This window comes from Macaca nemestrina, chromosome 17 (assembly GCF_043159975.1).
Source record: "Macaca nemestrina isolate mMacNem1 chromosome 17, mMacNem.hap1, whole genome shotgun sequence".
NCBI lineage: Eukaryota > Metazoa > Chordata > Mammalia > Primates > Cercopithecidae > Macaca > Macaca nemestrina.
This window is the reverse complement of record NC_092141.1, coordinates 22,693,441-22,765,529: the sequence shown is the minus strand read 5'-3', so window position 1 is coordinate 22,765,529 and position 72,089 is coordinate 22,693,441. Positions and strand designations below refer to the sequence as shown.

The 72,089-nt window shown below is 44.3% G+C and overlaps 2 long non-coding RNA genes across 2 annotated transcripts; one reads left to right on the top strand and one right to left on the bottom strand.

The window, feature by feature from the left end:
- Window positions 1-17,570: 17,570 nt before the first annotated feature.
- LOC139359481 (uncharacterized) lies at window positions 17,571-55,754 on the top strand. Its single transcript, XR_011615516.1, has 4 exons — window positions 17,571-17,687; window positions 34,056-34,147; window positions 50,351-50,446; window positions 55,681-55,754. It is a non-coding gene; the product is annotated as an uncharacterized lncRNA (long non-coding RNA).
- LOC139359332 (uncharacterized) lies at window positions 46,876-48,856 on the bottom strand. The gene is made up of 3 exons (XR_011615257.1): window positions 48,740-48,856; window positions 47,450-47,527; window positions 46,876-47,104 (listed from the first exon to the last, which is right to left on the bottom strand). It is a non-coding gene; the product is annotated as an uncharacterized lncRNA (long non-coding RNA).
- Window positions 55,755-72,089: the final 16,335 nt, after the last annotated feature.

The window sequence follows — 72,089 nt, the reverse complement described above, 5'->3', positions numbered from 1 at the left end:
GCCTTGGCAGCGGCCGCATCCGGGGCCCTGTAGGGGGCCGCGTGGGAGAGGCGGCCGCGGGCGGCGTCCCAGGATCAAACACCAGGAGTCCCGTCTTCAGGACCTCCGTGAGCCGATTTCCATCGGGGGAAGGGGAGCTTCAGGGCGCCTGCTGGGGTCAGGTCACGACCTCCCAGCAGATCCGATTCTGGACCCCTCCGGGTAAGAATGGACGGTCTGAGCACATGGACTGAGGCAGGCAGGGCCTGGCTGCAGCCCAGAATGATCCCATGGGCCTCAACGCGCGGAGTCAGCTGAAAGTTCACTGACCCGTGAGCCCTCTGCCTCCCTCCTTTGAAACAGCAGTGCCCTGCCGGGATACTGAAGGGCCTGGGACCCAGCCGCGGGCCAAAAGTTTCAGGGTGTCAGTCCACCCAGGAGCAGAGGGGAGTCTCATTCTCAGGAATGAGACTGGATGTGCAGAGGAAATGCGACCAGCACCTGTCCCAGAAGGCAAGGACTTGTCTTTCAAAGGGGGAGGGGGGCAGAGGGCTCAGATGCGTCAGTGACCTTTCAGTTGACAGCGCAGCCTTGTGGCCTGTGGGATGATGGTGGGCTGCAGCCAGACCATGCCTGCCTCACTAGATGTGCTCAGCCCATGCTTTCTCACCCGGAGGCTCCAGAATCGGATCTGAAGCGGAGTCCTGAGACCCCAGCAGGCGCCCTGCAGCTCCCCCTCCCCCGGTGGAAATCGGCTGAAACCCAAGCAGGTTTGCAGAGAGAAACAATCATGACACGGATCTCCAGGAAGTGTCTCCCTGATGGACTGGGAAGTGATCCTTCTGGAAGACATCCAGCCAGCCCAGGAAGCATCTAAGCCCCGGAGAAACAGGGGATACACAGCCAGAGGGAGGACGGAGCAGAGGCCAGAGTCCAGGCGGGGTAGAGCACCCTGCCACTGCCACGGGCTTCATCAGAGGGGTGCCAAACGGGTGGCTTGTCCAGTGAGGCCGGCGTTCCAGTGACTGGGATTGTGGCCATCTCCCATTCCCGGCTTCCTCTTTCAGCCTGTGTCGTGGTGTGGCTTGTTTTTTCAGAGAAGAGCCCTGAAAAGATCCAAGCCTCTGCTGTGATGTGGGCCTCCTTCTCTCCTGCCGGACAATGAGCTCCCGTGCGGCTTTTGTCCGTGGCTGGACTGTGTTCGTCTTGATCTCAGAAGAGAGGCCGCACGGGATGGCGATGAGATTTCAACGGCTCCGGGAACAACGCATCTCCTCACGTGGTCGAAGCCTTGGCAATCCCAAAGTGGAACCGCGGGGAAAACGGTTGACAAGCGGAGGCATGACCCAGGCACAGACGCAGAGGGAGGCTCACCAAAGACAGGCCGACATGCAAGACACCGTTTTCTGGCGCATCGGGCACATTTCTCCAAACACACACACACACACACACACACACACACACACACACACCAACCGACAGAGAGAGGGCAAGAAACTCACAGAGTGTGAGAGACAGACAGAGAAGCGAAAATGGGAGACACACAAACACATACACACACCGACAGTCCTACAGCAGTGGCACAGAAACAAACACCCCCAGGCAGGCGCTGAGGCTACAGGGTTCGACTCTCGAGCAGAACGACCCTCGGTTGAGAGAGCAGAGCAGCCCACTGGCCCGCAGGCCGACCCGTCTTCGAGATCCCGGGGGCACGACTTTCGGGGAGACTCACCCGAACAGCGTCCGGGCGGCTCTGAGGCTGGGATGCGGCGCTGCTTCCCCCGGATTCCGCCTGTGCTTTCAACATCCTGGGCAGCCCTATGCCACGACTCCTGGCATCCGGAGACGGTCCTGTCGACCCCGTGGAGAGGTCAGGCTGGAGCCTCGGAGCCCCGCCACGCAAGCACTGCCACGGAGGGCTCCTGTTTGCCAGGCCTCAGGGCGTGGTTGCTCTGACAACCGTGGGAACCACTGTGACGCAAGAGCCCCCGCTCGCCACTCGCGCATGCGCATTGGCTGGGCCGCCCCGCGCTCCGCTGCCGGCAGTCAGGCTGCGTCCCCTTTCAACGACGGTGGCCGCTGGACGCCAGGGGCTCTCCTGCTGCAGCCTTGGCAGCGGCCGCATCCGGGGCCCTGTAGGGGGCCGCGTGGGAGAGGCGGCCGCGGGCGGCGTCCCAGGATCAAACCCCAGGAGTCCCGTCTTCAGGACCTCCGTGAGCCGATTTCCATCGGGGGAAGGGGAGCTTCAGGGCGCCTGCTGGGGTCAGGTCACGACCTCCCAGCAGATCCGATTCTGGACCCCTCCGGGTAAGAATGGACGGTCTGAGCACATGGACTGAGGCAGGCAGGGCCTGGCTGCAGCCCAGAATGATCCCATGGGCCTCAACGCGCGGAGTCAGCTGAAAGTTCACTGACCCGTGAGCCCTCTGCCTCCCTCCTTTGAAACAGCAGTGCCCTGCCGGGATACTGAAGGGCCTGGGACCCAGCCGCGGGCCAAAAGTTTCAGGGTGTCAGTCCACCCAGGAGCAGAGGGGAGTCTCATTCTCAGGAATGAGACTGGATGTGCAGAGGAAATGCGACCAGCACCTGTCCCAGAAGGCAAGGACTTGTCTTTCAAAGGGGGAGGGGGGCAGAGGGCTCAGATGCGTCAGTGACCTTTCAGTTGACAGCGCAGCCTTGTGGCCTGTGGGATGATGGTGGGCTGCAGCCAGACCCTGCCTGCCTCACTAGATGTGCTCAGCCCATGCTTTCTCACCCGGAGGCTCCAGAATCGGATCTGAAGCGGAGTCCTGAGACCCCAGCAGGCGCCCTGCAGCTCCCCCTCCCCCGGTGGAAATCGGCTGAAACCCAAGCAGGTTTGCAGAGAGAAACAATCATGACACGGATCTCCAGGAAGTGTCTCCCTGATGGACTGGGAAGTGATCCTTCTGGAAGACATCCAGCCAGACCAGGAAGCATCTAAGCCCCGGAGAAACAGGGGATACACAGCCAGAGGGAGGACGGAGCAGAGGCCAGAGCCCAGGCGGGGTAGAGCACCGTGCCACTGCCACGGGCTTCATCAGAGGGGTGCCAAACGGGTGGCTTGTCCAGTGAGGCCGGCGTTCCAGTGACTGGGATTGTGGCCATCTCCCATTCCCGGCTTCCTCTTTCAGCCTGTGTCGTGGTGTGGCTTGTTTTTTCAGAGAAGAGCCCTGAAAAGATCCAAGCCTCTTCTGTGATGTGGGCCTCCTTCTCTCCTGCCGGACAATGAGCTCCCGTGCGGCTTTTGTCCGTGGCTGGACTGTGATCGTCTTGATCTCAGAAGAGAGGCCGCACGGGATGGCGATGAGATTTCAACGGCTCCGGGAGCAACGCATCTCCTCACGTGGTCGAAGCCTTGGCAATCCCAAAGTGGAACCGCGGGGAAAACGGTTGACAAGCGGACGCATGACCCAGGCACAGACGCAGAGGGAGGCTCACCAAAGACAGGCCGACATGCAAGACACCGTTTTCTGGCGCATCGGGCACATTTCTCCAAACACACACACACACACACACACACACACACACACACACACACACACCCCAACCGACAGAGAGAGGGCAAGAAACTCACAGAGTGTGAGAGACAGACAGAGAAGCGAAAATGGGAGACACACAAACACATACACACACCGACAGTCCTACAGCAGTGGCACAGAAACAAACACCCCCAGGCAGGCGCTGAGGCTACAGGGTTCGGCTCTCGAGCAGAACGACCCTCGGTTGAGAGAGCAGAGCAGCCCACTGGCCCGCAGGCCGACCCGTCTTCGAGATCCCGGGGGCACGACTTTCGGGGAGACTCACCCGAACAGCGTCCGGGCGGCTCCGAGGCTGGGATGAGGCGCTGCTTCCCCGGATTCCGCCTTTGCTTTCAACATCCTGGGCAGCCCTATGCCACGACTCCTGGCATCCGGAGACGGTCCTGTCGACCCCGTGGAGAGGTCAGGCTGGAGCCTCGGAGCCCCGCCACGCAAGCACTGCCACGGAGGGCTCCTGTTTGCCAGGCCTCAGGGCGTGGTTGCTCTGACAACCGTGGGAACCACTGTGACGCAAGAGCCCCCGCTCGCCACTCGCGCATGCGCATTGGCTGGGCCGCCCCGCGCTCCGTTGCCGGCAGTCAGGCTGCGTCCCCTTTCAACGACGGTGGCCGCTGGGCGCCAGGGGCTCTCCTGCTGCAGCCTTGGCAGCGGCCGCATCCGGGGCCCTGTAGGGGGCCGCGTGGGAGAGGCGGCCGCGGGCGGCGTCCCAGGATCAAACCCCAGGAGTCCCGTCTTCAGGACCTCCGTGAGCCGATTTCCATCGGGGGAGGGGGAGCTTCAGGGCGCCTGCTGGGGTCAGGTCACGACCTCCCAGCAGATCCGATTCTGGACCCCTCCGGGTAAGAATGGACGGTCTGAGCACACGGACTGAGGCAGGCAGGGCCTGGCTGCAGCCCAGAATGATCCCATGGGCCTCAACGCGCGGAGTCAGCTGAAAGTTCACTGACCCGTGAGCCCTCTGCCTCCCTCCTTTGAAACAGCAGTGCCCTGCCGGGATACTGAATGGCCTGGGACCTAGCCGCGGGCCAAAAGTTTCAGGGTGTCAGTCCACCCAGGAGCAGAGGGGAGTCTCATTCTCAGGAATGAGACTGGATGTGCAGAGGAAATGCGACCAGCACCTGTCCCAGAAGGCAAGGACTTGTCTTTCAAACGGGGAGGGGGGCAGAGGGCTCAGATGCGTCAGTGACCTTTCAGTTGACAGCGCAGACTTGTGGCCTGTGGCATGATGGTGGGCTGCAGCCAGACCCTGCCTGCCTCACTAGATGTGCTCAGCCCATGCTTTCTCACCCGGAGGCTCCAGAATCGGATCTGAAGCGGAGTCCTGAGACCCCAGCAGGCGTCCTGCAGCTCCCCCTCCCCCGGTGGAAATCGGCTGAAACCCAAGCAGGTTTGCAGAGAGAAACAATCATGACACGGATCTCCAGGAAGTGTCTCCCTGATGGACTGGGAAGTGATCCTTCTGGAAGACATCCAGCCAGCCCAGGAAGCATCTAAGCCCCGGAGAAACAGGGGATACACAGCCAGAGGGAGGACGGAGCAGAGGCCAGAGCCCAGGCGGGGTAGAGCACCGTGCCACTGCCACGGGCTTCATCAGAGGGGTGCCAAACGGGTGGCTTGTCCAGTGAGGCCGGCGTTCCAGTGACTGGGATTGTGGCCATCTCCCATTCCCGGCTTCCTCTTTCAGCCTGTGTCGTGGTGTGGCTTGTTTTTTCAGAGAAGAGCCCTGAAAAGATCCAAGCCTCTTCTGTGATGTGGGCCTCCTTCTCTCCTGCCGGACAATGAGCTCCCGTGCGGCTTTTGTCCGTGGCTGGACTGTGTTCGTCTTGATCTCAGAAGAGAGGCCGCACGGGATGGCGATGAGATTTCAACGGCTCCGGGAGCAACGCATCTCCTCACGTGGTCGAAGCCTTGGCAATCCCAAAGTGGAACCGCGGGGAAAACGGTTGACAAGCGGACGCATGACCCAGGCACAGACGCAGAGGGAGGCTCACCAAAGACAGGCCGACATGCAAGACACCGTTTTCTGGCGCATCGGGCACATTTCTCCAAACACACACACACACACACACACACACACACACACACACACACCCCAACCGACAGAGAGAGGGCAAGAAACTCACAGAGTGTGAGAGACAGACAGAGAAGCGAAAATGGGAGACACACAAACACATACACACACCGACAGTCCTACAGCAGTGGCACAGAAACAAACACCCCCAGGCAGGCGCTGAGGCTACAGGGTTCGGCTCTCGAGCAGAACGACCCTCGGTTGAGAGAGCAGAGCAGCCCACTGGCCCGCAGGCCGACCCGTCTTCGAGATCCCGGGGGCACGACTTTCGGGGAGACTCACCCGAACAGCGTCCGGGCGGCTCTGAGGCTGGGATGCGGCGCTGCTTCCCCGGATTCCGCCTGTGCTTTCAACATCCTGGGCAGCCCTATGCCACGACTCCTGGCATCCGGAGACGGTCCTGTCGACCCCGTGGAGAGGTCAGGCTGGAGCCTCGGAGCCCCGCCACGCAAGCACTGCCACGGAGGGCTCCTGTTTGCCAGGCCTCAGGGCGTGGTTGCTCTGACAACCGTGGGAACCACTGTGACGCAAGAGCCCCCGCTCGCCACTCGCGCATGCGCATTTGCTGGCCCGCTCCGCGCTCCGCTGCCGGCAGTCAGGCTGCGTCCCCTTTCAACGACGGTGGCCGCTGGGCGCCAGGGGCTCTCCTGCTGCAGCCTTGGCAGCGGCCGCATCCGGGGCCTTGTAGGGGGCCGCGTGGGAGAGGCGGCCGCGGGCGGCGTCCCAGGATCAAACCCCAGGAGTCCCGTCTTCAGGACCTCCGTGAGCCGATTTCCATCGGGGGAGGGGGAGCTTCAGGGCGCCTGCTGGGGTCAGGTCACGACCTCCCAGCAGATCCGATTCTGGACCCCTCCGGGTAAGAATGGACGGTCTGAGCACACGGACTGAGGCAGGCAGGGCCTGGCTGCAGCCCAGAATGATCCCATGGGCCTCAACGCGCGGAGTCAGCTGAAAGTTCACTGACCCGTGAGCCCTCTGCCTCCCTCCTTTGAAACAGCAGTGCCCTGCCGGGATACTGAATGGCCTGGGACCTAGCCGCGGGCCAAAAGTTTCAGGGTGTCAGTCCACCCAGGAGCAGAGGGGAGTCTCATTCTCAGGAATGAGACTGGATGTGCAGAGGAAATGCGACCAGCACCTGTCCCAGAAGGCAAGGACTTGTCTTTCAAAGGGGGAGGGGGGCAGAGGGCTCAGATGCGTCAGTGACCTTTCAGTTGACAGCGCAGCCTTGTGGCCTGTGGCATGATGGTGGGCTGCAGCCAGACCCTGCCTGCCTCACTAGATGTGCTCAGCCCATGCTTTCTCACCCGGAGGCTCCAGAATCGGATCTGAAGCGGAGTCCTGAGACCCCAGCAGGCGTCCTGCAGCTCCCCCTCCCCCGGTGGAAATCGGCTGAAACCCAAGCAGGTTTGCAGAGAGAAACAATCATGACACGGATCTCCAGGAAGTGTCTCCCTGATGGACTGGGAAGTGATCCTTCTGGAAGACATCCAGCCAGCCCAGGAAGCATCTAAGACCCGGAGAAACAGGGGATACACAGCCAGAGGGAGGACGGAGCAGAGGCCAGAGCCCAGGCGGGGTAGAGCACCGTGCCACTGCCACGGGCTTCATCAGAGGGGTGCCAAACGGGTGGCTTGTCCAGTGAGGCCGGCGTTCCAGTGACTGGGATTGTGGCCATCTCCCATTCCCGGCTTCCTCTTTCAGCCTGTGTCGTGGTGTGGCTTGTTTTTTCAGAGAAGAGCCCTGAAAAGATCCAAGCCTCTTCTGTGATGTGGGCCTCCTTCTCTCCTGCCGGACAATGAGCTCCCGTGCGGCTTTTGTCCGTGGCTGGACTGTGTTCGTCTTGATCTCAGAAGAGAGGCCGCACGGGATGGCGATGAGATTTCAACGGCTCCGGGAGCAACGCATCTCCTCACGTGGTCGAAGCCTTGGCAATCCCAAAGTGGAACCGCGGGGAAAACGGTTGACAAGCGGACGCATGACCCAGGCACAGACGCAGAGGGAGGCTCACCAAAGACAGGCCGACATGCAAGACACCGTTTTCTGGCGCATCGGGCACATTTCTCCAAACACACACACACACACACACACACACACACACACACACACACCCCAACCGACAGAGAGAGGGCAAGAAACTCACAGAGTGTGAGAGACAGACAGAGAAGCGAAAATGGGAGACACACAAACACATACACACACCGACAGTCCTACAGCAGTGGCACAGAAACAAACACCCCCAGGCAGGCGCTGAGGCTACAGGGTTCGGCTCTCGAGCAGAACGACCCTCGGTTGAGAGAGCAGAGCAGCCCACTGGCCCGCAGGCCGACCCGTCTTCGAGATCCCGGGGGCACGACTTTCGGGGAGACTCACCCGAACAGCGTCCGGGCGGCTCTGAGGCTGGGATGCGGCGCTGCTTCCCCGGATTCCGCCTGTGCTTTCAACATCCTGGGCAGCCCTATGCCACGACTCCTGGCATCCGGAGACGGTCCTGTCGACCCCGTGGAGAGGTCAGGCTGGAGCCTCGGAGCCCCGCCACGCAAGCACTGCCACGGAGGGCTCCTGTTTGCCAGGCCTCAGGGCGTGGTTGCTCTGACAACCGTGGGAACCACTGTGACGCAAGAGCCCCCGCTCGCCACTCGCGCATGCGCATTGGCTGGGCCGCCCCGCGCTCCGCTGCCGGCAGTCAGGCTGCGTCCCCTTTCAACGACGGTGGCCGCTGGGCGCCAGGGGCTCTCCTGCTGCAGCCTTGGCAGCGGCCGCATCCGGGGCCCTGTAGGGGGCCGCGTGGGAGAGGCGGCCGCGGGCGGCGTCCCAGGATCAAACCCCAGGAGTCCCGTCTTCAGGACCTCCGTGAGCCGATTTCCATCGGGGGAGGGGGAGCTTCAGGGCGCCTGCTGGGGTCAGGTCACGACCTCCCAGCAGATCCGATTCTGGACCCCTCCGGGTAAGAATGGACGGTCTGAGCACACGGACTGAGGCAGGCAGGGCCTGGCTGCAGCCCAGAATGATCCCATGGGCCTCAACGCGCGGAGTCAGCTGAAAGTTCACTGACCCGTGAGCCCTCTGCCTCCCTCCTTTGAAACAGCAGTGCCCTGCCGGGATACTGAATGGCCTGGGACCTAGCCGCGGGCCAAAAGTTTCAGGGTGTCAGTCCACCCAGGAGCAGAGGGGAGTCTCATTCTCAGGAATGAGACTGGATGTGCAGAGGAAATGCGACCAGCACCTGTCCCAGAAGGCAAGGACTTGTCTTTCAAAGGGGGAGGGGGGCAGAGGGCTCAGATGCGTCAGTGACCTTTCAGTTGACAGCGCAGCCTTGTGGCCTGTGGGATGATTGTGGGCTGCAGCCAGACCCTGCCTGCCTCAGGAGATGTGCTCAGCCCATGCTTTCTCACCCGGAGGCTCCAGAATCGGATCTGAAGCGGAGTCCTGAGACCCCAGCAGGCGTCCTGCAGCTCCCCCTCCCCCGGTGGAAATCGGCTGAAACCCAAGCAGGTTTGCAGAGAGAAACAATCATGACACGGATCTCCAGGAAGTGTCTCCCTGATGGACTGGGAAGTGATCCTTCTGGAAGACATCCAGCCAGACCAGGAAGCATCTAAGCCCCGGAGAAACAGGGGATACACAGCCAGAGGGAGGACGGAGCAGAGGCCAGAGCCCAGGCGGGGTAGAGCACCGTGCCACTGCCACGGGCTTCATCAGAGGGGTGCCAAACGGGTGGCTTGTCCAGTGAGGCCGGCGTTCCAGTGACTGGGATTGTGGCCATCTCCCATTCCCGGCTTCCTCTTTCAGCCTGTGTCGTGGTGTGGCTTGTTTTTTCAGAGAAGAGCCCTGAAAAGATCCAAGCCTCTTCTGTGATGTGGGCCTCCTTCTCTCCTGCCGGACAATGAGCTCCCGTGCGGCTTTTGTCCGTGGCTGGACTTTGTTCGTCTTGATCTCAGAAGAGAGGCCGCACGGGATGGCGATGAGATTTCAACGGCTCCGGGAGCAACGCATCTCCTCACGTGGTCGAAGCCTTGGCAATCCCAAAGTGGAACCGTGGGGAAAACGGTTGACAAGCGGACGCATGACCCAGGCACAGACGCAGAGGGAGGCTCACCAAAGACAGGCCGACATGCAAGACACCGTTTTCTGGCGCATCGGGCACATTTCTCCAAACACACACACACACACACACACACACACACACACCCCAACCGACAGAGAGAGGGCAAGAAACTCACAGAGTGTGAGAGACAGACAGAGAAGCGAAAATGGGAGACACACAAACACATACACACACCGACAGTCCTACAGCAGTGGCACAGAAACAAACACCCCCAGGCAGGCGCTGAGGCTACAGGGTTCGGCTCTCGAGCAGAACGACCCTCGGTTGAGAGAGCAGAGCAGCCCACTGGCCCGCAGGCCGACCCGTCTTCGAGATCCCGGGGGCACGACTTTCGGGGAGACTCACCCGAACAGCGTCCGGGCGGCTCCGAGGCTGGGATGCGGCGCTGCTTCCCCGGATTCCGCCTGTGCTTTCAACATCCTGGGCAGCCCTATGCCACGACTCCTGGCATCCGGAGACGGTCCTGTCGACCCCGTGGAGAGGTCAGGCTGGAGCCTCGGAGCCCCGCCACGCAAGCACTGCCACGGAGGGCTCCTGTTTGCCAGGCCTCAGGGCGTGGTTGCTCTGACAACCGTGGGAACCACTGTGACGCAAGAGCCCCCGCTCGCCACTCGCGCATGCGCATTGGCTGGGCCGCCCCGCGCTTCGCTGCCGGCAGTCAGGCTGCGTCCCCTTTCAACGACGGTGGCCGCTGGGCGCCAGGGGCTCTCCTGCTGCAGCCTTGGCAGCGGCCGCATCCGGGGCCCTGTAGGGGGCCGCGTGGGAGAGGCGGCCGCGGGCGGCGTCCCAGGATCAAACCCCAGGAGTCCCGTCTTCAGGACCTCCGTGAGCCGATTTCCATCGGGGGAGGGGGAGCTTCAGGGCGCCTGCTGGGGTCAGGTCACGACCTCCCAGCAGATCCGATTCTGGACCCCTCCGGGTAAGAATGGACGGTCTGAGCACACGGACTGAGGCAGGCAGGGCCTGGCTGCAGCCCAGAATGATCCCATGGGCCTCAACGCGCGGAGTCAGCTGAAAGTTCACTGACCCGTGAGCCCTCTGCCTCCCTCCTTTGAAACAGCAGTGCCCTGCCGGGATACTGAATGGCCTGGGACCTAGCCGCGGGCCAAAAGTTTCAGGGTGTCAGTCCACCCAGGAGCAGAGGGGAGTCTCATTCTCAGGAATGAGACTGGATGTGCAGAGGAAATGCGACCAGCACCTGTCCCAGAAGGCAAGGACTTGTCTTTCAAAGGGGGAGGGGGGCAGAGGGCTCAGATGCGTCAGTGACCTTTCAGTTGACAGCGCAGCCTTGTGGCCTGTGGGATGATGGTGGGCTGCAGCCAGACCCTGCCTGCCTCAGGAGATGTGCTCAGCCCATGCTTTCTCACCCGGAGTGTCCATTATCAGATCCCAAGCGGAGTCCTGAGTCCCCAGCAGGGGCCCTGAAGCTCCCCCTCCCCCGCTGGAAATCGGGCAAACCCAAGCAGGTTTGCAGAGAGAAACAATCGTGACAGGGATCTCCAGGACGCGTCTCCCTGATGGACTGGGAAGTGATCCTTCTGGAAGACATCCAGCCAGCCCAGGAAGCATCTAAGCCCCGGAGAAACAGGGGATACACAGCCAGAGGGAGGACGGAGCAGAGGCCAGAGCCCAGGCGGGGTAGAGCACCGTGCCACTGCCACGGGCTTCATCAGAGGGGTGCCAAACGGGTGGCTTGTCCAGTGAGGCCGGCGTTCCAGTGACTGGGATTGTGGCCATCTCCCATTCCCGGCTTCCTCTTTCAGCCTGTGTCGTGGTGTGGCTTGTTTTTTCAGAGAAGAGCCCTGAAAAGATCCAAGCCTCTTCTGTGATGTGGGCCTCCTTCTCTCCTGCCGGACAATGAGCTCCCGTGCGGCTTTTGTCCGTGGCTGGACTGTGTTCGTCTTGATCTCAGAAGAGAGGCCGCACGGGATGGCGATGAGATTTCAACGGCTCCGGGAGCAACGCATCTCCTCACGTGGTCGAAGCCTTGGCAATCCCAAAGTGGAACCGCGGGGAAAACGGTTGACAAGCGGACACATGACCCAGGCACAGACGCAGAGGGAGGCTCACCAAAGACAGGCCGACATGCAAGACACCGTTTTCTGGCGCATCGGGCACATTTCTCCAAACACACACACACACACACACACACACACACACACACACACACACCCCAACCGACAGAGAGAGGGCAAGAAACTCACAGAGTGTGAGAGACAGACAGAGAAGCGAAAATGGGAGACACACAAACACATACACACACCGACAGTCCTACAGCAGTGGCACAGAAACAAACACCCCCAGGCAGGCGCTGAGGCTACAGGGTTCGGCTCTCGAGCAGAACGACCCTCGGTTGAGAGAGCAGAGCAGCCCACTGGCCCGCAGGCCAACCCGTCTTCGAGATCCCGGGGGCACGACTTTCGGGGAGACTCACCCGAACAGCCTCCGGGCGGCTCCGAGGCTGGGATGCAGCGCTGCTTCCCCCGGATTCCGCCTGTGCTTTCAACATCCTGGGCAGCCCTATGCCACGACTCCTGGCATCCGGAGACGGTCCTGTCGACCCCGTGGAGAGGTCAGGCTGGAGCCTCGGAGCCCCGCCACGCAAGCACTGCCACGGAGGGCTCCTGTTTGCCAGGCCTCAGGGCGTGGTTGCTCTGACAACCGTGGGAACCACTGTGACGCAAGAGCCCCCGCTCGCCACTCGCGCATGCGCATTGGCTGGGCCGCCCCGCGCTCCGCTGCCGGCAGTCAGGCTGCGTCCCCTTTCAACGACGGTGGCCGCTGGGCGCCAGGGGCTCTCCTGCTGCAGCCTTGGCAGCGGCCGCATCCGGGGCCCTGTAGGGGGCCGCGTGGGAGAGGCGGCCGCGGGCGGCGTCCCAGGATCAAACCCCAGGAGTCCCGTCTTCAGGACCTCCGTGAGCCGATTTCCATCGGGGGAAGGGGAGCTTCAGGGCGCCTGCTGGGGTCAGGTCACGACCTCCCAGCAGATCCGATTCTGGACCCCTCCGGGTAAGAATGGACGGTCTGAGCACATGGACTGAGGCAGGCAGGGCCTGGCTGCAGCCCAGAATGATCCCATGGGCCTCAACGCGCGGAGTCAGCTGAAAGTTCACTGACCCGTGAGCCCTCTGCCTCCCTCCTTTGAAACAGCAGTGCCCTGCCGGGATACTGAAGGGCCTGGGACCTAGCCGCGGGCCAAAAGTTTCAGGGTGTCAGTCCACCCAGGAGCAGAGGGGAGTCTCATTCTCAGGAATGAGACTGGATGTGCAGAGGAAATGCGACCAGCACCTGTCCCAGAAGGCAAGGACTTGTCTTTCAAAGGGGGAGGGGGGCAGAGGGCTCAGATGCGTCAGTGACCTTTCAGTTGACAGCGCAGCCTTGTGGCCTGTGGCATGATGGTGGGCTGCAGCCAGACCCTGCCTGCCTCACTAGATGTGCTCAGCCCATGCTTACTCACCCGGAGGCTCCAGAATCGGATCTGAAGCGGAGTCCTGAGACCCCAGCAGGCGCCCTGCAGCTCCCCCTCCCCCGGTGGAAATCGGCTGAAACCCAAGCAGGTTTGCAGAGAGAAACAATCATGACACGGATCTCCAGGAAGTGTCTCCCTGATGGACTGGGAAGTGATCCTTCTGGAAGACATCCAGCCAGCCCAGGAAGCATCTAAGCCCCGGAGAAACAGGGGATACACAGCAGAGGGAGGACGGAGCAGAGGCCGGAGCCCAGGCCCGACACTGCCCGGTGCCACCGCCGCGGGCCTAAGGGGAGGTTGCCCAACGGCTGACTTGTCCGGAGAGGCCAGCCTTCCAGGGACCGGGAGGCCTGGCATCTCCCTTTCCCGGCTTCCTCTTCAAGCTTCTGCCGTGGTGCGGCTTCATTTCTCAGAGAAGAGCCGTGAAAAGTTCCAAGCGTCTCCTCTGAGGCGGGTCTGCTCCTCTCCTGCAGGGCGGGCGACGAGCTCCTCTGGGGCTTTTGGCCCTGGCTGGACTGTGGTTATCTTGATCCCAGGAGAGAGTCCGCTCGGCAAGGGTAACGAGATTTCCACTGCTGCTGGGGAAGACGCATCTCCTCACGCGGCCGAGGCCCTCAGGGACCCCAAGTGGAACGGCGGCGAAAACCACTGACGAGCCCGCCGCAAGACCCAGGCACAGAGGCAGAAGAAAGAGGCTCGGCAGAGCCAGGCCGACGCGCAAGAAGTCGCCTTTGGGCGCACGGGGCGCATTCGTCCGAACGCACCCACGCACACGGGCACGCACACACGAACCGGCAGAAAGAGGGAAAGACACACACAGAGAGTGAGGGCCAGAGAGACAAGAGAGGATGGGAGAGACGCAGACACACACAGTCACACGGCAGCAGCGGCACAGAAACGCAGCCCCCGCAGGCACACAGCCCCCCTGACGCTGCAGGCTCCCGCTCCGCGCGTGAAGGCCCCTCGGGGGAGAGAGCAGCCCACGGACAGGCGGGCGGACCTGTCGTGGAGATCACGGGGGCAAGACTTTTGGGGAGACTCACCCCAACACCGTCCGGGCAGGCCTGAGGCTGGGACGACGCGCCGCTTCCCCCGGACTCCGCCCGCGCTTTTGTCATCCCGGCCCGCGCGTTGCGACTCCCGGGGTCCCTCCGGAGACGTTCCTGTCGACCCCGTGGAGAGGTGAGGCAGGAGCCTCGCAGCCCCGACACCCAAGCACCGCCACGGAGGGTTCCTGCTTTGCCAAGCCTCAGGGGGCCGGTTTCTAAGACAACCGTGGGAACCCCTGTGACGCGAGAGGACGCTCGCGCCTCGCGCATGCGCACTGGCCCTGCCGCGCCGGGCCCACTCGCGCTCCCCACCTGGAAGTCAGGCTGCGGCCCCTTTAAACAAGGGCGGCTGCGCGGGGCGCCGGTGCCGGGGACGGGGTGGGAGGGGGCGTGTGCGCGGTGGGGCGGGGGGGGGAGCGTGTGTGGGGGGGGGGCCGGTGGGGGCTGCCGCTGCAGCCCCGGCGTCCGCCGGATCCGGGCTCCAGCAGGGGGCGGCGTGGGAGAAGGGGCCGCGGGCATCCCAGTCCCAAGACCCCCGGAGTCCTGTCTTCAGGACCTCCTTGAGCCGACTTCCACCGGTGGAGGGGGAGCTTCAGGGCCTCCGCTGGGGTCTCAGGACTCCTCTTGAGATGGGATTTTGGACCCCTCCGGGTGAGAGAGGATGGACTCGCCATCATCGGCTGAGGCAGGCGGGGCCTCGCTGCGGCACAGAATCATCCCCTGGGCCTTAAGGCGTGGTGCCAGCCGAAAATTCACTGACCCACGAGCCCTCGGCCTCCCTCCCCCTCCGAAAGAGCGGCGGCCTAGCCCCGCTTGCGAAAGCCCCGGGGCTCCCGCAAGCTGCCTCTGCTTTCCAGGACCCGCGCAAACAGGGACAGGGGCGGTCCCGCGGCGGAGCCACTGGCCCCACGCGTGGCACTGGCCGATCCCCGAGCAGACGATGTGAATGCGTGTCAGCCCGGGCGTACGGGGCGACGGCGAAACCAACAGCGGAGTCCAGGCCTGTGCCCGGGTGGAAGAGGGTCCCAAGTGACCTGCCCGTGGATTCCAAGGGAAATCAAAGAACGCCTGGGATCCAGGAGGGAGCCAGAAGATTCAGGGAGTCAGTCCACCTGCTCAGAGGAGCCGAGGAGAGGCTGTGCCTCAAGAACGAGAGGGGAAGTGCAGAGGGGAAGTGCCGCACCGCCTGTCGAAGAAGACAAGGCCAGTCACGGTCGCCTAGCGCTCGTGCTAGGCAGGCCACCCAGCCATGAGGTGAAACAGGGAGAGCAAGACAGCTTCCCTGTGGGAGACACGTATGGGAGCCGGGAGCTCCAGGGTCATGGAACCTGCCCAAGCAAGCAGAAACAGGTTTGGAGAGAGAAACCGTCACCACACGGATCTCCGAGGAGTGTCTCCCTGACGGACTGGGAAGCCATCTGCGTCCAAGACGTTCGGCCAGACCGACAAGCGTGTAGGCCCCCGAGAGACAGGGGAGACAGAGCAAGAGGGAGGACAGAGCAGAGGCCGGAGCCCAGGCCCGACACTGCCCGGTGCCACCGCCGCGGGCCTAAGGGGAGGGTTGCCCAACGGCTGACTTGTCCGGAGAGGCCAGCCTTCCAGGGACCGGGAGGCCTGGCATCTCCCCTTCCCGGCTTCCTCTTCAAGCTTGTGCCGTGGTGCGGCTTCATTTCTCAGAGAAGAGCCGTGAAAAGGTCCAAGCGTCTCCTCTGAGGCGGGTCTGCTCCTCTCCTGCAGGGCGACGAGCTCCTCTGGGGCTTTTGGCCCTGGCTGGACTGTGGTTATCTTGATCCCAGGAGAGAGTCCGCTCGGCAAGGGTAACGAGATTTCCACTGCTGCTGGGGAAGACGCATCTCCTCACGCGGCCGAGGCCCTCAGGGACCCCAAGTGGAACGGCGGCGAAAACCACTGACGAGCCCGCCGCAAGACCCAGGCACAGAGGCAGAAGAAAGAGGCTCGGCAGAGCCAGGCCGACGCGCAAGAAGTCGCCTTTGGGAGCACGGGGCGCGTTCGTCCGAACGCACCCACGCACACGGGCACGCACACACGAACCGGCAGAAAGAGGGAAAGACACACACAGAGAGTGAGGGCCAGAGAGACAAGAGAGGATGGGAGAGACTCAGACACACACAGTCACACGGCAGCAGCGGCACAGAAACGCAGCCCCCGCAGGCACACAGCCCCCCTGACGCTGCAGGCTCCCGCTCCGCGCGTGAAGGCCCCTCGGGGGAGAGAGCAGCCCACGGACAGGCGGGCGGACCTGTCGTGGAGATCACGGGGGCAAGACTTTTGGGGAGACTCACCCCAACACCGTCCGGGCAGGCCTGAGGCTGGGACGACGCGCCGCTTCCCCCGGACTCCGCCTGCGCTTTTGTCATCCTGGTCGGCGCGTCGCGACTTCCGGCGTCCGTCCGGAGACGTTCCTTTGGACCCCGTGGAGAGGTGAGGCAGGAGCCTCGCAGCCCCGACACCCAAGCACCGCCACGGAGGGCTCCTGCTTTGCCAAGCCTCAGGGGGCCGGTTTCTAAGACAACCGTGGGAACCGCTGTGACGCGAGAGGCCGCTCGCGCCTCGCGCATGTGCCCTGGCCCTGCCGCGCCGGGCCCACTCGCGCTCCCCACCCGGAAGTCAGGCTGCGGCCCCTTTAAACAACGGCGGCTACGCGGGGCGCCCGGGCCGGGGATGGGGTGGGAGGGGGCGTGTGCGCCGTGGGGCGGGGGGGAGCGGGCGTGGGGCGGGGCCGCTGGGGGCTGCCGTTGCAGCCCCGGCGTCCGCCGGATCCGGGCTGCAGCATGGGGCGGCGTGGGAGAAGGGGCCGCGGGCATCCCAGTCCCAAGACCCCCGGAGTCCTGTCTTCAGGACCTCCTTGAGCCGACTTCCACCGGTGGAGGGGGAGCTTCAGGGCTTCTGCTGGGGTCTCAGGGCTCCTCTTCAGTTGGAATTTGGACCCCTCCCGGTGAGAAAGGATGGGCTCGCCATCATCTGCTGAGGCTGGCGAGGCTTCGCTGTAGCACAGAATCAACCCCTGGGACTTAAGACATGGTGTCAGCTCAAAATTCACAGACCCATGAACCCTTGGCCTCCCTCCCTCTCTGAAAGAGCGGAGGCCTGCCCCCACTTGCAAAACCCCCGGGGCTCCTGCAGGGTGCTACTGCCTTCCAGGACCCGTGCAAACAGGGACAGGGGCGGTTCCGCGGCGGAGCCAGTGACCCCACGCGTGGCACTGGCGTGTCCTCGAGCCGTCGACGGGAATGTGTGCCAGCCCGGCCGTACGGGGCGACGGCGAAACCAACAGCGGTGTCTAGGCCTGTGCCCGGTGAAGAGGGTCCCAAGGGACCTGTCCATCGATTCCAAGGGAAATCAACGAACGCTCGGTATCCTCGAGGGGGCCAGAAGATTCAGGGAGTCAGTCCACCCAGGAGCAGAGGAGAGGCTGTCCCTCAAGAATGAGACGGTAAGTGCAGAGGGTAAATGCCACACCGCCTGTCCACGAAGACTAGGCCAGTCACGGTTGCCTACCGCTCATGCTAGGCAAGCCACGCAGCCTTGAGGTGAAACAGGGAGAGCAAGACAGCTTCCCTGTTGGAGACACGTATGGAAGCCAAGAGCTCCAGGGTCATGGAACCTGCCCAAGCCAGCAGAAACAGGTTTGGAGAGAGAGACCCTCAGGACAGGGATCTCCGAGGAGTGTTTCCCTGAAGGACTGGGAAGTGATCTGTGTTGAAGACATTCAGCCAGACCGAGAAGCATGTAGGCCCCTGAGAAACAGGGAAGAGAGAGCAAGGTCAGCCTGGGTAACATGGTGAGACTACATCTTGATTTGAAATAAAAATGGTTGTTGAACTTTATAAACTTTATAAAATAGGCTAAAATAAATTAGAGTTACCATAAATTGCATTATCCCTTGTAATCAGAAAATGATCTGATTAAAATATTTTAGTAAATATATTCAGATTTACAAAGATGACATATTTAAGAGCTCTGAACCACCATTTCAAGTGTTAGCTCGCCAACCCCCCCCCCTTTTTTTTCTTTTTGAGACAGAGTTTCACCCTGTCACCCAGCCTGTAGTACAATGGCATGATCTTGACTCACTGCAACCTCTGCCTCCTGGATTCCAGTGATTCTCCTGCCTCAGCCTCCCGAGTAGCTGGGATTACAGTTGTGTGCTTCCACATCCTACTAATTTTTGTATTTTTCATAGAGAGAGGTTTAACATGTTGGCCAGGCTGATCTTGAACTCCCAAGCTTGTGATCCACCTGCCTCAGCCTCCCAAAGTGCTGGAATTACAGGCAAGAGCTACTGCACGTGGCCCAATTTAGCCTTTTTTAAGAGTCTATTGAGGGCAACGAAGGCAATGGACTTTAGCCTTAGAAATAGGTGAATACAAAGTTAATGTGCAAAAATCACAAGCATTCTTATACACCAGTAACAGACAGACAGAGAGTCAAATCATGAATGAACTCCCATTCACAATAGCTTCAAAGAGAATAAAATACCTAGGAATCCAACTTACAAGGGATGTAAAGGATCTCTTCAAGGAGAACTACAAACCACTGCTCAGTGAAATAAAAGAGTATACAAACAAATGGAAGAACATACCATGCTCATGGACAGAAAGAATCAATATTGTGAAAATGGCCATACTGCCCGAGGTAATTTATAGATTCAATGTCATCCCCATCAAGTTACCAATGATTTTCTTCACAGAATTGGAAAAAAATTCTTTGAAGTTCATATGGAACCAAAAAAGAGCCTGCATTGCCAAGACAATCCTAAGTCAAAAGAATAAAGCTGGAGGCGCCATGCTACCTGACTTCAAATTATTGCAGCCCAGAATTTCATATCCAGCCAAACTAAGCTTCATAAACGAAGGAGAAATAAAATCCTTTCCAGACAAGCAAATGTTGAGGGACTTCATTACCACCAGGCCTGCCCAACAAGAACTCCTGAAAGACGCACTAAATATGGAAAGGAAAAACTGGTACCAGCCACTACAAAAACACAACAAAATATAAAGACCAATAACACTATGAGAAAACAGCATCAACTAGTGTGCAAAATAACCAAATAGCATCCTGAAGACAGGATCAAATTCACATATAACAATACTAACCTTAAATGTAAATGGGCTAAATCCCCCAGTTAAAAGACAAAGACTGGCAAATTGGATAAAGAGTCAAGACCCATTGGTACGCGGTATTCAGGAGACCCATCTCATGTGCAAAGACACACATAGGCTCAAAATAAAGGGATGACAAAAAATTTACCAAGCAAATGGAAAGCAAGAAAAATAAAAAGCAGGGGTTGCAATCCTAGGCTCTGACAAAACAGACTTTAAACCAACAAAGATCAATAAAGACAAAGAAGGGCATTACATAATGGTAAAGGGAACAATTCAACAAGAAGAGCTAACTATTATAAATAGATATGCAGCCAATACAGGAGCACCCAGATTCATAAAACAAGTTCTTAGAGACCTACAAAGAGACTTAGACTCCCACACAATAATAGTGGGAGACTTTAACACCCCACTGTCAGTATTAGATCAACAAGGCAGAAAATTAACAAGAATATTCAGGACTTGAACTCAGCTCTGGATCAAGTGGACTTAGTAGACATCTACAGAACTTTCTACCCCAAATCAACATAATATAGATTGTTCTCAGTGCCACATGGCACTTATTCTAAAATCGACCGCATAATTGTAAGTAAAATACTCCTCAGCAAATGCAAAAGAACTGAATAATAAGAAACAATCTCTCAGACCACAGTGCAGTCAAGTTAGAACTCAGGATTAAGAAACTCACTCAAAACCACATGATTACATGGAAATTGAACAAACTGCTCCTGAATGACTCCTGGGTAAATAATGAAATTAAGGCAGAAATCAGGAAGTTCTTTGAAACCAATGAGAACAAAGAGAAAATGTACTAGAATCTCTGGGACACAGTGAAAACAGTGTTAAGAGGGAAATTATAGCACTAAATGCCCACATCAGGAAGCTAGAAAGATCTCAAATCAACACCCTCACATCACATTTAAAAGAGCTACAGAGACAAGAGAAAACTAATCCAAAAACTAGCAGAAGACAAGAAATAACTAAGATCAGAGAAGAATTGAAGGAGGTAGAGACAGGAAAAACTTTCTAAAAAATCAATGAATTCAGGAGCTAGTTTTTTGAAAAAAAATAACAAAATAGACAGACTGCTAGCTTGACTAATAAAAACGAAGAGAGAGAAGAATCAAATAGACATAATAAAAAAAATGATGTAGGAGATATCACCACTGACCCCACAGAAATACAAACTACCATCAGAGAATACTATAAAAACCTCTTTGCAAATAAACTAGAAAATCCAGAAGAAATAGGTAAATTCCTGGACACATACACCCTCCCAAGACTAAACCAGGAAGAAGCTGAATCCCTGAATAGAAAATAACAAGTTCTGAAATTGAGGTAGTATTTAATACCCTACCAACAAAAATAAGCCCAGGACCAGATGGATTCACAGCAGAATTCTACCAGAAATGCAAATAGGAGCTGGTACTATTCCTTCTGAAACTATTCCAAACAATTGAAAAGGAGGAACTACTCCCTAACTCATTTCATGAAGTCAGTATCATCCTGATACCAAAACTAGGAAGAGACACAACAGAAAAAGAAAACTTCAGGCCAATATCCTGGATTAACATGATCCAAAAATCCTCAATAAAATACTGGCAAAGCAAATCCAGCAGCACATCAAAAAATTTATCCACCATGATCAAGTCAGCTTAATCCCTGGGATGCAAGGCTGGCTCATCATACATAAATCAATAAACATAATCCATCACATAAACAGAACCAAGGACGAAAACCACATGATTATCTCAGTAGTTGCAGAAAAGGCCTTTGATAAAATTCAACATCCCTACATGTTGAAAACTCTCAACAAACTAGGTATTGATGGAACATACCTCAAAAACAAGAGCTGTTTATGACAATCCCACAGCCAGTATCATATTGAATGGGCAAAGACTGGAATCATTCCCTTTGAGAATCAGTAGAAGACAAAGATGACCTCTTTCACCACTCCTATTCAACCTAATATTAGAAGTTCTGGCCAGGGCAATCAGGCAAGAGAAAGAAATAAAGGGTATTCAAATAGGAAGAGAGAAAATCAAGTTGTCTCTGTTTGCAGATGACATAATTTTATACTTACAAAACCCCGTCATCTCAGCCCCAAAACTCCTTAAACTGGAATTTGTATACCAATAAGAGCATAAAGATGGGAGAGGGAAATAAGCTAGACAGAAGCAAATCTGGTATTAATATACATAGCACTGTTATAAACTAAGATGTTAATTGTTATCCTCCCAGGACAATCACAAGAAAATCACTCAAATATTACAGTAAAAGAAAAAAGGAATTTAAATGGTCTTCTATAAAATATATATTTAATACAAAAGAAGACAGTAATAGGCAAAAAGAGAAACTAAAAAGACATTATATATATAGAAAACAATAACAAAGTGGCAGAAGTAAATCTTATGTTGTCTGTAGTCACATTAAATATAAATAGACTTCAAATGAAACCAAACTGGTAGAAGGGATTTTTAAAAAATAATTCAACTATATATTGTCTGCTAAAGCAAACTTTAGATTGAAAGCTACAGTAGTTTCAAAAAACAAGAATGAAAAAACGTAGGCCATGCAAACAGTAACCAAAGATAACTGATCAACTATACTAATACAAATTTTTTTCTTAAAAAAAAAGAGGTAACAAGAGACAGAGACATAAATAGTCAAGCCGTGACAAACATAAAATAATAAATATTTATGCATCTAAAAACAGAGAACCAAAGCACTTAAAGCAAAAATTGACAAAATTTAAGAAAAAGACAATTCAACAATAACATAGACTTTAGTACCCCACTTTCAATAATGTATAGAGAAATTTGATTTAAATTTAACAAGGAAATAGAAAACTTCATCAACACTAGAAACCTGCTAGACCTAATAGTTCTAATCTATAGAATACTCCATCCAACATTAATGTATACACACTCATAAACTCATGTAAAACAGTCTCCAGAATTAGCCATATGTTAGTCTATAAAATAAGTTTCAGCAAATTTAAAAGAACTGAAATTGTGCAAATATGTTCTCTGGCAATAATGAAATTAAACTAGAAATAAATACAAGAAGAAAATTTGGGAAATACACAGATATGTGGCCATTAAACAACACACTCCTGAAAGAAAAATTAGTCAAAGAATAAATCACAAGTGATATTAAAAATATTCTGAGATTCAGGGAGGCAGAGCAAGAAGGCAGAATGGAAGATTTCACCAATATTTTTCATCTTCAAGAACCCCAATTCAACAACTATCTACATAAAAAAGCACCTTCATAAGAACCAAAAATCAAGCGAGAACTAACAGTACCTGGCATTAATGTCATATTGCTAATAGATGCACCAAAGACATAGGAGAAACAGTCTTTGTTTTTTGTGAAAGAAAATACTCTGGAGTCTTAAATAAATTTGAAAGGCAGTCTAGACCACAAGGACTGCAATGCCTAGGTGAATCCTGGTGCTGAACTGGGCCGAAAGCCAGAATGCTGAGGAGGCCCGACAGCTACTTAAACATCGGCTGGGGTGACTAAGGGAGTGCTGACATCATTTCTCCTGTAACCCAAGGATTTATTAATACAAGTTGCAGCTCCAAAAGAGAACCCTTTATTCCACTTGAGGAGAAAAGAAGGAAGAGTGGGGAGGACTTTGCCTTGTATCTTAGATACAAGCCCAACCACAGTGGAATAGAATGCCAGTCAGAGTCTGAGGCCCCCTTTCTAGGCCCTTGCCCTGAACATTTCTAGACACAGCACAGGACCGAAGGGAACCTGCTGCCTTGAAGGGAAGGACCCCATCTTAGCAGGCTTCATCACCTGGTAACTGAAGAGCCCTTGGGGCCTAAATGACCAGCAGTAATACCCAGGTGGTACATTGAAAGCCTTCGGTGAGACTCTGAGACTTGCTGGCTCAGATATTTCTGGTTAAGAAAGGTGGAGTGAAACATAAAGGATATGTTTGCATTGCATCTTAGGCACCAGCTCAGTCATAGGGGGCTAGAGCACCATGTGGGCTCTTGAGGTCCCTGATTCCATGTGTTGGCTCTTGGAAAGCATTTCTGAACCTGCCATGGATCAGAAGGGAGCCCACAGCCCTGAAGGGTGAGTCCCAGGCCAGGCAGCATTTACCACAAGATGACTGAAGAGCCCTTGGCCATCAAGGGAACATTGGCAGTAGTCTGGCAGAACTTCCCATGGGACTGTGGTGGGGGTGCCCTGATGGGAAGGACACAGGTCTGGATGGCTTTGCCACCTGCTGATTGTAGAGCTCCAGGACCTTGAGCAAACATATGTGGTAACCAGGCAGCGATTACAGAAACCCTTGGGCAAGACTCCGTGCTGTACTGACAGCAGGCCTGACCCAGTGCAGTTCTTCTGGTGGTAGCTACAGCAGTGCTTGTTGCACTCCACCCCCACATTTAGGTGGCTCATAACAGAGAGAGAGAGACTCCATTTGTTTGGGAGAAAGTAAGAGAGGAGAACAAGTGTGTCTATTTGGTAATCCAGAGAATTCTTCCAGACATAGCCCAAGATCATGAAGGGGGTAGCTCTACAAATCTGCAAGACCAACAGCATTACTGGACTTGGGGTTCCCCATAAGGCCAACAGAGCTTAGACCATAACACCCAAGTCCTTTCAAAAATCTGGAAAGCCTTCCTAAGAAGGAAGGATATTGAAAAGCATTCTTTTCAGGACTATGATAAATACCTAACTCCTAAAGACTACAATAAATACCTAACTCTTAAATGCTCAGACCCCAAAGAACATCTACTAGCATCAATACCATCCAGGAAACTCTGACTTTGCCAAATGAACTATACAAGGCATGAGGGACCAATTCTGGAAAAACAGAGATATGTGACCTTTCAGAAACAGAATTCAAAATAGCTGTGTTGAGAAAACTCAGAGTCATTCATAACACAGAGAAAATTTATCTTATGCGGTCAGATAGATTTAACAAAGAGATTGAATTAATTTTTAAAAATTCAAGCAGAATTCTGGAGATGGAAAATGCAACTGGCATACTGAAAGATGCATCAGAATCCTTTAATAGCAGAATTAATTGAGCAGAAGAAAGAAGAAGTGAGCTTGAAGACAGGCCATTTGAAAATACATGGTCAGAGGACGTAAAAAGAAAAAGGAATAACGAGACAATTAAGCATGCCTACAGAATCTAGAAAACAGTCTCAAAAAAGAAAATCTAAGAGTTATTGGCTTTAAAGAGAAGGTAAAGAAAGAGATAGGGGTAGAAAGTTTATTCGAAATGATTATATCAGAGAAATTTTCAAACCTAGAGAAATATGTCAATGTCCAAGTGCAGGAAGGTTATGAAACATCAAGCAGATTTAACCCAAAGAAGACAACCTCAAGGCATTTAATAATTAAACTCTCAAAAGTCAAGAGTAAAGTAAAGAGTAAAAGCATCTAGAGCAAAGTAACAAATATACAATGGAGTTCCAACACATCTGGAAGCAGACTTTTCGGTATAAACCTTATAGGTCATGAAAGAGTGACATGACATATTAAGGTGCTGAAGGGAAAAAAAAACAAAAACCTTTCACCGTACACTAATATGTCTGATGAAAATATCCTTCCAATATGAAAGAGAAATAAAGGCATTCATTCCCAAACAAGCAAAACTCTACCAAACATTTATAGAAGAGCTGATACTATTCATACTCAAACTGTTTCCAAAAAATGAAGGAGGAGAAAATACTTCCAAACTCATCCTACAAGGCCAGATATAACCCTGATTTAAAAAAAAAAAAAACAAAAAAAAACAGACATAGACACATCACAAAAAGAAAACTAAAGGTCAATATCTCTAATGATGATTGATGTAAACATCATCAATAAAATACTAGCAAATTGAATTTAACAATACAATAAAAAGATTATTCATCATGACCAAATGGGATTTATCCCAGAGATGCAAGGATGGTTTAACATACACAAATCAATCAATGTGATAACTCATATCTACAGAATGAATGACAAAAGCTATTTGATTGTATCAATTGATGTTGAAAAGCATTTGATAACATTCAATATCTTTTCATGATTTAAAAATACCCTTAAAACAATGGATATAGAAGGAAATACATCAACATACTAAAAGTCATATAGGACAGACCCATAGCTAGTATCACACAAAATGTGGAAAAACTGAAATGCTGTCCTCTAAGATCTGGAGAATGACAAGGATGCCCACTTTTACCATAGTTATTCCACATAGTATTAAAAGTTCTAGCTAGAGCAATGACACAGGTGGAAGAACTAAAGGACATCCAACTGGAAAGAAAGAAGTCAAATTATCCTTGTTTGCAGACGATATGATTTTACATTTAGAAAAATCTATAAATACCCCCCAAAAATTTAGAACTGAAAAACAAATTCATTACAATTGTGGGATAAAAATTAACATGCAAAAATTAGTAGCATCTGTATATGTCAACAGGAAACAATTTGAAAAAGAAATCAAGAAAGTCATCCTGTTTACCATAGCCACAATAAAATTAAATATATAAGTATATAGGAATTTACTTAACCAAAAAAGTGAAAGATCTCTACAATAAAAATTGTAAAACACTGATGAAAGTGATTGAAGAGGATGCCAAAAATAGAAAGACATTCCATATTCATAAATTGGAATAATTAATATTGCTAAAATATCCATACTATCCAAAGATATCTATGGATTTAATATAATCCCTATCAACACACAAATGTCATTGGTCACAGAAATAGAAAAAAAATCCTAAAATTGATATGGAACCACAAAAGACCCAGAATAGCCAAAACTATCTAAAGCAAAAAGAGTAAAACAGGAGAAATAACATTATCTGACTTCAAATTATACTACAGAATTATAGTAATAAAAACAGCATGGTACTGGCATAAAAACAGACATATACATCAATGGAACAGAACAGAAAACCCAAAAATGAATTCACACATCTTCAGTGAACTCATTTTTGAGAAAGGTGCCAAGAACATACAATGGGGAAAAGATAGCCTCTTTAATAAACGGTTCTGGGATAACTAGACTTCCATATGCAGAAGAATGAAACTAGACCCCTATCTCTTGTCATACACAAAAATCAAATCAAAGTAATTTAAAGACTTAAGTCTAAGACCTCAAACTATGAAACGACTACAAAAAAATTAGAAACACTTTCCAAGACATCATTTCAGGCAAATCTTGAGTAATACCCCACAAGCACAGGCAACCAAATCAAACATGGACAAACAGAATCACATCAAGATAAAAAGCTTCTGCACGGCAATGAAAATAATCAACAAAGTGAACAAACAACCCACAGAATGGGAGAAAATATTTGAAAACTACCTACCTGACAAGGGATTAATAACCAGAATACATAATTCTGGAAAAAATCTAATAATCATATTGAAAAATGGGCAAAAGATTTGAATAGACGTTTCTCAGAAGAAGATGTACAAATGACAAATAGAAACATGAAAATGTGTTCAAAAGCATTGATGATCAGAGAAATGCATATAAAAACTAAAATGAGATATCATCTTACTCCAGTTACAATGTCTTTTATCCAAAAGACAGGCAATACCAAATGCTGGTGAGGATGTGGAGAAAAGGGACCCCCTCATAGCCTGTTGTTGGGACCATAAACTAGTACAACCACTGTGGAAAACAGTTTGGAGATTCTCAAAAAACTAAAAACAGCTACTATATGATCCAGCAATCCAACTGGTATGTTTATACCCAAAAGAAATCAGTATATCAAAGAGATATCTGCACTCCCATGTTTATTGTAACACTATTCACAACAGCCAAAAGTTGGGTCCAACCTAAGTGGCCTAAGGTTGGATGGATGAAGAAAATATGGTACTTATAACACAGTGGAGTACTATACATTCATTAAAAAAATAAGATCTTGTCATTTGCAACAACCTAGATGGAATTAGAGGTCATTATGTTAAGTGAAATCAGTCAGGCACAGAAAGACAAATATCACAAGTTCTCACTTACTGTGGGATCTAAACATCAAAACAATTGAACTCATGAAGACAGAGAGTAGAATGATTATAACCAGAGGCTGGGAAGGGTAGTGGGGGGTGGGGTGAGGTGGAAATGGTTAATGGGTACCCCTAAAAAAACAGAAAGAACATACAAGACCTAGTATTTGATAGCACAACAGAGTGACTATAGTCGATAAGAATTTAATTGTACATGTAAAAATAATTAAAACAGTATAATTGAATTTCTTGTAGCACAAAGAATAAATTCTTGAGGGGATGGATACCCCATTTTTATGACATGATTATTATGCATTGTATGCCTCTATCTCATGTACCTCATAAATATATACATCTATCATGTACCTACTAAAATTAAAAATAAAAAATAGTAAAAAAAAGGTTGCTAAAACAATATTTTGAGATGAATGAAAGCAAATACACAACATAAAGAAATTATTTGGTGTGGTTAAAGCAAGGCTGAAAGAAATTTGGAGCTTTCTATTTTTTTTTTTAAAGAAAGATTTTAAATCAATAACCTAATACTCTACCTACAAAACCTTTCGAGTTTTTTTCTAGATAAGAGAAAACTAAATTTAAAGCAAGTAGAAGAACTAGTGAAAATTAGAGTAGGAGTTAATACAATAGAAAATAGAAAGATAGTATAGAGAAAACAAATAAAAATAAAAGTTGGTTCTGTGAAACTATTTTTAAATCATTAACTTTTAACTAGTCTGAAAAAGAAAACAAACAGAAAAGTCAGTTTTTAAACAGGAGTGGAAAATAGGAAATTATTTCCAAACTTATGAAATAAAATGGAGTATAAGTGAATAAAATGAACATTTTTGTACCTGCAAAGTAGATAACTTACATGAAATGCAAAAAATTCTGGAAAGACTTAAACCACTGAAACTAAATTAAGGGGAAATAAAAAAAAGTCTGAATAGACTTATGAGAAGTAGAGCAATTTAAATAGTAATAAAAAATAATTTAAAATAAAAACTTTCCACAATAAAAACCCATGAACAGATGGCTTCACTTGTGAATTCCACCAAACATTTGAAGAAGAATTAACACCGATATTTTACAAACTCTTCCAAAACGAGAAAGGAGGGAGGCACTTTTCAACTGTGAGACCAGTTTTACCCTAACACCAAAAACAGAAAAGGACATCACAAGAAAATAACACCACGGAATAACATTCATTATGATCATAGATGCTGAAATCAATAAAATGCTAGCCAAAGGAGTTCAGCAACATAGAAGAAGTTACATATTATAAGCAAATGGGTACATTGAATGTGTCCATTGAATCACCCTTGCATTATTCCTTAAACGCAAGGGTGAGGCAATGCGGACAAATATATTAGTATAATATATTAATAATATAAACTTCGCCGGGCACAGTGGCTCACACCTGTAATCACAGCATTCTGAGAGGCTGAGACAGGCGGATCACGAGGTCAGGAGATCGAGACCATCCTAGTTAACACGGTGAAACCCCATCTCTACTAAAAAAAATACAAAAAAAAAAAAATTTCGCCAGGTGTGGTGGCCCATGCCTGTAGTCCCAGCTACTTGGGGGGCTGAGGCAGGAAAATGGCGTGAACCCGCGAGGTGGAGCTTACAGTGAGCCAAGATCGCGCCACTGCACTCCAGTCTGGGCGACAGAGCGAGACTCGTCTCAAAACAAAACAAAACAAAAAACCACACACACAAAAAACAGAAAGCTTACCTCCTCACAACAGGAAAAAAAAATAAAAAGTTTAAAGACGTTCACACTTGCCACTTCTATTTAACATTGTAGTGGGAGACTACATTCAGTAAAAAATAGGTGCAAAAATAAAAAAATCCAGATTTTGAAAAGCAAAAAGTAAAACTACCTCTATTTAAAAATGACATGATCCTGTATGTAGAAAATTCTAAGGAATAAAACACAAAAATTATTTCAGCAAGGTTGCAGGACAAAATATCAAGATAAAAATAAACTATTTCTATAACCAGCAATAAACAAACTGATAATGAAATTAAGAAAATAGCATCAAAAAGAATAAAATACCTTGGAATGAACTTGTTGACACACATGAAAGACTTATATTACACAATGAAAACTTGAAAACATCATTTAATGAAAATAAAGATGATATTATTAAAAGGAAAAACCATGTTCATGGTCTAGACTTAATTTTGTTTAGAAAATGTTAAAAATTAATCTACAGATTCACTGTAAACCCTCTTAAAATCTCAACTTTTTTCCAGAAATTGATAAATTGATCTTAAAATTCATATGGAAATGCAATGAAGCAAGAGTAGCCTAAATAATCTTGAATAAATGAAATAAATAAATCTTGGAGGAGTTACAGTTTTAAACTTTAAATCCTACTGCAAAGCTACAGTGGTGGTACTAACATAAAGATAGATATGTAAATCATGCAGAAGATTGAGAGTTCAGAAATAAATCTTTATATTTACATTCAATTGATTTTTCAAAAGGATGCCAAGACAATTCAAAATGAAAAGAACATTCTTTTTCAATAAATAGTGCTAGAAAACCTGGCTATTTACATGGAAAAAAATTAAACTGGACCATTACCTCACACTATACACAAAAACTCACTGAAAATGTATCACTTATATAAACATAAAAACTAAAATTATAAAACTCTTAAAAATATAGGCATAAAATGTCATGACCTTAAAATAAGTTTTTTACATATGATACCAAAACACAAGCTTTGTACAAAAAAAGGATAAACTAAATTTTATCAAAATTTAAAATATTAATGCTTCAAAGGACATCATCAAGAAAGTATAAAGACAACTCAAAGAATGGGTGAGAATATTTGAAAAGCAAAAACCAAAAAAACCCCAAGAATTCTCATTTAAGCACAATGAGATGCCACTGCACACCTATTAGAATGGCCAAAACCAAAACTACTGGTAATACCAAATGTTGGAGAGGATGTGGAGCAAGATACACTTCCATTAATTACTGGTAAGAACAAAATTTTGAAAAAGCCATTTTCCAAACATCACTTTGAAACAGCCCTTTGGAAAGCAATTTGGCAGTTTCTTACAAAACTAAACATAGTCTTACCATATAATCTGACAATCTCATCCCTTCAAATTTACCCAAAGAAGTTGAAAACTTATGGACACACAAAAATCTACACATAGATGCTTATAGTAGCTTTATTAATATTTGCAAAAACTGGAACCAACTAAGATGCCCTTCAGTAGGTGAAGAGATTAATCAACTGTGGTACTTCTGGACAATGAAATATTGTTCAGCACTAAAAACAAATGAGCTATTCATGAAGGATGAAAAGACATGAAGGAAACTTAAAATGTATATTAAGTAAAATGAGTCAATCTTAAAAGGCTGCATACTGCATGATTCTAACTATGTGACATTCTAGAAAGGCAAAACCAGAGAGACAAAAAAAGAAAAACAGTGGTTGTCAGGGGTTGAAGAGGACGTAGGAATGAATAGGCAGACACAGAGGATTTTTAGAATGGTGAAACTGGTTGGTAGGATGCTAGAATGGTGGATAAATATGATTATACATTTGTCTAAACTCAAAGAATTTTTCAGGTAGCCTGTAATTATTGAGGTATGACATCAAGAATGAACCCTAATTTATAGTATGGACTTGGGATAATTATGATATGTCAATGTAGGTTCATCAGTTTTAACAAATGTACCACTCTGATGAGGAATATTCATAATGGAGGAGGCTATGCAAGCGTGAGGGCAGGGAGTATATAGGAAATCCCTGTATCTTTTACTCAATATTCCTATGAACCTAAAATTGCTGTAAAAAATAAAGTTAAAGTGTATTTGAAAATAATAATATAAAAGACATAAATGTTCATAACAGTATTATTAATAATTGGCCTAAGGTGGATATCCCAAATGTCCTTCAAATGACAAATGAATAAGCAAAATGTGGTACATTCATACAATGAAATGTTATTCAGAAATAAAAAGAATGAGTTACTAATGCAACCTATGACATGGACAAACCTTGAAAGAAAGTGAAAGAAATTAGGTACAAAAGATCACAAATTGTATTATTTAAATTATATGGAATACCCAGAATAGCCAAATCCATATAACTAGAATGTAGATCAGTAATTTCTAATGACTGAGTGGGGAATGCAGAATGGAAAATGATGGCTAATAAGTACACGGTTTCTTTTTGGGATGGTGAAATTTTGTTTGAATTAAATAGTGGTGGTGGTTACACAACTCTTGAATATCTGAAATCACTGAAGTTCACACTTTAAAAGAGTGAATTTTATGGTATGTAAATTACATCTCATTTTTAAAAATCTAAGAAGGGGAAAAAATGAAGAAAAAAAAGATTCATCCTTTAAGTAAGTCTTACTCAAGCTTTGTCTCCTCCAGTAAACCAACCCTTATCTTGCCCATATGACATGCCTTCTCCAAGCCCATTTGGACAGGAGTTGATTATCTCAACACAAAGGTTTATGGTATAGCTTGATCAGAAGTAATACAATTGATCATCTCATGAGATTTTTTTCTAAACCTTTTATTCATTTACTTTAAGTCAAATATTGGTTGGATACATTAGGTATTCTTACATGTCCTTAAGTTGGGGACAAGTAGCCCTGACAATCTTATCACAATGTCACATAATTTGCTCACTGTCCTTCAAAATGCTGCCATGCTTTTTAATCCTACTGATACTTCAGTGGGTATAAGATTCTGGGGAAGTTTCTATCACCATCTTATGATACTATAGGCATATATTCAAGGATTAATGATTAGAAACAGATATATGGTAGCTAATATTTTTCTCAAAGAAAGCACCTCTCAAATTTGACACTATTGTCAAATTATTCCACTTTGTTTTTAAGACTCAATAATTACAGACTAGCTGAAAAATTTTCAGTGAGAGTTCTACTACCAAGAAGACATACGGGTGAATCACATCTACTTTCTGCCATGAAATGTTTAGTAGAGACCAAACTCTTTCCAAAGGGTCAGCTGCAGGACAAAATACAGAAAGACAAACTATGGATGTGTTTGACCACTACTCTGTGCCCTTTTTGCTCAGTCACATTTCTCTTAAATTTCCTTTTAAATAATGTAGGACACATTATCAGTTTTCTGATTATCTCTGTAATGAATAATTTCCCATCAACCAATATTTTATGAATTCCTTGTATGCCATCATATTCAATCAGGTTCTGTATCTTATAAATACAGCTCCCATAATACTTCTCATGCCTGTCTTCTTTATTCCATTTATACATCCTACTTTCTGAGTTTAGTTTCTTTTACTCTTTGACCTTATTTGTCGGAAGCACGGAATTTCGAGTCACAAAGGTTTGTATTCTGGCTCTACAATCACTAGGTGTGTGACTTTAAGGAAAACACTTTATTTACTATCACTGCCAGGAATCTTCCTAAAACATCACAGCCCATCACTGTCATCATCAGGAAACTCATGTAACTATTTTTTACTCTTTAAGGAACACATCATCCCAATATTGTACATACTAATATAAATCAGATAAAACTGTGGAAGCTGTAGAAATCATTTTGCAAACCTGTTGTAAGCAATTCGACACTCTAAGAAAATCCTAAGTGAAATAATGCAACCCTGTCATATGTATAGATGAAAAATTGCATATGAGAATATAATAATTTCATCATTTCAGCCATGCACATATAGTTTTATATAGGTAATATACAAACATTATCAAAATATCAAGTGTCAAAATAAAACAATGAAATTATATTGGATCAAATCAAATTAAATGTTTAATTTTAGGAAAAAATATTCCGTAGTATATAAGACTAAACTGCTAATATTTAATCTAATAAAATAGCTTTCCCAATCATTTTACCATGCTTTATTTAAAAAAAAAGGATAGACACTTTGTTTCTTCCCTTTCCATATTTTCCTCACTGGTATAAAATAAAATTCTCTATGTTATATACCCTGTTTCACTACCATTGTGATTTTGCTGGGCTTTTAAAAACTCTCACTATATGGTTTTGAGATCTTAATATCAGATACTGTAAAACTCATCTCTCTGGATTTTGTATTTAGTCACATATATAAAATATTATTATACTTTATCCAGAGTAGCTGGAGAAAGGATCTTCTGATGGTTTCTGTCTGCCTTTGAAAGGAAGTCTTAGATGCCACTTTAAATTAAGAGTTGAGGTAGATGTTTTATTATGCTCATTTCACGGATAATAAAACTAAGGCTCTGAGAGAATCAGTGACTTTTCCAGGACCAGACAATGAATCAGTATGAAGGAAATTTGAATTTATTCTTCAGATCTAATGTGATGTACAGCATACTAGGAGCTTTTGCATGTTAATCAGTTCACATTTTAAAACCATATTTAAACAGGTAGAAAGATAATCAAGGATAAATATAATGAGGACTTGTAAAATGAAAATAATTACAGCATTAATGCTAATTTTTCAAAATGAAGTGAAGTCACAAAATTGTTAGTTAAACATAAATCCATCTTTTTGTTATTTTCAGCACAAAAGAAGATCAAGGAAAATATAGTTCTTCAGCTTGGGGCATAGCAGTGATGATTTTCTTATTTTATTTATGTTCAAGCTTTTTTCAAAGAGGGATTAAAGCTACTAAATGATGAATTGAATAAAAAACCAGAACACTTTAACTCATCTTTTGCTTTTGTCTTATTTGTCAAGTGAAATGACCACTGGACTAAAATAGTAGTGCAAACACTAATATAGGAGAAAGTGCCCCAAGATCATGCTCAAGATTGGTCAGGAGATGTAAGGTGAGTAACTAACTGTTTCAAGTCCCTCAGCCGACAAATTTGATGCTAGAACGAAAGACCTAGTAAGCAAGATTTCTTATGGCTGTTGATGATTATTGATTGTTATTGAGAATAGGATAAAAAACTCTGAAAATTGGTAAACAAAATCTTGATTTTTCACAGTGTATACTAAAAATAAAGTAAATAAACTGGGGATTGTATCATTTAATGTAGATCCTGGAAAATATTCTAGAATCAAGAACTACTAGGCATAAGCTGGGTTGGTATGAATGCATACTATCACATTAACCCATTCATTTCCTTGGGAAATAGATTGGTAGATATAAAAAATCTAACTGTGGTAGTCATGCTTATCAGAAAGGCATTTGATCATATTTCTTATGAGATACTTGTAGCTACAAGAAAATTAGAGGTGAAATGTAACAGCAATTTATTAAATCAGAAATCAATTGGGTGACTTTACCTAAATGTGAATAGAATTGTGATCAACTGGCTAGGTGATTTCTCATGGTTATCTCAAGATTCCATATAAAGATTGTTCTGCCTAATCTATTTTTATAGCTCTTTGGTAACAACAGAGAGGTCATTTATCTAAGTGACAGGTGGCAAACAGCAAATTTGATATATAAACTGATATATGACTTGAATAGTGAATTTGAAATGATGATGGACTCAAAACCATGCAGTATAAATATACCATCCAAGTAAATAAATGTGATGTCATAACTTAAGTCCTAAAAATAGAGGTAGGGCAGTTACAACTCAGACAATATTAATATTTTTTCTAACAGTCATAGATGAATGGAAAATATTACCATTGTAAGAGAATAAAGGAATAAGACATTTGAATAAAAGTAGAAGATATGCATCTTCTCCTTTATGAAGAATATAAGTATTCTGCTTGCAACATATATATTTTGAAATAATCAACAGCAGGCAACACACAGGTGACAAGGATTGTGTTAACAACTATGTAATCCAAAGATTTCAGGAAGGAATAAAATAAAGCATAGAAATTCAAGAACTGTAAGAGAGGAACAACGAATGTACAAGTATAAGGACTGCATTTCAAATGAGTTAGGGACCAAACAAGAATATTCCTCTTGTCTTAAGACATCACAATAAAATGAAATATGGTTAATGCCTAAAAACATATCAATTTGAGGAAAGAAAGAGGGAAAGAAATAAAGAAAGAAAGGAAAAAGAAAAAGAAAAAGGAAGAAGAGGAAGAGAGAGAAAGAAAGAAAGAAAGAAAGAAAGAGAAAGAAAGAAAGAAAGAGAAAGAAAGAAAGAAAGAAAGAAAGAAAGAAAGAAAGAAAGAAAGAAAAGAAAGGAAAGAAGGAAGGAAGGAAAGAAGGAAGGAAGGGAAGAAAGAAAGAAAGAAAGAAAAAGAAAGAAAGAAAGGAAGGAAGGAAGGAAGGAAGAAAGGAAGAGAAATAAAGAAAAACAAGAAATCACCTACTAGTTGGCTTGGAGCTATAATATTTCAGGTATCATGAAATGTTTTATACACATTTTTATTTTGTTATTTATTCCTCAAAGCTCGTCCATTTTTATTAAGAAATTAAAAGAAAAATGTAAAAAGGTTGTGTTAGCTTCTCAAGGGCATATGACTTGTAAGTAGCAGAGTTGATCTTGGAATTCTGGTTGTATCAGGTCCCTCTGTGGATTACTATGAGCTAGAACCAGTTCATATTACTCTTTACAGTCAAAATATCCAACATTCTCCCCCCACCAAGCCATATACTGAGGATCAAAGATATGGAATTGATCACAGAAGTTGGCAAGCATTGCCTTTTCCCCTCAGTTTGGCACCTACAACCTATAAGAAAGTTGCCTAGTCATGTGATTGAAATTGAACTTAAAGTCAAAAGAGACGCATACTGTTCTGAAGAGAAGAGTTAAGTTCAATAATTTACACACATAGTATTTTTACATTCATTGGCTTTCTCTCCCTGCAATCATGGGAGACAGGTTGTCATCTTCTATATAAAGGAATCACAACTATGTTATTTCCCATAGATTCAACTAATTAGATATAGAATTGTGACCACTACTTAATTCATTTGAAAATCAGTTACATGCCTTTTCACTTATATACAGGACAATTTAATACATTTATTAATAAAATATGTTTAGTATATTTATGAATTACATTATAATGTACACAAAAGAAACAGAAAAAATAAAACTACAAATGAAGCACAGTTTTGACACAATAAGATTAAACTTGTTCTCAACATAATTGCCCATGAGAGAGAGAGAGAGAGAGAGAGAGAGAGAGAGATTTTTTTTCTTAGAGTTTTACTCCCATCACCCAAGCTGAAGTGCCACGGAATGATTTTGGCTCACTGCAACCTCTACCTCCCAGGCTCAAGTGATTCTCCTGCCTCAGCCCGCCAAGTAACTGGGACTGCAGGTGTGCTCCACTAGGCCCAGCTATTTTGTTTGTTCGTTCGTTTGTTTTCGGTAGAGACAGGGTTTCACCACATAGCCCACACTGATCTCAAACTCCTAGGCTCAAAGGATCAGCCCACTTCGGCCTCCCAAAATTCTGGGACTACAAGTGTGAGTCACCATGACTGGCCTGCACTTGATATATTTCAAAATGGTTTTCTAGTTTATTTGAAATATGATGTTCTGAATGTTTTCCTAAATTGCTTTTGTCATCCTGATATCCTTTCTTCAAATTCTGTGGTTTTTATGAGCACACGATGGTTGTCAAATGTTACCTATTTTAGGCATATGGCATATCATTGAGGTCGAAGTTTACTGAGTTCAATACTGGGTCAATTTTTGAGTATTATTATCTTATCATCACAAATACCAATTGAAGAACAAAGAACAGATACTCCAAAGGTCTAAATAATGAATTGAGTAGAAGAATGCTTTGGAATCCAAATCATAACTTCCTTGGTACAGTATCACAATACTAATTGTTACATGTATGTCATGTTAAGGAGAAAAAAAATTCTAACAAATAAAGTATATTAACTGTCAATGTAGTGTTTGTATCAACTGCCGTAAGAAATAGTTAATTTTACTTAAAGCAAACAGTGAATTTTGCTAAAAATCAAAGATAATTATCTATGATGAAAATAGGAATAATGATGTTAAAAAACGAAGCTCATTTCTGCCAAAGTGGTGTTCAGCTCGTTCAGCCAGAAGTTAATTTTATAGAAATATATATTTCTGAGTAGTTTATAAATTATATATGAAAACATACCTGGAAAGGGATATGATGTTGAAATCATAATATTCAAAACAATTATCCACCATGGCAATCTAATAATTGATTCTAGAGACAAGAAATACAGACCTCTATACTTGCAATAATTTCTTACTCTGCTTTATTCCACCTTTCTTGTACTTCTCTATTGCCTCTGAAAAGACTAAAGAGATCAAATATTCCACAAAAAATATAAAGTAGATAATAATACCACTCCTGCTTTTTAGATAAATTAAATAGAAATATTAAGCAACTTGGCCTATTGTTGTATTTTGAGTAATATCAGTGCCCCATATTGAAATCTGATGAAGTAATTCTAAAGGTTGACCAGTTTTTGGTTTGTAAAAGAAAAAAACATAAATTCTAAAAAATCTGAAACAAATAAAAGTGTCCTGTGCCTAGAAGACTCTAATAGTGAAAATTAGGTTGACTCACAGAAAGAGTAAGATGGTCTCAGAATTTTGTATGCGACGAAAAAACTATTGTGCATTCATTAGAAAGGAAACAAGCTTCCAAGAGTGAAATTGGATCAACTTTTAATATAGCACATACACTCACACATGAGTACAAGATTTTGATTTTTAAAATAAAATGGAAAACACAAAAGAAAAAAGGGTTGTGTGTGGATGAGGGCTTTCATCTGAAAACCGTGCTATCTCCATGAGAGAAAAAGGAAGGAAGATTTATTTGAGAGATGGTTGAGAGTTCTAAAAATGTACTTAAGTCTGCATGAAAGTGCAGGAAAACCACAGACGGTAATCAAAACAGATCATTAGATGAAATATTCCTAGGCTTCACCGCTTCAGGAAAAGTGATAACATAATAGGACATTTAAAATGTCTTTGAAGTCATGACTGTTCAAGTTTATACTACCAATTCATGCTCATTCCATCTTATTGTCCGGTGAGACAATATAATGGTAAATCGAACATGATTTGAGATCATGAATAAGAGAGAGAATATGTTTATTCTTAATGTAACCTAAAGACAAAGTCAAGTTCATTGAAGTTTGGACTCTGTTGGTCCTTGTTAAAATTGTCTGGGAACAAGATATTTATAATAAAAAAAATTCATTTATAATTATTTAGAGGAGTTGAACTTATCATCATTTAAATTCCTGTGAATACAAAAGAGGAGTTAATGAGATTGTGTAAGTGAACTTTCAAAGATATAAGCAGGATTTTGGAAACTTGGATAACTTGTATTCCACGAAGAGAGAGAAAGAAACATGGTTGAGAAAATACCTGACGGTTTATCACATGAAGTTTAGAGAAACACCAGAAGTGAATGATAAATTATGAATTTCAATATTCTATCCACTTGGATCCAGCCTATGAATGCCTTTTATTTGGCATCATAGGGAGTAAAGAAAACAGGCCAGTTAGAGGGCTGCTTCAGTATTTTTTTTTTAACTCTTTATTTTTCCTTTTGCTACTGCCTTCTTTTTTAACTTTTAGGTTCGGGGTACATGTGCAGGTTTGTTATGTAGGTAAACTTGTATTATAGGGGTTTTTTGTACAGATTATTTCATCACCCAGATATTAAGCCTAGTATCCATTTTTTTTTCTGCTCCTCTCCCTCTTTCCACCCTCCACCCTGAAGTAGGCCCCAGTGCCTGTTGTTCCCTTCTTTGTGTTTGTGAGTTCTCATCATTTAGCTCTCACCGCTGAGTGAGAACATGCAGTATTTGGTTTTCTCATCCTGCATTAGTTTGCTAAGAAAAATAGCCTCCATCTCCATCTATGATACTGCAAATGACATGATCTCATTCTTTATTATGGCTGCATAGTATTCTATAGTGTATAGGTACCACATTTTCTTAATCTAATCTGCCACTGATGGACATTTAGGTTGATTCTATGTCTTTGCTACTGTGAATAGCACTGCAAAGAATATTTGCATGCATGTGTCTTCATGGCAGAATGATTTATATTCCTCTGGGTATATATCCAGTAATCGGATTGCTGAGTCGAATAGTAGTAAGGATTGCTGAAACTGTGTAACAGCTGATACACAAAAATGTTCATTTTTAAGGGTTGGATATTGAGATTTAACTATTGATCATTTAGGTACATAAGACCTTTCAATGATTCCCCATTAATTCAATTCTAAAATCAATTCCCTTTCCATGAAAGATGGTTTATAGCATATATGTGTTTGGGATTTTTATAAATTAGCATAAATATAGAAAATATGAATAACTGATCTGGATAATTCCAAGGAACAAAACTGATTACTCCAGGTGATCAAAGTGATAATGGACAAATAGCATCACATTAAGTTAACAAGCTTCTGCACAGCAAGGGAAACAATCAACAAACTGAAAAAGCAACCCACAGAATGGGAGAACATATCTACATTGTATCCATCTGATAAAGAATTAATAATCAGAATGTATAAGGAGTCCAAATAACTCCATAGGAAAAAAAACCTAATAATCTGACTTAAAAATGGACAAAAGATATGAACAAGCATTTCTCAAAAGGAGACATACAAATGGCAAATGGGTATATGAAAAGGTGCTCAATATCATTGACTGTCAGAGAAATGTAAATCAAAACTACAATGAAATCACAACTACACTTCCATGTTAGTTAAAATGGCTTTTATGCAAAGGACAGGCAATAATGAATGTTGGTAGGAATGTGGGAAAAAAGGAACACTTGTACACTGCTGGTGGGAATGTAAATTAGTAAATCACTATGGAGAACAGTATGGGGGTTTCTCAAAAAACTAAAAATAGAACTACCACATGATCCAGCAATCTCACTACCAGGTATATACTGTTAAAACAAACTAAATATGGCCTGAAAAGGACTCTGTACTTCTATATTTGAGTCCTTGGTGATAAACTGTAACCTAGCTTAATAGGCAGACAAAATTGAAAACCTAACTTAGTAGTATGCACCTGTAACAATAGGTAACTCTTGGCCAATCCTAGCAGCCATACTTCAACCTTTCATACACCGCTGTGTGTTCAAAGTATGTTCAAATAAGGCATACACCAAGCTGTAACCAATCCAGCTGTTCTGTACGTCACTTTCAATTTCTGTACGTCATTTCCCTTTTTTTGTCTATAAATCTTCTTCCACTATGTGTCTGCCCTGAGTCTCTGTGAATCTGCTGTGATTCTGGGAGATGCCTGATTTGCAAATCATTCATTGCTCAATTAAACTCCTTTAAATTTAATTTGGCTGAAGCTTTTCTTTTATCAGTACTCCCCAAAAAGGAAATCAGTATATCAAAGAGATATCTGCACTCTCATGTTTATTGCAGCACTATTTACAATAGCCAAGGTTTGGAAGCAACTTACTTGTCTGTCAACAGATAAATGAATACTGAAAATGTGGTACATACACACTATAGAGTACTATTCAGTCATAAAAAAAGAATGGAATCTTGTCATTTGCAACAACATGGATGGAACAGGAGGATACTGTGTTAAGTGAAATTAACCAGGCACATAAAGACAAACCTCACATGTTGTCACTTATTTGTAAGAACTAAAACTTAAAGCAATTGAACTCATGGAGATAGAGAGTAGAATGATGATTACCAGAAGCTAGGAAGGGTGGTGGGTGCGGTGGGGGGAGTGGGGACAGGTAATGAGTACAGAAATACAGTTAGAATGAATTAGACTTAGTATTTGACAGCACAACATGGTGACTAGAGTCAACAATAATTTATTGTACATTTTAAAGTAATTAAAAGAGTATAATTGGAGCATTTGTAACTCAAAGAATTGATAAATGCTTGAGGTGATGGGTACCCCTTTTACCCTTTAAAAAACTTATGCAATTACTCAAGTTTTATAACATAGTTTACTTATAAGTCCAGGAAAGTGAAGCAGCTACTAAGCACTAAATGCCCAGAAGAGCACTTAGAAAGTGTGTTTCTAAAGAATGTATACTTTTTGAAAGAGCAAACATACATGGATATGTAAAATATAAAGTATACCATAAAAACAGAATAAGTTTATTTGACAACTACATAAAAAAAAACAGAAAGATCCATGTTTGTTCTAAGCAAAGGATAAACTGATCAAAGATAAACAACTGGAGTTTAAAATAGAGAGCCTTGTTTCATCTCTAGCATTATCATAGTGCAATGAAAATTTAATGATCTGGATTCAGAGAATGAAAAATTCAAGGCAATAAATTAAAGAAAATATCATAAGCCTGGGACTTGTAGTAGAACTCAGTGATATACCGACGTATTATATTTTTTTAACCACACCCCTTTTCCATTAAGTTAATTTGCCTACTGATGAGAGTGTTGCTTGGAGGTGATTATTAATAATCTTTAAATATTTTCTCTCCAAAGGATGTTTTATATTTTAGGAGAATGACTTAACCTTGGATCTCTTCTTTCCAGAAATATTTCCATTCTATGAGAGACCACATGGAGTGGTGTAAAATGTGTCTATTGAATGTAGAGTCAGACAAGTTGTAGCAGATGCTTGTAATTCTATGTTGCCTCTGCATGCATTTTGAATACTGGTTAGCTTTCTTGTGCCAAAGGCAGGGCTCAGTGACCCTTGACACAGTTTCCAGTTCTACCTCACACCCAAAAGACTCAAGATGTGGCCAAAGACACAACTTAAATACATCTCTCTTGCTTAACAGACTGGGATCCCAGCTTTGCTGCAGCTTCCCTTCAATGGATCATTCTGGCATTTGCTGGTGAACATAAAGTGACCCACAGCCTATTCCAAATAGATACTGCTAGTTGCTAGGCTCTACCCTCACCCCTGTTTACACCCCCCTGACCTCCTGTGTATGGCCTCCAGGCATACAGTGTACCCCCTCAGGGTCTGTAAGTACTAAAAACTCTTAAACTTTCTCATTGTTTGTGAAACATTAAAGCCTGCCAACCAATCTGAACGCTGAAGTTAAGGACCTCAAAAGAACCCCATGCAGATGGATCCCCTGCTGATGTTCTTCTTTTTTGGGCCTCCACTGGCTGGAGACAGTAGTTACCAAATGAGTTGATAGAGAAATCAAAGACTTTTGTTTAAAAGATAGGTATGTGTTGGGATTGTGGTTAAAAATGTACTGGTCATTTGAGAAGAGCAAAATTGTTAACATATTTGAGATTGATAGGTTCTTGATTTGTGAAAAGATGATAATTACATATAGTTTGTAAATCTGTAGTACAGATAAAAAGACAGAATAATGTGAACAGCTTAATAAGGTGGCCTTCAAGTACTAGCAATATATATCCTTATGTTTCTATCAGGAACAACACTTTTCAATTTTTTTAGGAAAAAAAGGATTGTTTTCAAATCTGAATAGTGCATCTTCCACCTCTCAGTTCAGGCAAGGCAGCTCTGCTTTCACTTTTCCCTGAGGAAGAATTTGTAAGTGGCGCATGTCTGAGAAGGATTGATCTTCAGTGTCGTTATACCCTGTGTCGGGGGATGTAGGCAGAATACACTTAATTGTACACATTAACACCTTGCTCTGAAGAGAAATTTAATTTCAACTTCTCTAAGTTTTTGTACTAGTCAGGGTGGGCAAGGTTGTGCTGGAATGGGACACCCAGAGAGTCAGGCTAATGGAAAAGCTATTACTCAGTGTCAATGGCTGTCATGGCAGGAGGCAAAAGGGAACTCATGCAAATCTTACACAACGAATTAAGTCTTGTGTCTCAGAAGGGAACCATGTCAATTCCAATTATGATTCTCGGTCTCAGTCAGCCACTAAAAGGCCAGAAAGTACAATCCTATGTTCCCAGAAGACTGAGGGTCAAAAATATTTATCAATCAGGCACATAATTACCATAGTTATGGCTTAATAAACACATGCACGTGCACGCGCGCACACACACACATACACACTGTGTGTGCTAAGAGCACGTATCAGAAAGCTTATTTATAGAGAAATTTATTTTTTCTTTTCAATTACTGAACTGCATACTATCTCAAGTTCCCATTTTGCCTAGTAGGAAAAAAAAGGAATCAATTAATTATAGGTAAACTCAATCACTTCCAGATTGTGTTACACATTAGAGATTCAAACCGAGCCAAATTAGCTTCTTTACCCTCTGTGAGGAAAGACAAAACATGTAGTATGGAAACATGTGGTATGAGACCATGCAATCACACATTGCCTGGCACTTACTACTTGGTTCCTAAGGCCTAGTTGTTCATTTATCATCCACAAAATTGTTGTCATGCTTCTACCATAGAATGGTATAATATCAGGGAGGCAAGGTCCCTTCCCTGTACTATAATCAATGAAAGAAAGTAAAACAGAATTAGCCATGGCCCGGAAAGCAAAATTTAACTGAGGAGACAAGGGAGGAATACATGAAAAGATAACACACAGTTCACAGCCGGTACCTAAAAAATGACTACCAATCAGAGAGAGTGCTGGAAATGTGACACGCAAAGTGGTCCACCAAGCTGGGAGGATTTTAGTGGAGGTAGGGAAAAAACTAGATCTTAGTCTACAATGACCAGTAAATTATAACATGCCCATTTATATTAGATTCAAACTTTAATGAAATCTATAATTAATTGTTTACCAATGTTGGGTACTTATGTTAAGCACCTTATGTGCACTGTTTCTTATAATTCTCATAATAATTTTATGAGGTTGGAAAGAATTTTATGCTCATTTGAAAGATATGAGTCACTTAAAGTAGTTTAGTAATGAGCTGGTTAGCAAGTGTCAAAGACAGGGTTAATGTTCAGATCTTTTATACTCCAACAACTACACTATTCTTTATTTGCTATGTTCAACATATTTTGTCTCAGTTTGCAAATATGACAAACTTACACAATCAAATTAATCATAGCATTTGTAAGTGGATTATGACTGGGGGCACTTACCAGACCGCATTGTGCCTTGAGTTTGAGTTCTTTTTTTTTTTTTTTTTTTTTTGAGACGGAGTCTCGCTCTGCCGCCCAGGCTGGAGTGCAGTGGCCGGATCTCAGCTCACTGCAAGCTCCGCCACCCGGGTTCATGCCATTCTCCTGCCTCAGCCTCCCCAGTAGCTGGGACTACAGGCGCCCGCCACCTCGCCCGGCTAGTTTTTTGTATTTTTTAGTAGAGACGGGGTTTCACCGTGTCAGCCAGGATGGTCTCGATCTCCTGACCTCGTGATCCGCCCGCCTCGGCCTTCCAAAGTGCTGGGATTACAGGCTTGAGCCACCGCGCCCGGCCTGAGTTTGAGTTCTGACTCCATCCGATAATAGCTGTATGAACACAGCAGGTCATTAATGTAGTGTGTATGTGTCTGTTTTCTCATCTATATAGCTGAGATAAAATAATTGCCCTGCTAATCTTACAAGTTTTTAGATCATCAAAATAGCTACTCTACAGAGGACACAATAAAAAATTTTAAAAATATATGATATATGTTCTAATTTTTAATATATAAAATATACATTATTATCAGAAGGGATTTAGCATTCCACATAGAAAAATGAAATATTAAAGCAACAGCATTAGCTTTAAAATGCAATGTTCATGGAATAATTTATGAAGTAATCCATGAACATACCTGGCAAATATGTAAAATGCAAAAAAAAAAAAAAAAAAAAAAGAAGTCTTTTTAAATTAGTCTGGTAATGTGAGAGTATAATAAAGCAAAATATAATTTCCAGAAGAAAAATTTCAAAGAAAAATGCAGCTTCAAGTAGCCAGAGAGAGAAAACAAATCTCAATGTCTCCACCTCCCCTGCCCTCACTTTTCATTGTTAGGGTGCCCAGTGCTCCATAGTTTCCAGTGCAGTTTTTTAAAAGCTGGCTAAATCTTCCATTTTATTAATGCAATGACTAATCCGCCAAGTTTGCCTCTATTTCCTGAAATGAAACAATGATGACAACTTTCCAACTAGCATATGAGTAAATGTTTGGGTAACCTAAGTCAGTAATGGGCAGGAACTTTCCATTTAAAGCAATATCTAGAAGGTATTTGTTAAGAGAGGACAAAGAAAAACAGAACAAAGCTATAAACCACAGTCAGCTTTAAAATTATATAAGAATGGCTGGGTGCGGTGGCTCACGCCTGTAATCCCAGCACTTTGGGAGGCCAAAGCGGGCAGATCATGAGGTCAGGAGATCGAGACCATTCTGGCTAATATGGTGAAACCCTGTCTCTACTAAAAATACAAAAACTTAGCCGGGCGTGGTAGCGGGCACCTGTAGTCCCAGCTACTCGGGAGGCTGAGGCAGGAGAATAGCATGAACCAAGGAGGCGGAGCTTGCAGTGAGCCGAGACCGCGCCACAGCACTCCAGTCTGGGTGACAGAGCGAGACTCCGTCTCAAAAAAAAAAAAAAAAAAATTATATAAGAAAATGTTTAAAAGCTGTACATTAATAATAATAGACCCCTATGTGATGGCATGGCTTGCCTATATCAAAATATTTCATGTGACCCATAAATACAAACATCTACTATGTACCCACAAAAATTAAAGAGGGAAAAAATGACAGCAAACGAAAAAAGAAAAACAGACACATCCTTTCAAAGGCAGATGGATTTCCTCTATATTAATGGCTTTCTAAGTGAATGCCATAAAACACAAATGCAATGCTAGAAAACTGTAGAAGTATCAATGTAGGTGATCTACAACAAACAGAAATAAGAAGCCACAAAGTGCAAAGTTTTGTCATGTTAATTAGTGTAACTCACCATTCCACATAAAGTCAATAAAAATTCAAGACAATTTCTCAAATCTATGCAGGGCATGAGAGTAATCAATGTTCACAGTCCAGCTGTGAGCTAGAAGGATTCAACATTAAGTTTTCTGATAGGAAGATAAGAAGAGACTAAATCTATACGCTTCTCATTACAAATAAGTGCTACCTGACTTTAAAATAAAAGGTCAGTGAATCAGCAGCTAGCTTTAAAATTTCTATTGTCTATGAAACTTACAACTGCTCAAATAAATCCCAAGTCGCTTTCTAAATTATTGTATTAATATATCGGTAGGTAGGTTTTGAGTATCATCTGTCCAAAAATGTGCTGCTCTTAGCTTGTCTTGTTTCTTCTTCACTTATTTTTCACAGCTATATTTTCACCTTTATTCCCAAGCAGCCCACAGGTTCCAAATCTATTTTAGTTTGAAAGTCAAAGACAAAGACAGAATTGTGGTTATCAGCAACCTCAGGTGTGCACATCCTTCGAGTCAGCCCCAGTGACTCTATGCACAATGAGTGATCCCCAGACATCTGCAGCTGAAGCCTTTCCATATAATTTGTTCTTATCTACTCTTTTACACAAGTATAATAGGCCAACTGACTGTGTTTATATTGGATTTCACTGCCACTAACTCATATTTCCCAATCGGACTCGAGGCCCTTAACCTTCAGCCCATGGGATTCACCCTGATATTTTCTAATATCGTGAGCTGAATTCTACTTCCCATAAGCCAGACATTCCTCTCTTAGTTATTTCTCCAGATCACGCCCAGATTATACCAAATGTCTTACCCCAGGAAAAAGAGATCCTATCATTCTACTACTCTGTCTTGGTAGTAGAAAAGTATCCTAAATCACATGCTGATGAGAACCTAGAAAGTCATCTATCATTGTCTTCACATTGAAGATAATAGCCTGACACCCATCGTCACTGAGATCTTGGCTGAAGTGAAAGGCTGCCATGATTCATTACCAGGATGGTCACACTACAAAGCTCATGTTAATTCTTCTCTTCCTTGAGAGCTTGACAGTGGTAGAATAATAGATAGGTGAAGTGGAGCCGGATTACGAAGAGCTCTGCAAATCATAAAGGAAAGTTTTCACTTTATCCAATATGCCACAAGTTGTGATTGTTGTTTCCTGAGTTGGAGAAATCCAAATCAAAGTAATGCCTTAACATGGTGAGCATATTCTGGTTTTCTTATGAGATATCTGGCTTTTACTTGTGTCTGGTGTAACTTTTAATTGTTTCTGGCTTAAACTTTCAAGAGATTCTCTCTTTGAACAAGAAAATATTGTCCCCCTATGTTATGAAGTTGATGAATCACAGTCGATTAGTGGGAAGTATATTCATTATCTGTAATGCCCTAGAAGCAGCCTTTGGCCAAAAGAGTAATGTTTGGTTCTATACACTGTACCTACCATTTCTTGGTTAAGGAAGCATGCTTTTGTTTCACATGTCTCCTCAATTATACCATTCTTCTTAGGAGAGTTCTTGTTCTGAGTGAGTGGAAATAGAAAAAACTTCTTGTTCTAATTTGCCTGAAGGTTAATATTCTTTAATTACTGTACTCTTTCAAAGCACCACTGGCTTTTTCTATAATAACATTTTCCTTTTGTTATAGAAATTTGTGTTTTAGTGATATAACAATTATTTTGTTTTCTGTTGTCCTTTCCTTTTCTGTCTTAGCTTGTAGAATCTTAGAAAGAGAGAGAGAGGGAGAAAGAGAGAAAATAAATGAGTGCCTGTCTCCCTCTGCAGTTTCAAATATAATTAGCTTTAAATAGCTCCTAAAAAAGAAAGTGATGTGTATTTGGATATGCACCCTTGTGTTAGATTCAGATTTAATTACCAATAATTTAGCAATACCTGTATCAGCTCTGAAGATTCTGATGTGCAATGCGTAATGCTAAATCTCTTCTATATATAAAGTTAGAGAGACTATATTCTCTCATACATCATGTAATATTCTCTCATAAGAGACAGGAGTATGCCTCTCAAATAATTGGGATAAAAAGACAAATGGAGATATAGACAGAATCATAATTGGACTTTATTTGGCTACTCCAGCAGTATCTAAGCCTGTCAACACAGTATAGGCTTATCTTTGAAGCAGGGGACAATGGCACTAAAAAGTAATCTGGGCTTATTTGTAAGATATCCCTGGCACAAAGGTAGTGTCAAATAGATACCCTTGCCTTAGTAAAGTGGCCTCACCTAAGATAGAGAAAACCACTGTGCAGAGAAACACCTGATTGAGATACCCTGTGCTTTTGATTCTATCATTCTGTGTCCAGGATTATAATTATAACAACAATCAGGTGTGCCATAATAAAATAAAAAGAAAATACATTGGGTACATACATGTGGAGACACCAGTCTCTACTAGACATTTTTTAGGAGTGAATACATAAGGGAAAAAGATGAGCTTATGAAAATACTTATCAATACAAAAGACAGAACATCACATTTAAAATGCTAAAAATGCATAATTTTTACATGGTTTGTTAAACAACTGAGAAGATTTTAGGAATCACACTTTGTGTTTTAGACAAAACTCAAATTTTATAAAAATAAAGATTTTAAAAAACAAGACAAAGAAGGGACAGAAAAACTAAACAAAATATATTAAATAATGACACTTAAGGCATTAGGCATCAGTCAATGAAGGACAGTAAGACAGAAAGAAAGCAGTTAAATTTTACACTTACCGCAGCTAATTGCCTGAAAAAGTTTTCAGGAGCAGTGCAGGATGGGAAAACTCACACAGAGTCCACAGCCTCCCTGGGTTGAAAAAATAGAGCCAAAGTCTGGGGAAGCTAAGGAGATTAAAGTAGACAGAAGAACTGCAAAATGAGAGCTGCACAGAGAAAGAATTTCATATACTGCAAAAAACATCTCCTAGAGAATTCAACTAAGTACTGCTCAGTACGTGCATGGGAGAAAATACTCAAAGACTGGGAGAAGAACCATCCAAAAGGATTAGAAGAAAAAATGCCCGGAAACCACACAGTGCCAAAACAGCATCTGTAATCATTATTCAGACCCAAACCATCTTATTTCAGAGGACATTGTGTAGAGTAGAAAAGTCTTGCCTCACCAGCTAGAAAAATATATTAAACCCAGATAAATGCATTTCTTGTCTTGCCTAACAAACTTAAAACCAGACATGAAGGACTCAATGGTTTCTATATAGTGAATCTGTTTCTTTCTCTCTCTCTCTCTCTCTCACCCACACACACATATGCCCCTCAAAATTATTTAAAGAAATATAAAAACATCCAATATTAAACAAGGTAAAATTCATGTCTGAAATTACAGCCATGCAAAAAATCAAGAAGATACAACTCATACTAGTAAATCAAGAAACTGAAACAAACTCAAATGATTATCATAATTGAATTCATAGACAAGAACATTAAAACATTTATTATGACTGTATTTCATACTTTCAAAAATCTAAAAGTCATCTTGAACTTATTCAGTAGAGACATAAAAGTCATAAGAAAGGTTCAGATCTAAGTCAAAAATTACAAATTACAATCCCTGAGATGAAAAAGACGCAATGTGATTAACACAAGATTAGATATTGGAGAATAAAAGACTAGTAAACTTAAAAATATAGCAATAAATATATCCAAAATAAGAGCCAGAGGAAAAAAAAAAAGACTGAGGAAAAATGAACATAACATCATGTACTCTGAAGAATGTGACCATATATATGTTTAAGAGAAACACTTTAAGCAGCTCAGGGAAAAAAGACATGTTATGTCCAGAAGATCAAAGGTAATAGCTCTAGATTTCTCTTAGGAAAGCTAGCTTAGAAGACAGCAGAGTAATGTCTTTAAAAGTACTGAAAGGACAAAAAAGAAACTGTCAACATAGAATTCTATTCCTAGCAAAACTATCATTCAAATATTTAAGTAAAATAGTTTCTCAGACATACGAAGACTAATAATCATCAGCTGTCTTGTGGCATAAACAAGTGTTAAAAAAAAGAAGTACTTCAAGCAGAAGAAAATGAAACTATGTTGAAACCTGGATCTACCTAAAGGAATGAAAAAACACAGAAAGTGTAACTACGTAGATAAATGTAGTGACTTTTATTACTAAAATCTTATTTTAAAAATAAGAAACCATTTAAAATAAACATAATAATACTTTAAGTGTTGTTTTAAACATGTATAGAAACAAAATACATGACAATAGCATAAAGGTCTGGTGGGTGGGGAGTAGAAGCACAGTTGACCCTTGAACAACAAGGGTTTAAACTCTGTGGGTCTACTTATACATGGATTTTCTCCCACGTTTGCCACCCCTAGGACAGCATGACTAACCCCTCCTTTTACTCAACCTACTAAACATGAAGAGGACAAAGATGAAGACTTCTATCATGATCCACTCCCACTTAATAAAGAGTAAATATATTTTCTCTTCCTTATAATTTTCCTAATAACATTACCTTTTCTCTAGCTTGTTTTATTTTAAGCATATTGTATCTAACACATATAACATATAAAATTAAGTGTTAATCAACAGTTTATATTATCTATAAGGCTTCTGGTGAGTAGTAGGCTATTAGCAGTTAAATTTGGGGGAATTCAAAAGTTATATTTGGTTTCAGCTACACAGGCGGTCAGCATCCCTAAATCCTACATTATTCAATGGTCAGCTATACATTATTTTAAAGTTCTCACACTCTATGGGAAAAACATAACACTACTTGAAAGTAGACGGTAAAGAGTTAAAAATGTGTACTAAAAACCTTAAAGTATCCATTAAAATAAAACATCAAAAATAGCAACTAATCAGTCAACAAAAAAGGGAAAAATTGAGTAATGTACTCAATCCCAAAGAAGAATGAAAAAAGAGAAAAAAAATAATTGCATGCAGATAGTATAAATAAAAAGCAAATAGCTTGAAGGTAGATTTAAACTCAATCTTATCAATAATAGCGTTAAATTTATGTGGTCTAAAACCTTTAGTTGGAATGCAGAGATTATCAGATTGGATAAAAATAACAAGACTTATATACACTGCTTTTAAAAAGATGTTTTTTAAGTATAAAAACACCACTACAAGTAAAAGGTTGTAAAAAGATATATCATGCAAACGCTGATCAAAAAGAAAGCTAGAGGGACTATGTTATTATCAGATAAAGTAGACAGACTTAAGAGCAAAGTCTCTTAATAGGGATAAAAAGGATAATCTTACAATGGCAACAAAGTTAGTTTATCAAGATGATATAACAGTTCTTTCCATTTATGTACTTAGGGAAAGTTTTTAAATACTTGAAGCAAAATCTGATAGAACTGCAAGCAAAAATTCTGTTGTAGACAAATCTTTAGTTATAATTAGAGATTTTAATACTTCTCTCTCATGCCAAATAGTATAAATAGAGATAGAAAATCAAAAAGGATAAAGAAGATTTGAATAACCTATCAACCAACTAGACCAATTTTTTGTATTTGTAGAATATTCCAAACAAGAAGAGCATCAGGATTTGCAACTTTTCCAAGTGTACATAAAACATTTACCAAGATAGATCATACTCTGAGTTATCAAAACTTTCTCAATAAATCTGAAAAGATTTAAGCCATTGAAATTATATTTCTGATGACAATGCAATTAAAATAGAAATCATTAACAAAGTATTAATAATTCCCAAATATTTGGAAACTAACACTCTTCTTATAATCAGTGGGTCAAAGGTGAATTCAAAAGTGAAATTTTTTGAAAGCATTTGAATGTAGATCAAAATGAAAGTACGACATATGAAAATTTGTACTTTGCAGGTAACTCAGTAGTTAGTGGGAGGTTTATAGCACTGAACCCCATATTAGAAAAGAAGAAAGATCTGAGTCAGCTTCCACCTCGGCTCCCACCTTAAGCTAGGAAAGCAAACTAAGAAATTAGAAAGAAACTTAAAGCAAAAGAAAACCAAAATAATCAAATGAAAGAAAATAATCAAATTAAATAGAAAATCAACAAAAGACAAAATCAAGTAAGAAAGACAGAGGGCGACCGGGCGCGGTGGCTCAAGCCTGTAATCCCAGCACTTTGGGAGGCCGAGACTGGCGGATCACGAGGTCAGGAGATAGAGACCATCCTGGCTAACATGGTGAAAACCCGTCTCTACTAAAAAAAAAAAAAAAATACCAAGAAACTAGCCGGGCGAGGTGGCGGGCGCCTGTAGTCCCAGTTACTCGGGAGGCTGAGGCAGGAGAATGGCGTGAACCTGGGAGGCGGAGCTTGCAGTGAGCCGAGATCGCGCCACTGCACTCCAGCCTGGGCGACAGAGTGAGACTATTCATTCCATCGTCACAATACCCTACGGGGTAGTGGCGATTATTACCTGACTTTTACAGGTGGGTAAACTGAGGCACGGAAGGGCTGGCTAGGGCAGCTGGGGCCTGAGGGTGGGGGGCTGGGAGGTGGAGGAGCTGGGATTTGAAACCCTGTCTGTCAGCTTAATCACCACGGCTTACCCAATGCACCATCCTGCCTCCCTCTCCACTGGTCCTGTGGGTAGATCCATAGGTTGATTGATTGATTGTCTTCCCCAGAGACTCCAGGTGCAGGAAGGTTCTGGTGCTGGAAGCTTCCTAGACGACTGGTCTCTATCCCCTTCCCAGAGGTAGGTGAGGCCCAGGGAGGAGACATGAGCTAGCCAGGGAGGGAGGGCTGAACTCACCTGACTCCCCACTCTGGCTCTGCTCTTGGCCACTGCAGGAGCTGTGGCCACAGGCGTGGCCTGGGTCGTTCCGGGGCCTCCCTTGACAGGGCTGCTAGCCTGAGCTGCATGGGCCGCCCTGCTGGTCTGGGGATGGTAATGAATGCAGCAAATATTTCACTTGACCCGTTTCTGGGCCATGTGCTGAGCGCTCCTCCCTCACAGCAGCCCTAGGGGCATGGGTGTCCTTCTCCCTCCTGGTAGGCAGATCCAGAGCCTGGCCTCTCCGTCGTGTCTCTGCGTGGGCTGCTGTTTCTGCTTGTCCCTGGTGGGGGATTCACCCCTTTTTATTGAGATAAAATTCACGTAAGTTAAAACTGCCCTTCTTAAAGCGTACAAATTAAGTGGCATTCTGCTCACGATGTTTTGCAATCATCACAGCTCTCTAGTTCCAAAACACTTCCATGGCTCCAAAAGAAGACCCCGTGAAAATGCGGTGCACTCGCTCCCCACGTGCCCTCCTCCCCCGAGCCCCTGGAAACCTCTGAGCTGCTTTCCGTCTGTATGGGTTTGCCAGTGCTGGGCATTTCATATGAATGGAACCCTAAGCATTTGTCCTCCTGTGTCCTCGAAGTCTGTGCATGTTGTGCCAGTGCTGGAAAAAGAAAAAGAAAGAAAGACAGAGGAAAGGCTAGGCACGGTGGTCACTCCTATAATCCCAGGTCTTTGGGAACCCGAGGCAGGTGGATCAGGAGTTCAGGAGATTGAGACCATCCTGGCTAACACGGTGAAACGCCGTCTCTACTAAAAATACAAAAAAATTAGCCGGCCGTGGTGGCCTGTAATCCCAGTTCTTCGGGAGGCTGAGGCAGGAGAATTACTTGAACCTGGGAGGTGGAGGTTGCAGTGAGCCGAGATCACGCCATTGCATTCCAGCCTGGGCGACAGAGCAAGACTCCGTCTCACAAAAAAAAAAAAAAAAAAAAAGCAAGAGGAAAATAGAGAGAAACAAATGTCAGTAAAATACCACTATATACTTATTATAATGTTTAAAATATCAAAGACTGATTATGCCAAGTATTATTAAGTGTATGGAGCAACTTGAGGTCTTACACACTGCTGGTAGGAGTGTCAAATTATGCCAGCACTTTAAATAACAATTGGAACTTTATGAAAAATTTAAACAAATGCCAACCGTATAAGCAAGCCAATGCACCTCTACATATTTACCCAAGAGAAGTAAAGAATATCTTCCCCGTTGCCTGACTTAGCTGCTGAGACCCATTGTGAACGTTGACTGCTCCATGATCAACTAACTTTTATGAGCTAGAAATCTTGACCTAGTCCAAATTTCAAAACCAACCTCCTCATCCTATTATGTGCTTTCACCATGTCCAGTGCCATCTAGTATTTTAGCTGTTCGTGAAAGGAAAACCAGGGCAGATGCACTGCCTTTATGAGTTAGTGCCTGAAGTGGCCTTTCTCTTGTCTACAATACAGTTGCATCTCTTTCAACCCCATTCCCAACCCCACTACAATTTCTCAGTAGTGAACTTTGCTTTCTCAGTAGTGAGCTTTGCTTTCCCTGAGCTTTGCTTTCTCAGTTTTCTCAGTTTAATGAACCACTTATTCACGTCTTTCCAGTTCCCGCCAGCCTCCTTTATTTCCTAATTATAACTTTGTCCTCCTTTTTGGCCAGTGATTCCTTGGACTGATACAGTAGTGAAAACAAGCAAGTAAAAATAAGCAAGAAAACAAAAACAAGAAAAAGGCAAAAAATGCTTTTTTTCTTGGATCAAAACATCTCATACTTAGAACCTGCATGGATAATACCGACTAGGCATAATTCAACAGAGATCTCCGGTGTAAAAAAATTCTTTTGCTACAAAAGAGGGGAAGTGTGATTGTCTTCAATTCCTCATGTTCTGAGAGCATGTACTGCACTTTAGTGCAAATTAGAAAATTTCCCTGTTCAGGTGGATGATTCCCAAAAAAATACTTGCTCTGAGTGTTCGATGCATCGCAAGTTGACCCAATTCAATTCTATCAAACAGAGCCCAAGCTACCCTGCCTCACCCTAAGCTAAGTACTTCCTAATTACAGTTGAACTTTCATGTGATATCTAGAAATCCAGAATCCAGTGGAATAATGTTCTAAGGTATAAGAGAAGTTATAAAATACGTGTGTGTTCATGTAAAGCAGGCCTCTTGAGTTTTCCATTTTCCTCCCCCTTAAATTCTGATTACTTATTGCTCCTTGTGGCAGACTATTTTTGGAAAAGGCACAACAGTTGCTTCATGTTTAAAACTGAACAGGAAAGGTGAGATGTTGACATCAAATTTTTATTTTTCTGTGTACATGTCATTACATATTTATCTAAACCCCTAGGATATATATTTAGGTTCCAAGGGAACCCTAAAGTAAACTCTGGGCTTTGGGTGATAATCATGTGTCAGTATAGGCTCATGGATTGCAACAAGGGTACCACTCTGGTCAGAGGTGTTGATAATAGGGGAGGCCAGGTGAGGGGGACAGGAGGGATATATGGGAAATCTCTGTTTTTTTATCTCAATTTTGCTGTGAACCTAAAACTCTTCCTAAAAAAATAAAGTTTTTTAAAAATGTTTTAAATTATTCTCATTCAGACCATCTAATTCCTAATAAAAGACAAGCATGGCTGGAAAATGGCATGGAATATGCAGACACACAGGGAGAAAGCATGCATGCTGCAAGTTTCCATGTGTCTACTTGAGAATTTCCAGATGCAAACGAAAAGAGAGAGATTGCAGACTAATCAGATGAACTCGCTTTATTTTACATTTTGACAGTTGCTATGTATTCTTCCCCCCAAAGTAAGAAACCCTCATCAGTGAGAAGTGGGAGGTTGGAAGAGGAGTGATAGAAAAATCCTAGAAAACTGACATCAAGTATTCCAATTTATAGTGTTTCAAACTGTTGCAAGCATTTTTCTCTTTTCAGATAGAGCAGACTGAAGACTGATTTCCATCCAAATTTTGAAAAATAAAGCTGATCCTCCAACCGGGTGAGAGAAGAGAGAAAATTCTTGTTTTATAAATGAGAAGGCATGTGACAAATGGAACAGTTCTAACCAGAGACTTTTTTTTTTTTTGCACTATTTTATATTTGGTATTACAATATGGAAGTGTCTTGTCCTTCACATGCAATTAGTGCCGTGGGAAAGTTGCACTGCAATTTCTACTCACATTCCAGTCTTTGAAGGGACTCAAGACAAATGTGACCCATGTGACTCATTTTACACTGCTGAGAGAAATTGACTGTTCAAAATCCATCCTTCGATTTTAAGAGCCATGATTATAAAAAGTCAGACAAAAACAAATATTTGAGAAAGCCTTCCCTAGAAAATGTATCAATAATTGAGAGAAGGAAAAACTCTAAAATCAAATGTCATAATTAAAGTGAATAAGGTACACATTTTAAGCATAATTCATAACTGAATTACAAAAGTAATTGTCATCATATTTTTATTGCTTAATCAATTTCCATACTCAAGTACACTAATTCCCACCTTCTTTTTGGTGTGACTTTTTTTTCCCTTCGAGACAACTTAGTCTTGATGTTTTTTCAAATGTACTCTATTTATCTCATTTATGTGAGCTCAAGAAAACATTATTTGGTCTTTCTGCTCCAACAAATATGAAAGAGAAGGAAAGACCAAACAGAGGACCCTTAACGGGAAGACAGAAATCAAAGCAAATAACCAAGGAAAAAAAATAAGATATTAATGCTTATGATAATTTAAAAAGTAAATAAAATAAGGAAACTAGCAAAAACTCCTCAGCAGAAATTATTCCCAAATTGCTCAATATCAAGGACTTATACACATTATCGAAATTCATTTAGTCAAAGCGTACATGTAAGCCTTTGGGGTGATGGAAGTGTTTTGTATCTTGATGGTGATGGTGATCTTACAGGCATATTAAACAGTCAATATTCATCAAAGTGTACACTGGATGCAATCTATTACACATAAATTACACCTCAATAAACTTGATTACAATAAGAAAGCAAAACACTTGTTTATGATCCCTAGATAAAAGTTAAGTGCACTGAAAATAAATGAACTATGAGTGATAGTAAATATTCACATTTCACAGAAGTCATTGCTTTAAATGTACACTTACACTCCAATATTTCTCAGTGAGAGGTTTCAAAAATCATGGTATGTAATAAATGTGAGGTATCACAGGCACCATATTCATTTGCAATCACAAGGAAAAGCAGATGTAACAGTTTTTGACTTTTTGTCATTTCATTTCTGTATCAGTCTGTTTTCACACTGCTGATAAAGACATATCCAAGACTGGGAAGACAAAGAGGTTTAATTGGACTAACAGTTCCACATGGCTGGGGAGGCTTCAGAATTATGGCAGGAGGCGAAAGGCACTTCTTACATGGCGGCAGCAAGAGAAAAATGAGGAAGAAACAAAAGCAGAAACCCCTGATAAGCCCATCAGATCTCATGAGACGTATTCACTATCACAAGAATAGCACGGGAAAGACCGGTCCCCATGATTCAATTACCTCCTGGTAGGTCCCTCCTACAACACTTGGGAATTCTAGAAAACGCAATTCAAGTTGAGATTTCAGTGGGGACACAGCCAAACCATGTCAATCTACAACTTAGAGTTCCATCCTCTCAGTGCTGGAAAAGTTGGAATGTTTCATATTTTATGGTAGGATAAAGTCTATGGATTGGAAGATAAGACATTGAAGTGCATTAACCATCAAAAACTGTGAAGGAGGCCAGGCACCATGGCTCACGCCTGTAATCCCAGCACTTTGGGAGGCCGAGGCAGGTGGATCACGAGGTCAGGAGATCGAGACCATCCTGGCTAACACGGTGAAACTCTGTCTCTACTAAAAATACAACAAATTAACCGGGCGTGGTCGCACACACCTGTAGTCCCAGCTACTTGGGAGGCTGAGGAGGCAGGAGAATCGCTTGAACCCAGGAGGCAGAGGCTGCAGTGAGCTGAGATCATGCCGCTGCACTCCAGCCTGGGCGACAGAGTGATACTCCATCTCAAAAAACAAAACGAACAAACAAACAAAAAACTGCGACAGGTCTGAGAGTTCACCCTTCTCACAAACTAACCAGTTAGCCAGACAAAAGTTTCATGAATGCTGGTAGAAGACGCAAGACTCCTGGGTCACAGAAAAATAACAGTTTAGTGCTCATGACAATAGCAGTAGCCAAAGTATTAGCATTTTTTTGTACCAGTTAACCAGGCCTCCATTTTTGCAAGGTGATGCAAAGAGAACCAGATGGTACCTTCAGTGATTGTGCTATAGAAGAGGAATCTTGACTTCAGGGAAGCCGAATCCTTTATAATGGGCAGTGAGCATGCCTGGCCTTTGCTCCAGACAGAGACACTGTCTCTATGTTCCAAGACTGTTCACAATACAAATATCCCTGAAAAGATAGTTCAGAATGAAGGGCAGTTAGTTGCTCACTCACAAGAGATGCAGAAATACAAAAAGTCTGTGGAAAATTGACCTCTAACAATAACAATTCAATCATTAGGAAAGTACTTCAGGGTACCTTGAATTCTTCAAAGAAAATGTTAGCTAATTTATTAGAAACCTCTGCTTTTCCAGGTCCAAGTTTTACACTAATACGTGTATATAAAAGTGTATACATTTTCTCAATTTGAGTCAAAATACCAAAATCTACACAACAACATTTGTATTAATTAACAGAAAACAGACATAGCAAGGAATAGCACACTACATGCATGTGCTGGACCTCCTTGTAAATCACCTCATGTAATCAATGACAATCCAACTGTTACCATCTATTTCAAATGATGAGTTCTTGTCCATGAAATTTATTTCTCATTTATCAAGGTAACAGGAGTAGAAATTAATCAATCTTCAAATCAGCTGCCCATAATCACAAAGTACATTTTATTAATGTGCTAGAAGAACAAATATTGGAAAGTTTTATTTGGCTTCAAACTTGACCCTACTTAGAAATAAGGTGACAGCATACTGCATTTCAAAAAGTATACATTCCTCATTAGCTCAACAGCCCAAGCTAAAATATACATCATCCTAGATTTCACTCTCCTTGTCACTCTTCTCACATGCAGTCAGTTGCCCACTTCTGCCATCTTTGTTTAATCAATAGTTATCATATCTGCTTCCGAGTAAGGCTGTGCCTTTTGTTTGTATCAACTGCGTCTCCCATTATGCTGATGCATAGTCAGCACGCAATAAAGGTTTGTGAAACGAATAGATCTACTGCTTTATCAACGTCAGAAAACAATGCACATGGGAATGTAAATTGGTACATCCATTATGGAAATCCATATGGAGATTCTTCAAAAAAATTTGAAAAGAACTACCATATGATCCACCAATCGCACCTCTGAGCATACCACATATATCCAATGGAAACGAAATCCATGTGTCAAAGAGGTATCTGCACTCCCATGTTAATTGCAGCATTATTCATAATAGCCAAGAGATGGAATCAGCCTAAATGTCCAAAAATGGAGGGATGGATAAAGGAAATGTGATATATATGCGCAATGGAATACTATTCAGCCTTAAAGAAGAAACCCTGTCATATGTGAAACATGGCTGAACCTGGAGGACATTATGTTAAGTGAAATAAGCCGCCGGGTGCGGTGGCTCAAGCCTGTAATCCCAGCACTTTGGGAGGCCGAGACGGGTGGATCACGACGTCAGGAGATCGAGACCATCCTGGCTAACACGGTGAAACCCCGTCTCTACTAAAAAATACAAAAAACTAGCCGGGCGAGGTGGCAGGCGCGTGCAGTCCCAGCTACTCAGGAGGCTGAGGCAGGAGAATGGCGTGAACCCGGGAGGCGGAGCTTGCAGTGAGCTGAGATCCGGCCACTGCACTGCAGCCTGGGTGACAGAGCGAGACTCCGTCTCAAAAAAAAAAAAAAAAAAAAAAAAAAAGAAATAAGCCAAGCACAGAAAGACAAATATCACATGTGGAATCTAAAGAAGTTGAACTCACAGAAGCAGAAAGTAGAATGGTGGTTACAAGGGACTGGTGGGGAGAAAGGTGGAGATTGGAGAGATGTTTGTCAAAGTATGCAAAACTTCAACTGGACAGGAGTAGTAAGTCCAAGAGATCTATTGTGCAATATGGTGACTACAGTTAATAACATTGGACAGTATTGTATTCTGGAAAATTTCTAAAAGAGTAGATTTTAAGTGTCCTCACCACAAAAATCATAAGTATGCATATGATAATTAGTTACATTTAGCCATTCCAAATGTATGCATATTTTAAAATATTACATTGTACACAATAAATGTATATAATTTTTGTTTAATTTTTTCAAATAAGCTTTCTAAACAGAAAACACCATTAAAAATGAAAAGGAAATTTTAAAACCACAGTGCACAAAGAGAGATATGGAAAAAATTGATTTTCTTGTCAAACATGGATTTTATCTTTCTAACAATTATAGATATTTTCACATAATCGATAATACAAGCATACATTTTGTGTACTGGTAAACACAAACCCCATTCAAAATAGTGACATTTTTTTTCTCCATCTCCTGTTAGCAAATCCAGTTGTACTTACTTGTTAAACATTAGTTTCCTAGAGAAGAAGATACTATCATTTCAAACTGCAGCAAACAAAATATTCTACAGGACATATAAATCTTGTATAAAACCTGAACTTTGAGCTATGAAATTCTGGTGGCTTTCTCAACCCAGTCAGTATGACACTGTGAAATCTAAGACTATACCAGAAATGCTCATTCATTTTAAGGTATGTATGTTTATTTAAGGCTATTTTGCTTTAAACCAAGTGGTTATCCTCAAAACATACAGCTTCTGTTGGGGAGGATAAAAGGAGAAAAATCAAAGTTTAATCTCCAGTTCTCATGGGAAAAATCTGAAGAGCAGTTGTCCTCCTTTAAAAAAAAAGTTAATAAAAAATGTTTTCATGAAAAGATAACATCCTGGCATGTTAAGACAATTTAACCATTTTAATCTGATGCAATCATTTTCTCTAAAATAGATACTGCGTTTGCTATCCAATGGGCAGTGGTTTGGGAGAGCATTTCTGAAAGATCCTTTGGTTAGTAGCTAGGACAGAATTTACCTCAGGAACAACAATATCCACACACAGTGACCATTCCCACTATTCTTTTGACTACACAGCTTACACTAAGGTAATAAAAACACCAGCTATGTTTTCAGGATGCAGTCAAGACCCCATCCAAAAAGAAAATAAAACTTACATTTTAAATTAACTTAAATGGTATGCATTAGAAGAGAGTGATTTTGTAATTGCTGGATCAATCAATCACAGTCACTTGACTGTGACTTGAGAGGAGGTTTCTAGAAGAAATTCAAAGTTTGGATGAATGCCTGAGGGTAGTCTCTTCTTACCTTAATCCACATGTTTCTAACCCATAATTATCTCAAAGTTATCACACACACACACACACCACACACTTTCTTGACTTCACTGAAACCCACTGTCACCTAAGGATACTGCTTCTCCTCTCAAGCAGGGGCTGGGAGATGTTTTCCATCAAACTCGAAATATCCCAGTATCAGAACCAAGGCAGTGTCCTCCTGACTACCCAATGCCACTTGCAGACAAATAACTGCACTCTCTTTTGTAAGCTGCTCCTTTGAGTAGTTGACAATAAGAGCCTCTTCTCCCTCCAGTCCTCACTTAATCATTTGATCACTCCTTAAAGAATTTAGCACCCAACTGATCGTCTTTTCACCCAACCTTACCATCATGCTAAGCAGATTTAACATCACTTGGATGCACCATCAACACCTTGACCAGCAGTTCCTTACCCTGATACCCACTGATAGTTGTCATCATTCACCCCAAGCACCAACTTCCACAGTCATACCATGAATTTGGTCAACATTGGAAACTGCACTTCAGATAATTTTGCAATAATATGAATACCTTCACAAAGACCACCACCACCACCTTCAGCTTCCCTTTCCAATGGCCTTGTTTTCGTCCCCTCATACAACATTTCTACCTATCAAGAACTGCAATCCAGTGACACTTCTACTTTCTCTACATTCATCAGCCTCCTCAGCTCTCTACACCTCTCTGTCAGTACTATGTCACCTCCCTCCCCCGTGTCCACCTCCAACTCCTGGCTTAGTATTTTATCTGGCCTATTCCTATTCATCCTTACTCATACCGCTTTCTTAGAAAGGGGCTATCCATACTTGTAAGCTAGATGAAGTTCTTCTGTTAAGCCATCTTGTAAGTTCTTTGTGCTTTTCTTAGCTATTCTTCAAACACAACAATGATCATATTGCAATTAATGTCATTGTGGATTTGAACATGGAAAGTCTCTTTTATCCTAGATTGTAAATTGGTTAAGAGCAGAGATCATGACTGTTTTACTCTCAATTACATATGTTGACTAACACCATGCCTGGAACATAGAAGGCACTCCAGAAATATATGTGGAGTCTCACACACACACACACACACACACACACACACACACACACATACTTATGCATACACACTCATACACTTACCCACAAAGATTTCTTCCAGTAAATGGGTATCTGTATTATGCAAGCAATGTGAAATCAAAAAGAACATTTTGGGGTTTTTGCTGCCTAACACCAAAACTAATTGCAGCCACTCTTCAAAAAAAAAATGCAATAACTTTATAAAGAGCCACATCCTGATTCTTCCAGTAGAAAGCTCTCCATTCTCTGCTGAATATTCATCTGTTGGGAGGGACACTCGCCAAGAAGCTCAGCACTTTCTGTAAAGAGAAGCAGCAAGAATAGAAGATGTGCAGAGAGGAAAGAAAGTCAAAGGCAGGCTCCTGCAATGCAAAGGTGCCAGGAAGAAGGGTGCAATCCCAAGCTGTGCAACACAGGATGGAGGAGGGAGATCTCACTTTTATTGTAAATAGCAGAATTCTTTAAAGGTAGCTATTTCAGAATTCTTGAAATAGCAGAATTCTTGAATTCTTTAAAGGTAGCTATTTCAGAATTCTTGAATTCTTTAAAGGTAGCTATTTCAGAATTCTTGAAATAGCAGAATTCTTTAAAGAAAGAAAGAAAGAAAGAAAGAAAGAAAGAAAGAAAGAAAGAAAGAAAGAAAGAAAGAAAGAAAGGAAAAGAAAAGAAGGAAAGAAGAAAGAAGGGCCAGGCATGGTGGTTCACGCCTATAACCCCAGCACTTTGGGAGGTCAAAGTGGGTATATCATGAGGTCAAGAATTTGAGACCAGCTTGACCAATATGGTGAAACCTCATCTCTATTAAAAATACAAAACTTACTCGGGCATGGTAGCTTGTGCCTATAGTCCCAGCTATTCAGGAGGCTGAGGAAGAAGAATCGCTTGAACCCGGGAAGCAGAGGTTGCAGTGAGCAGATCACACCACTGCACTCCAGCCTGGGCAACAGACTGGGTGACAGCGTGAAACTTAGTCTCAAGAAAAGGAAAGGCCAGGTGTGGTGGCTCATGCCTGTAAACCCAGCACTTTGGGAGGCCAAGGCAGGTGGATCATGAAGTCAGGAGATCTAGACCATCCTGGCCAACATGATGAAACCCTGTCTCTACTAAAAAAATTAAAAAAATAAAAAATAGCTGTGTGTGGTGACACATGCCTGTAACCCCAGCTAGTTAGGAGGCTGAGGCAGGGGAATCATTTGAACCAGGCAGGCGAAGGTTGCAGTGATCCAAGATCGCACCCCTGCACTGCAGCCTGCGACAGAGCAAGACTGTGTGTAAAAAAAAAAAAAAAAGAAAGAAAAAGAAAAAGAAATTGTGTGTTTCCTATAGGAGACCCTAAACTGTTGTGAATTGTGTGTTAAGAGACAAAAAAGTTGTTCATGCAAAGTGCATGAATATATCAGGAAAGCTTCCTTCCAAAGCTAACTAAAATCTTATATTGTGGGGTAACTAATTTCTGGCCTAAATCTCATGGGATTTTTTTTTTCACTCATACTTTCTATCTAAGTGGTTATTTTGAAACAGTTATTATTCTTTACTTAGGTGTTTAAGCTTTAAAAATGTTTCCAAGCCTAAGTTTAGGTATCCTAATTACCTTTTAAATATTTAGCACTTGGCATTGTTTACAATGTCTTGAGAGCAGATGCCTTTCCAGTTCAGTTTTAGAACCCATGTGCCCTAGACTCAACATCAAAGAATGCCATATTTTTCTCATCACTTTAATTTTTCTCTTTTATTGCATGACTACAGTTTCATTATTAACATGTGGTTAAGAGGGTACCTCTTGGAATGAACTTTGTTCTAGGTTCTCAAATTTGGGGGATTAATTTAAATTTCAGAATTAGACTTTTTTCAACACCCCTTTTAAAAAAATTAATTAGCATGTATTTGTATTTTCATGGCCTTTGACCTGAGAAGTTTTCTGAGCTCCAAACCCAAGTGCAAATTTTGCCTTTCGTTACATACATACATACATACACGTGTATTTAGTTCCAACAATAATTGATATTGCAGTGTTTCTCTAGCAGTTCAGGCAAATGAAACTTAATAAAATTCAGGGAAAAACTTTAAGCTATTAAGTGCAGGTTATTAAAACACTGGTCTAGGCTGGGTGCAGTAGCTTATGCCTCTAATCCCTGCCTGAGGCAGGCAGATCACTTGAGCCCAAGAGTTGGAGACCAGCCTGAGCAACATAGTGAAACCTTGTCTTTACAAAAAATATCAAAATTAGCCAGGCAAGGTGGTGTGCACCTATAGTCCCAGCTACTCGGGAGGCTGAGGTGGGAGGATCATTTGAGCCCAGGAGGCGGAGGTTGCAGTGAGCCATGATCATGCCACTCCACTCCAGCCTAGGCAACATCACAAGACCCCATCTCTAAAAAAGTAAATTTTTATAATAAAAGATAACAAAACTAAATAAGAGGAATTTACATGCTCTGGTTCACGATCGTTTCTAAATTTTCAGACTGAAGAAAAACTAAAAACACAAAATTATACTTGAGATTAGTTTGCTACAACAGATTATCCTTTGCAAGGGTCATATATGAGTTTGGAAAATTGATACAGCAGTTAGTAATCTAAGCTTCATGGAAAAATTGGTCATCTCATGTTATTTTCCCCATTCTAAAGATGAGAAAATGCAACTAAAGTAAAAAAGTTCACCTTCGTGGACCCCAGATAAATGGTAAAGGGCTTAGTATTTCTCATCATCTGGCTTCACTAAAACCTCGGATCCACTTCCTAATTGAACCTGTCCTCCCAGTCTTTTTATTACAGTGTGTTTCCAAATGCAGCTGATGGGTTATCTCTAGCCTTTTTGTTTGCCTTCAGGCAGGGAAAGAGCAGAATCTACTGTTAACATGTAAAGAATTACTATTTCATGGCCATTCATTTTCTTTTTTAAATAGACATATTTTTAGCCAGTCCTGACCACACAAAGACCACTTGCTGTTTCTGGCTATAACATAAATATTTAATAAAAGGAAAAACTACTTTGAGCCAGTCTTTCATAAGGCATAAACTATACTAGCTTTGTGCTACACTTTTGCAATTTCCCAAATCCATCTGATATTTATCCCAGAGTTTTTGTCAGCTTGGAAAACTTAGGAGGCATATTCACCTGGGTTTTAGAAATGTTTCCAGGAGGCCAGCCGTGGTGGTGCGCCTGTAATCCCAGCACTTTGGGAGGCCGAGGTGGGTGGATCATGCAGTCAGGAGTTCGAGACCAGCCTAACCAACATGGTGAAATACTGTCTCTACTAAAAATACAAAAATTAGCCAGGCGTGGTGGCAAGCGCCTGTAGTCCCAGCTACTCAGGAGGTTGAAGCAGAAAAATCGCTTGAACCTGGGAGGTGGAGGTTGGAGTGAGCCAAGATTGTGCCATTGCACTCCAACATGGGCAACAGAGTGAGATTCCATCTCAAAAAAAAAAAAAAAAAAAAAAAAAGACAAAAGGAATATTTCCAGGAGATGCACGTGCAATCTTTGAGCTTCTATTTCTAGAAGAGAACCATCTAAACAACTGTCACTATAAGAATCTGGATTTGTAGTTAGGCGTGGTGGCATGCACCTGTACTCCCAGCTACTTGGGAGGCTGAGGCAGGAGGATGACTTGAGCCTAGCAGTTCAAGGCTATAGCACAACATGATTGCACCTGCGAGCCTGATGTCTACCTGGTGACTCCTGTCCTGTGCTACCTGGGGCCTGGGGGGCTTCTGTCAAATGGCCAGAGGCATCTGGAGTGAGGGATGAGCATACATGGACATCGCTGGAAAAGAAAGGCGCTCACTCCCACCATTCCTGAAGCAGGAGCCTCGAGATGTGGGGATGCAGCACGAGAACATCTTGCTCTCTTGAGTATCTCCCACCAAGTGAACAGGCTACGGGGCTGACTCTAGGATGTGGGGTCCTGGTTACCAGAATTCTTTTTTTTTTTTTTTTTTTTTTTGAGATAGAGTCTCATTCTGTTGCCCAGGCTGGAGTGCAGTGGCACGATCTCAGCTCACTGCAACCTCCACCTCCTGGGTTCAATCAATTCTCCTGCCTCAGTCTCCTGAGTAGCTGAGATTACAGGCACGAGGCGTGCACCACCACACTCAGCTAGATTGTTTCTAATTTTTAATTTTTTTGTATTTTTAGTAGAGATGGGGGTTTTACCATTTTGATCAGGCTGGTCTCGAACTCCTGACCATGATCATGATCTGCCCACCTCAGCCTCCCAAAGTGCTGGGATTGCGGGTGCTAGCCTCCAGGCCTGTTTACCAAAATTCTAAGTTCCCTTAGGGTCTGTCGCCAAGGAAGTGAGGTTACTTCTTTAAGGTTCCATCCCCTCAGTCTCCTCCTTCCAGAAGACCTACTTAGGACCCCACTGGGCTGCTGACTGTTCACCCTCCCCACAGGTCAACTCCTTACCTGTACACAGTTATGTCCACCCAGGGCCTCTTGGACACCTGTACCTGATATTCACCATGGGCCTAGGAATCCACTTGGGGCCTGGAATCCTACAGGGGCCTAATGTTACCCTGCAGATTGGGTAGCCTCCTGGGGACCAGGTATCAACCTGGGGACTGTGGTTGACCTGTGGGCTGATGTCCACCTGGGGACTGGGTATTCACCTGGGGCCCTATGTGCACCTGGGGCCGAATGTCCCCCTCAGGATGAATTCCACCTCGGGTCTGTATGTCCACCTGGGACCTGATGTCTGCCTTAGATCTATGTCCCACTAGGGCCTTGCATTCACCGGGGACTTGTATCCAGCTGTGTCCTGATGACCTACTGCATCCTGTTGTTCACCTAAGGTCTGGTGCCCACCTGGGGCCTGGTGATCACCTGGGAGCTGGATATCAACCTGGGGCCTGGGTGTCCACTTAAGGCCTGATGTGTGCCTAGGGCCTGAATGTCCATCTGGGGAATGGATGTCCACCTTGGGTCTGATGTCCACCTGAAGTTGGGTATCTACCTAAGGCATGGTGTCTACCTGTGGCCTGATGTCCACATGAGTCTGGGTTTCAGCTGGGGCCTGCTGTACATCTGGGACCTTGGTGTCCAACTGAGGCCTGATGTCTACCTGGTGACTGTCATCCTCTTGAGGCCTGATGTCCACCTGGGAATGGTTTATGCATGGAAACGGTTATGTCCACCTGGGGCTGGATGTCGCCCAGGGGCTAGATGTCCACCTGTGGCCCCGTGTTCACCTAGGGCCTAATGCCCACCTGGGGCATGGTGTTCACCTGGGACTGGGGTGTTTACTTAGGGCCTGATGTCCCGCTGGTGCCTAGATACCCACCGGGGGCCTTGTGTTAACCTGGGGCCTGGTATCCAGCTAGGTCCTAATGACCACCTGGGTTGAATTATTCACCTAGAGTGTGGTGTTCACTTAGGGCTTGAGTGCCAGCCTTGGACCTGGTGTCCACCTGGGACTTGGGTATCAAACCAGGAGTTGGTGTCCAGTTGAGACATCAGGTGCACCTGAGGTCTGAGTGTTCGCATGAGGCCAGATGACCACTGGGGGTCTGAATGTCAACCTGGTGTCTGAAATTCACTGGGAGCCTGGGTATCCACCTTGGGCCTGATGTCCACTGGGGGACTGATGTTCACCTTTGATCTCATGTTCACCTGGAAACTGTGTATTCACCCATGGCCTGAGGGTCACTTGGGGTTGAATGTCCAACTGTGGCCAGATGTGCACCTGGAAGCTGGGCATCCACCTGGAGCCTGATGTTCAGCTGGAGCCTGGAGTTCAACTGAGGCGTGATGTCTACCTGAAGCTTGATGTTCATCTGGGTGCTGGATGTTCACCTGGGGCCTGATATCCACCTGAGGCCTGAGGACCCTTCTCGGGCCTAATGTCTACAAGTTGGCCTGGTATTCATCTGGTGCCTTGGTGTTGACCTGTGGCCTAATGTACTCCTGGGTTCTAGTGTCCTCTTGGGGCCTGATGTCTACCAGGATCCTGGTATCCACCTAGGGCCTGATATTCACCTGGACACTAGGAATCCACTTGATAACTGGTGCCCATCTGTGTCCTGATATTCACCTTGGGACTGGGTAAACACCTGAGGCTTGATGTCCACTTAGGGCATCAAGTGTGTATTTGGGGTCTAGTGTTCATATGGGGCCTGATGTCAACCTTGAGCCTAGGTATTCACCAGGGGACTAGTGTCCAGCTGGGGCCAGATGTTCACTTGGGGCCTGGTGTCAACTTGAAGCATGGTTGTCAACCTAGGACCTGATTTACAGTCCAGTGTCCACCTTGGGCCTGTTTTCTATCTGAGTCCCGTGTGTCCTCATAGACCCTGGTGTCAATTTGGGGCCTGGGTATTTAGCTGGGGCCTGGATATTCAGGGGTACATCATGTCTACTGGGGTCTTTGTGTTAATCTGAGCTCTGATGTCCACCTAGGGATTGGGTATCCACCTATGGCTTGGCGTTTACATGGGGCCTCTAACACCAGGTTCCAGATGAACTCAGATGTCCACCTGAGGTGTGATGATGACCTGAGTTATAAGTATTCACATAAGGCCTGGTGTCAACTTGGGACCTAGGGCCTAGGTGTCTACCCGGGGCCTGACTTCCGAGTAGTTCTTGTGTCAACAGGGAACCTGATATACACTTTGGGCCTAGGTTACCTCCTGATGACTAAGGTCCACATGGTTCCTGAGGACCACCTGAGGCCTGGTATTAATTTAGAGCCTAGTACCCACGTGGGGTCCAGGTGTCCACCTGAGACGTGATGTTCACCTGGAGTGTAGCAGTTCACCTGGGGCCTGGTTTCCACCTTGAGTGTGTGTATCCAACTGAGTGCTGGTGTCCACCTGGAGTCCAGTGCATACCTGGGGCCTGCTGTACACATGGGGCCTGGCCATCTACCTAGGACCTGATGTTCAGATAAGGGCTGGAGTTCTCCTGGCCTGGTGTCCACATGGAGCCTGGGTGTACACCTGGAGCCTGATGCCCCACGTGGATACCTGGGCCCCAGTGGTCATCAGATCCTAGGAAACTTTCAGGCCGCAGGTGCACATAAAGCTCCAAGTGGCCACGTAGGCCACAGGTTGATTCATAGGATCCAGGTGGACACTTGGTGCAAGATGAACACCATGCCCCAGGTGAACACCAAGGCCCAGGTGTCTACCTAGTTTTCAAGCAGACACCAGGCACTAGATTGACACACAGGTACCAGGTGGATATCAGGCCTCAGATGAACACCAGGCCCCAGGTGGTTAGGTTACATATACCATAGGTGGCCATCAGGTCCCAGGTCTATATCCACTCCCCAGTTGAAAATCAGGATCCAGGTGGATACCCATGTCCTAAGTGAACACCAGGTTCCAAATGAACATCAGACTCCAAGTGAACACACAGGCCCCAGTTCAATACCAGCCTCAGGTAGACATCAGGACCCCAGGCCCAATGTGCATGCCTAGTCTCTTGGAATACGTCATGTTCAAGGCAAAGACCAGACTCCAGGTAGATATCTGGTGCCAGGTGGACATCTGGCTGCAGGTGGACATCAGGCCTCAGGTGGATACCCAGTCTACAGGTGTAAATCAGGCCCCACTATTTCATCAGGCCCCAGTTAAACACTTGACTAAAGGTGTGCATCAAGACCCAGGTTGACACCCAGGTTTCAGGGGCACACTGGGCCCAAAGTGTACACCCATGCCCACGTGGACATCAGGCCCAAGGTGTACACCAGACCCCAAGTGGACATCAGGCTCCAAATTGACACCAGTCTCTAGGTAGATCCTTAAGCCCCAATTGGTCATCAGGCCCAAGGTGGATACCTTGACCCCAGGGGGTCACCAGGTCACAGGCAGGCCCCAGGTAGACACTAGGCCCTCCCTAGGTTAACACAAGATCTGACATGGTTTCAGCCCCCATGTGGACTTTAGTCATAAGGAGCTTACCTAGGCCCTAAGTGGACATCAGGCCCCAGGTTGACACACTGAACCAGGTAGAAGTCAGGCTCTAAGTAGACACCCAGGCCCTAGGTAAATACTTCAGTCCCAAGCCAACATCAGGCCCTATGTGGACACCCAGACTCCAGGCAGACGTCAGGCCCCAGGTGAACACTGAACTCAAGGTGGTCATCAGGCCCCAGGTTGACACATAGGCCTCAGGTAGACAACAGGCACAGGTGAACTTCAGGCTTCATATGAACATCAGGCTCCAGGAAGAAATCTGTGCCCCAATTAAACACCAAGTCTTAGGTAGACATCAGGCCTCAAATGGATGCCCAGGCCCCAGATGGATATAAGGCCTCAGAGAAACACCAGGCCCCAGTTAGACATTAGACACCAGGTGGACACAAAATCCAAAATTGACAAATGGAATCTAATTAAACTAAAGAGCTTCTTTAGATACTGTGAGGCTTGATGTTAATCTGTGGCCAGATGTCCATCTGATGCTTGATGTCTACCTTAGTCCTGGGTGTCTACTAGAGACCTCATGTCCAACTAGAGCTTAGGAAACCACTGGGAGCTTCGTGTAAACCTGGGGACTGGTATGCAGCTGGGTCCTAATGATTCCCTGGGTCATATTATTCACCTAGGGCCTGGTGTCCACTTGGGGCTTGAATGTCAACCTTAGGTCTTGTGTTCATCTTTGACCTGGTGTCCACCTGGGACTTGGGTATCAACCTGAAGACTTGGTGTCTAGTTAAGGTGTCATGACCACCTGGGTACTGAATGTCAATCTAGGGTCTGATGTAAACCTCTAGTTCAGTATTCATCTGGGCCTGGTCTTCACCTGGGGCCTGCTGTCTACCTGGGTCTTGCTGTCAACGTAGGGTCTGATGTAAACCTCTAGTTCAGTATCCACCTGGGGCCAGATGTCTTCCTCGAGACTTATATTCACTTTTGACCTGATGTCCACCTGGGGACTAGCTATCCATCCATGGTCTGATGTTCAGCTGGGCACAGATGTTGAACCGTGGCCAGAAGTGCACCTGGAGTCTGGAGTCTGGGCTTCCACCTGGAGCCTGATGTTTAGCTGGGGCTAGAGTTTACTTGGAGAATGATGTCCACCTGAAGTTTGATGTTCACCTGGGGCCTGATACCCACCTGGTGCCCAAGTATTCTCATGTGCCTAATGTCTACCAGTTGGCCTGGTATTCATCTGAGGGCTTGGTGTCAACAGGTGGCTTTATGTACACCTGGATTCTAGTGTCCTCCTGGGGCCTTATGCCTACCAGAAATCTGGTGTACCCCTGGGGCCGTTGCCTTTGGTGTTTTAAAAATGAAGTCCTTGCCCATGTCTTAAAGCTGCAAAATGATTTTCTTTGACTTCATGTCTCACATCCAGGACATGCTCATGCAAGAAGTGGGTCCCCATGGCCTTAAGCAGCTCTGCCGCTGTGGCTTTGCAGGGCACAACCACCCCTCCTGGCTGATTTCGCGGGCTGGTGTCAAGTGTCTGGCTTTTTCAGGCAAACAGTGCAAGCTGTCAGTGGATGTACTATTCTGGGGTTTGGAGGATGGTGGCCATCTTCTCACAGCTCCACTAGACAGTGCCCCAGTGGGGACTCTGTGTGGGGGCTCGCATCTCACATTTTCCTTCTATACCACCGTGGCAGAGGTTCTCCATGAGAGCTTCATTCCTGCAGCTCACCTCTGCATGGACATCCAGCCATTTCTATACATCCTCTGAAATCTAGGAGGAGGTTCCCAAATCTCAGTTCTTGATTTCTGTGCACCTGCAGGCCCAACAACACATGTAAACCACCAAGGCTTGGGGCTTGCACCCTCTGAAGCAAAGGCTTGAATGCTACATTGGCCTCTTTTAGCCATACCTGGGATGCGGGGCACCAAGTCTTGAGACTGCGCAAAGCAGCAAGGTCTTGGGCCAGGCCCATGGAACCATTTGTTCTTCCTAGGTCTCCAGGCATTTG